Below are 71,934 nucleotides of genomic sequence, written 5' to 3'. Positions count from 1 at the left end.
GCATCAGAAACCGCTTGAACACCGGATACTTTTCCATTGGCTTCGGGTACCGCATGAATACCGAACGGTTTCCAGTAGACATCGGAAACATCTTGAACACGGGCCGGGTTCCGGCAGACATCGGGAATAGCTTTAGCACCTGATGATTTCGAGTTGGCATCGGAAAATACAACACCGAATGGTCTCCTGTTGACATCGGTAACGACTTGTTCACCGGATGGTTTCCAGGGGACATCAGAAACGGCTTGTTTACTTGATGAATTCTAAGGGTCATCGGGAATTGCTTGGACACCGGACGAGTTCCAGTGGACATCATGAAGGTCGTGACCACCAGACGGGTTCCAGTAGACATTTGGAACGGCTTGAACACCGGACGGGTTCCGGTGGACATCAGGAAAGGCTTGATTACCGCTTTGATTCCGGCGGACATCAGGAACGGCTTGGTGACCGGACGAGTTCCAGTGGATATCATTAATAGCTTGACCACCGGACAGGTTGCAGTGGACATCAAGAATGGTTTGACCACCGGATTGGTTCCGGCGGACATCAGGAAAGGCTTGATCGCAGGCTGGATTCCGGCAGAGATCAGGAACGGCTTGACCACTGAATTGGTTTCGGTGGACATCGAGAACGGTTTGACCACCGGATTGGTTCCGGTGGACATCAGGAAAGGCTTGATTACCGCTTTGATTCCGGCGGACATCAGGAACGGCTTGGTGACCGGACGGGTTCCAGTGGATATCATTAATGGCTTGACCACCGGACAGGTTGCAGTGGACATCAAGAACGGTTTGACCACCGGATTGGTTCCGGCGGACATCAGGAAAGGCTTGATCGCAGGCTGGATTCCGGCAGAGATCAGGAACGGCTTGGCCACTGAATTGGTTTCGGTGGACATCGAGAACGGTTTGACCACCGGATTGGTTCCGGTGGACATCAGGAAAGGCTTGATTGCAGGCTGGATTCCGGTAGAGATCAGGAGCGGCTTGGCCACTGAATTGGTTTCGGTGGACATCGAGAACGGTTTGACCACCGGATTGGTCCCGGCGGACATCGACAACGGTTTGACCACCGGATTGGTTCCGGCAGACATCAGGAAGGGCTTGATCACAGGCTGGATTCCGGTGGAGATCAGGAACGGCTTGGCCACCGGCTGGATTCCGGTGGACATCTGGAATGGCTTGACCACCGAATTGGTTTCGGCGGACATCGAGAATGGCTTGACCACCGAATTGGTTTCGGCGGACATCGATAATGGCTTGACCACCGGACGGATTCCGGTAGACATCACGAAGAGCTTAACCACCGGCTGGATTGCGGCGGACATCTGGAATGGCTTGACCACCGAATTGGTTTCGGCAGACATCGAGAATGGCTTGACCACCGGACGGATTCCAGCAGACATCGGGGACGGTTGGACCACCGGATAGGTTCTGGCGGTCCTCAGCAATGGCTTGATTACTGGAAGGATTCCAGCAGACATCGGGTAAGACATCAACACCGGATGGTTTCCGACGGGGATACAATTCAAGACCGGTCTGGTTCCAGTCGAGGTTAGGATTGTTTTCGGAACTTCACCAGCTGCGACGGACTTCGGTTCGATGGCTTGAAAGTCGTCTTGGAATAGCTTCGGATTGACTTCGGTTGTTTCGGGAGGTTTAAACCGTTTCGGTTTTACATCCATGACTTGAGGTGAGTCCTTATTGACATGGCACTCGGTTGGTTCACTTGCCATGTTATTAGGCTTGACTTCTACGAACTTGGCTGAATTCTCGACGTAACGGTCCTCTGTCAATCCACGAGGAAGATAATTTGGCTTGCACGCAGAGTTGAGCTTAACATAGGCAGCTTCGGTTGGAACCTCATCTTCAATCGTACTTGTCAGCTTGGTTTCAGTATCGGCAGGATTACCGTACTCGGCCACACTGGCAGGTGGAGGTGAATCATCGACTAGCCGGACCTCGGTCGGTCCACAATGGGAGTTCAACGGCATAATCATGGGTTTCGCCTTCAAGAGTTCGGTTGGATTATCCACTTCAGTTGACTTCTTGATCGACTTCGTTTCGGTGGATTGATTCACAATCGTTTTCACATCGATGGTTTGGATCGGGTACGACATACGCTGCGGTGGCAACTTTATCGTCAATAACGTACATGGCAGTTCCATCGCGTGTGGAATCGGAACGGGCTGTTCCGTCATTCGAGTCATTGGTTGATTTTGGACGATCCGAGCGTATGGTTTGCTTGTGGCCGGTGATGGTGTTCGGTGTTGGTGGTGCCTGATATCGGTAGTTGGAAAGGCAAGCAGCAATGTTTCCACCAGTATACAGGCCTCGGTGTAGAGATCATCGAAACGCAGGTAGTCCTCATCCTGCTCATCAAATTTCTCTGCAGAGATGGCGGTCATAATTCTGTTGTGCAACCATTGATACTCCTGGTAATACCGCTGGAGGTTCCTGGCGTGCCTGTTACACAGCACCGGATGCATGGTGATATCGGTTTCTTGCACTTCCTTCAGGATTCGCGTTACCTTCGCCTCTACTAAGCCACGAAGTACGATCAACCTTTCCACATCGGTCATCTTTGGAACGCGTAGTAAACTATCACACGCATGCGATTCACTTTTCGGAATATTGTTTTTCGCGAACGCTCACTCATATGATTCACTTTTTTGTATACTTCGCACACGATGCTGTCATCGGCAGCAGCGGAAGTAGTTTTGTTTGTTTGGTACTTGGCTAGCGTAGCACGTCCGTTTCTTTCGGTGGGAAATCGGCTTCGTTCCAGTTGGCAGGAACATCTATGCGTAAACTTTCACGGCGAAAGCTTCTTGGCTCGTGATCCGGTTCGGATGAACCAAATTATGTTCGGACTGGGAGGGAACTTTCCCTTTCGGTAGTGGACTGTATCGGCAGGGTGGTGGAGGAAGCAAGCGTCGATCGGAAATCAACTCGTAAGGGCTCTGAAAAGAGCTGGTGGGTTCGACGCTGCTCCAAACCAGGGATGTGTGCAAAATAAACTTGATCGGGACGGCTACGCTAACAACTGTTTATTCTCTCCTCTTTCTCTCTACAAATTCTGCTTCTACTGCTGCTGATGTTTGCTGGTGCTTGGTCGGAAAAGAACTCTTGTTTTGCACGGTGATGCATGCCTCTTTTAAAGCGGCGAGCGTTGATGTGGTCGTCGCTGATTGGTGGATGTTGTAGCCTATTGATGGTCTCGTTCTTCGCTGCTTGTTGGTCGTGCTCGTATCAGTTGACTTTCGGCGGAGACGGAACAACTACTAAATAAACAATCCTTCCGGATCAAAACGCTGTCAATAGTTTCTTGCTACGACAACTAGAAACGCTATACAGTAATTAAAAAGAAGCGGCCAAATACTAACTGGCACCAATATCACAAGCCATGATCACCACGAAAATCACACACATGATTTTCGACCAATATCAACCGTGATTTTCGATTCCCAAAATCAACCAGCATCTATATCAACTAAGATCAACGTCATCGAAAATCATAGGATTAGAAGATATGTTTAATTCTAGAGCTTGGAGCATTCCGAAATTCAAGTCAACATTCCGGATGAAATTAAAATGGTGGATTTCAACCCAAGATGGCTTCCACAAATCCAATATGGCGACCTCCGGTCAGTGTATATTATAGCGAATTTGTTTATTATTCAGTTCCAACCTGGATCGGGTATCAAGATCGGCTCTGCTTGTTTTCTGACAAACGTCAGTTTGATCGTTTGTTTTTAAAACCTACCTCAGGTTCAGGTTCGCACTGACAAAAAGTTCGGTTTCACACTGCGTTGGAACTGGTTCCAACCCCGATAATAAACAAATTCGCTATTAGACTGATGCAAATTAGCCTCCCAAAGTAACAACTCTTTTGGTTAGAAACAGACTTCGCACAAGCCATTTGAAGTTTACATGTAAATAATTATGAGAAATCTCAACTTTTTGTTCATTGCCCTCTAGTCTTTTTCCATATTGAGCTGCGAAACAGTTCAATAACCATTCTTATAGAAAATTTTCTCAGCTACAACTTTGCCGAAGATCGTTTCTATGTAAAACGAGACAGGAAAAAGTTATTAATTATTTAAGAGATTGGTAAACTTATGACATGATCAAGCAGCTGCTCTGTAGGCAACACTGTATATTGCAGTGTGACATAGTAGCCATGATTTTGGTGTATTATTCAACGCCCAGAAACACCAATGTTGCCTGCTGGGCAGTTGATTGAGCATGATCATAAGACATCAGCGCATTGAACCATTGATAACTTTCGATTCTTGCATTTAATCAAAAAGTGGTTTTCAGCAAAGTTGTAGACCGATATGGTGAATTATTAGATAGACATGAATAAAAATCTTGGTTTTACCATAGTAATTCCCATACAAACTTCAAATGGTTTGTGCCATCTCAGTTTCACACCAAATGGGTTCAAATTTTGAGAGGTTAGTCAGGATCCAATTTGGAATCGTTTAAGTATTGTGGAGCGAAAATTTCAAATTTTGCATCACTCTAGTGTATATGCATCTAAACCCTTGCAATATGAGTATCTACAGAATGGGCTCGATGAGTAAAAGTGGAAAATCGATATAAGCCGCCATTTTGGAATCCAAGATGGTGGACCAAAATCCAATATGGCGGCCCCCGAACAGCGTATATGCATCTAAACCCTTGCATTATGAGTATCTACGGAATGGGCTCGATGATGAGTAGAAGTGGAAAATTGACATCTGCCGGAAGCTGCCGCTTGGGCTCTCATCCTTGTACGTACTAGCGTGGGTCCGGTGGTGACGATGAGGATGTCGTCGGCGTAGACGATCACATATATGTTTTTCGGTAGTTGACAGAAGATTCCGTTCCACGAGGAACAGGGTAACGGCGATAACTGATCCTTGTGGGACATCCGTTTCCTCGGGGAAGAGCCGCGATTTGGTGTTGCCGACTGCGACTCGGCATGAGCGGTTGGACAAGAAGTTCTGGATGAAGTGAACGATGGGTCCGTTGAGACTCCAGTCGGTTAGTTGCTTAAGGGCGAGGGACGTCCACGTTCTGTTGAAGGCCTTCGATATGTCGAGCGATACTATCTCGGTGTGCAGACCGCTGTCGTAGGCGTTCTTGAGAACTTCCCCTAGGGTTGCGAAATAGGTGGACGTTTCGAAACCTTGTCGGAAAGCGCGCTGTCGGTGATCAAGACGATTTCCAGCTTCGAGGTATTGTTTCAGTCTTCGATTGACCATACGCTCCAGGACTTTGGCCAAACAACATGTTAGCGCTATTAGACGGAACTTGCTGACTTCGCGGGTGGCTACCCCGGCTTTCGGGATGGGAACTACCAAACTTTCCTTCCACACTGCTGGGTACCCGTTGTTGAAGAGGTCTAGCATCCGTAGCTGTCCTGGTACTGGTAGCCTCTTGAGTAGAGGATATCCGATTTCGTCGGGTCGGTAGATCCCTATTATATTTAATATATGAGAGTGTGTTTGTGACATTAAAAAAACTGTTATTTTCAAGAGATAAAAGGATAGTTTTAAGATAAATCACTTTTATTACGATTTCAAATAAGTTAGAGGAAAATAAGGAATCCACTTCAAAATATAACGAAACGATTATTTTTTCTCCCCCACAGAGGGTAGGGTTTGTTGTTAAGTAAACATAAGGATCATTTGCGTAAACTATTTATTAAATAAAAAAACAACGATTTTCACTTGTAGGGCTCAACTGCACTTGTTGTTGTTTGTTACTTCCGATTAGAAAATGAGGTTGCAAAAAAAAAAAGAATGTATTCTCAATCAAATGGTGTAAATAATTTCGAAGCTTTTTACACGATTTTGCTTTTTTTCAATACGAATTGTAGGTAATTTCTGGGTGCCCAATGTTTGTTTTGTGTATACATACTTTGAAAATGATTATCCGATAGAAATGTTTCAGCCGTTTGGAAAAGAACAGAGAGAAGACACATCCCACAGCAGTTGAATATGTACTGAAGAAAAGGATACTCTGCATTCGTGACACCGTTTGCCAATTCACTAGCAGTACATGATTTCACACATCCTCCACACAGTCTCAAGATTCTTCCTAATCTTAACAATCGTTCGCTTTGCTTACAGGACTATTATGCTCGGTTCTTCGCGTTCTCTATGCATCCAAATCCGCTACGAACAGCACTTCACGATTTTTCAAACCAGCATCTACCAGAGTGGGTAGTGTCGTCTCGTCATCTTTGGCCTCGCATTGTAGCACACGTTTCGGGAAGTTGGTTGTGACCTCGAATGAATCCGGGGCATCCGGATGGCAGAAGATGAAGTTGTGGACGTCCTGTGGGAAAATTAGGATGATTCTTAGGTGATAGGTAGTAGGTAGAATAATAAAGTATATTTATTACCTTAAGGGTGTTGGACGAGTGAAATCTTCGCTCTAACCGTAGGCCACTGGGAAGTTTGAAGACTATACTGATCGTACCGGGTGCGCCCGGTTCCGGCTCGGAAGGCACTTGTGAAGCCAATTCCAGTTTGAGCCTCTCGATGTTTTCTAATCTTTGCTGCTCGGCTAGTAGTTCTGCTTCGATTACTTGCTGGGCGCGTAGGACTTCATCACGTTCTTCCTGTTTCCGACGTTGCTTTTCCTGATCGGCTCGCAGGGACATCTGGTATGCTTCATCCTGCTGCTGTCGCAGAGTCTGTGTGAGATCTCGTTCCAACCGTTCCGAACGGGCCTGATTGAGCCATACTTCGTTATCGTTCACTACCGTTTCCATGCGCCGTATCAGTTCCTCGGCATTGCAGTAACCTTCCATGCGGCCCATTATGACCATCTTGTTTGCTCTCAGAGCAATAATAACCAGCACCGGATAGATCCGTGCATTGATGGAGTGCGATACACGGTATCCCTCCGGAGCGGACACGTCGCACGCCCAGAAGAGCATCCGTCGATTGATGTACTCAATAACTTGGGGATTGGAAAGTGTATCTCTGCAGAAACTGGTCGTCTCCATTTTTGACTCGGAATGAACATAGACTAGGAGGAATTTGAGCTCGCGCTTAGCATCGTTCAATGCTTGAGCGTATGTGCCCTGATAGAATACCGGATGTTCCGGGAATTTTTCATTGTAGTTTTGAATGAAGGTCAAAACATCGCCTAAGGGATCGGTTACAACTGTGAAACGGAGAAAAAAAAATATAATTTACACGAACAGAAATCAATTAAAAAATCAAGACTTACTTCGCTCTCGATCCTTGAATAAACTGAGGAATGCGGTCACTATCGAAGACAGCGTGCTGTAGCAAAAGTTGAACACATAATTGACCACGAAGCCAATCATTCCACCGACGCCGGATGGCACTGGGACGGTGGGACCTCGCTGAGCGGCAAATACATGCTGCAGGAAGCGATCGTTGACGACCTGTGGTGCCCGGGACTCGGTAGCGTAGGCAGATGGCCGTCCTTCGCGGATGTTCAGATGCTCCTGGAATGCCACCTCCAGATCCCACTGATGTCGAATCAAAATGTCCCGGCACACGTTGATGTCGTCCAGACCGGTGATATCTTGGAATTGCAGCACCTTCTCCGTCTGCTCATTGGACAGGCCATCGTTGTCCATGGTGTGAATATCCGGGGGGAGGTGAGTTCTTACGGTTGCTTCCTTGCTAAGTTATCCGTTTTGAAGGAATTGTCTGTTTGGTGTTACTGGAAAGTAGGTGATCGTATGGAAATGTAAATCAATACCATTCAATGCGTGCTTTTTATTAATTAAAATGTGTGTGGCTGGTTTTGGTGAGATAATCAGTGTTCTATTTGTGCAAATGTCAAATATTTGATGTTCCGCAAGTGACCAAATTTGGTTGTTTGTCCAATTACTTAATTTGTTCGCCATATCTTATTTTAACTTGGGAATTATCTCACTACGCGGAGCTAATGTACATGTGAACTTCCTGTATCTTTAAGCTATATCTTAAATCCTCACCATCTACGAAGTTAGGACATCTACGTTAAGTCCACACGCAGACTAGTGTTGCGTAGTGAGAACATTCTGAACTATCCAGCCCACACATTAGAAGACATTGGCCACCTGGACAACTTTTCTGAAGAAAAAAACTTTCGAAATAATAAAGATCTCAAGATATACGGGAAATGACGGCTTCGGCATGCCAGACTATTTTCGGCAACCCAAATTGAAACACTATTTTCACTGGATTTTCTTACGAAAACACTTCGCTGAATGCATGCAAACGATTCTTTATGCTTTCAGTTTCAATTTGACTATATTTTTACCACTGAGAAAAAGCAATCTAGCAAGGTTTTCTTGAAATGAAACACACGCACTACAAATTGTAGCTGATTTCGAGTTGCCGATAATAGAACAGTAGATTTACATGCAGCTCAAATGGAACGGTTGCCGAAGAAAAACTGGTTGCCGACAATACTCGCTCTCACTAGAGAAGATTGGAGCTTTGTAAAAGCGTGTCAGCTGCATTTGACACGGTGGACCATAATATCCTGCTGGCCAAGCTGGAGATACTTGGCATCTCGTCAACTGCTGTGGATTGGTTCAGATCTTACTTGGTGAATCGCTATGTACATGTCAAGATTGGCGCGTCGGAATCGGATGTTTTCTCAAACAACTCGGGAGTCCCGCAAGGCAGTAACCTAGGACCGCTACTATTTTCGATCTTTTTAAACGATGTCGCCTTGCTGATACCATTTGGATGCCGCGTTTTCTATGCAGACGATACGAAAATCTACAAAATTATTAAAAGCCTCTCGGACTGCTGGGATCTCCAGAATATGTTAGGTATTTTTGCTGACTGGTGCTCAAGAAATTTGATGAGTCTAAGCATAGAAAAATGTAACATTATTTCATATCACCGAAAAATTGAACCAATCATGTTTGACTATGTTCTCTACGGACGCTGTCTTGCTCGTGTAGAGCACATAAAGGATCTCGGCGTTACCTTGGACTGCAGACTCACTTTCAGAATCCACTACAATGACATCATCTCCAGAGCTAATCGACAATTGGGCTTTATTTTCAAAATTGCCGACGAGTTTCGTGACCCGCTATGTCTCAGGTCACTTTACTGCTCGCTTGTGCGATCCTTATTGGAGTCAAGTTCAGTTGTTTGGTGCCCTTTCCATGCTAGCTGGATCACTAGAATTGAATCCGTTCAACGCAAGTTTGTGAGATATGCTCTTCGTTTCCTCAACTGGCGTGACCCAACGAACTTGCCACCGTACGAGGAGCGTTGCCGTCTCCTGGGAATCGAGCCATTAGAGGTGAGACGGACGGTCGCTCAAGCTATGTTCGCCGGAAAGCTGCTTACAGGTGACATTGACTGCCCAACACTGCTGTCACAACTAAATATGTATGCCCCTGAGAGGTCTCTTCGTCAACGCGACTTTCTGTTTTTGGAACCACGGAGCCGGAATTATACACAACACGAGCCAATTCGAGCAATCAGCCGGCAATTCAACAACTTTTTTTATATGTTCGACTTCAATGTATCAGCTGACGTGTTTCGTCATCGGCTACTTGGCCTTTTCCGTACCGTTGACCGTAACTATTTAGTTTAAGTTTTATTCATTTAGACAGTATTTGTCAGTTGAATTTTCAATAAACAATAATAACAATAATAAAAAAAAAAAACAGTTTTTGACAATTCTTTCAACTGAAATTGTTAGAGCAGCTGGCAGCAAAAGATTGTAAACAAACCAATACTGCATATGTGTGCGTTCCTTAGAGAAAAAGGCTATAGAAAGAAGGTCGCTGCTTAGGTTGCCGAGAATACGTAAATTCCCCTATTTTATAACGGAAATTGATTAACACATTAGCGCCGCATAAAGGGTGTCCACGATGAAATTGCCACACTATGAAATTGCTCTAACTTTTTAACCGTTGGGTAGAATTTAATGAAAATTTGGGTGGATTTAGTTCATAGTGCATTATTTACATCCTGCAAGTTTTAAAGTCCTGTGATCAAAACTCGCGGAAATGGAGTCGAAAGAACAGCTCGTGCGTGATAAAATCTTGCGCATTCATCACGAGAACAAGGATCTCTCGCATCGTTCCATCGCTAAAACGTTGGGAATCGCGAATTCCACGGTGTCGCGAGTGATTAAGCGGTTCGAGGAACGGTTGACCACCGATCGGAAGCCCAGAAGTGAAGGAAAAAGTATTCCGTACAACACCAAAAATCACAACCGCGTAGTTGGGGCCTTCAACCGAAATCCGAACGCCTCCGTTAGGGATGTGGCTAAGAAGCTGCACCTAAGCCGAAGTTTTGTCCAGAAGGCCAAAACTAAGGCTGGGCTTCGAACGTTCAAGGTACAAAAGGCCCCTAATCGCGACGAGAAGCAGAACAAGTCCGCCAAAACCCGTGCCAGGAAGTTGTACGTCAACATCCTGACGAAAGTTGAATGCTGCATCATGGACGACGAAACATATGTGAAGGCCGACTTTAAACAGATCCCCGGCAACCTGTTTTTCACCGCCAAGGATAAGTTCAGCGTTCCGGAGCATGTCCGCACTCAGAAGATGTCCAAATTTGCGAAGAAATTCCTGGTTTGGCAAGCCATCTGCACGTGCGGGAAGCGGAGTGCACCTTTCGTGACCCAGGACACGATGAACGGACAGGTGTACATAAAAGAGTGCCTCCAGAAGCGGCTGCTTCCTCTCCTGAAGGCCCACAACGTCCCAACAATCTTCTGGCCGGATTTGGCCTCATGCCACTACTCCAAGGACGTGCTGAAGTGGTATGCGGACAATAAGGTCAATTTCGTGCCGAAAATGTTCAACCCTCCCAACACTCCGGAGCTCCGCCCCATGGGTTTACATGCAAAAAACGGTTGATTCACAGGTTGTGCAGAATCTTATGGCCGGGGTTAAGGCCAAGGTGCGGGCATTTGCGTATGGACTGAAAATTTGATGACAATCGGATGAAAACTCGAATTTTGCGAATCAATTTTGTGTGTGGCAATTTCATAGTGGACAACCTTTAGTGAGAAAATTGTGTTCTATTGATCTCTCAATCCACCTGTAATTTTGCTGAAGATAGTAACCTTTTAATTGGCCAGGATCATGGGATATTCCATGTGGTCGTCTTACCTCTAGGTAGGACTAGGCCTTTTTGGACTATACTGGGGTGCAAATCAAAAAATTGTGACGAAATAGTGTCAGGTTTTAAACGCTTATAACTTGGCCATATATGGATGGATTTCAATTCTTTTCACACCATTTGATTCAGATGTGATGTAAGATTTGTTTGGTATAAAGATAACTGTTATTTATCTTTGATAAGCTATAGAAAATCAATCAAACTTTTTGGCCGCAACAAACCAAAATTACGTGCTAGCTTGTTCTGACTATTGAGAGAACATGGAGAGAGAGGCGAGCCGATTGAGAGGTTATAAAATAAGAATAACTAAAAATTTAATAGGATTTCTCTCTAAATATTCAATCACTGGATGAGTAAACTTTTTCTCGATTTCCTCAAAAATCTCCTTGAACAAAAATTAAAAATATTACGCCTTTTCAGTTTTTTACAAATACACGGTCAATGAGAGTAACTCAAAATTGCAAAAAAAAATGGTAAATGGAAAAAAAAATGACGAGTAAGCTTCTTGAATACCCTAAAATCCTGTTTAGTGAATAGCTAAAATTGCATTTAAATGGAGCTCACTTTGAATTTGCTTAATGGGTACCCCACAGTGCCCAATGGCGCTACGCAATGTAATGTAATTTTGAGTTGAAATCGACTCAAGTACTGAGTTACTTTTATCGGCCGTAATCGAGCAGATTTTTGATAAATTTTTTAGACACTAATGGTGGTAAGCTCCAACCGGTATTATCGTCGGATTAAATCCCGATCAAGAATACCCAGCTGTTTTGATGGCGACATCAGAGTTAGTCAACACGACTCTAAGCAAATATTTTGCAGATCATCCAAACATGGGCGGTAATAACAGTTAAGGCTGGTGCACAATGTATAAGTTTCTGGGTTTTTTGACAGATAATGCATGGGCTAACTGTCAAAAAACCTGAAAACTTATCCATTGTGCGCCGGCCTTTAGAGTTGGAGCTTATCGCCATAAGTGAGTAACCCCCTCTGTTCGTGCAGGCGACTACTACCATAGAGGTAACTCTAAGACTAGAAGGTCCCGAAATAAAGTGCTCAACTTTTTGGCTCAGCTCTGGTACTCTCTTCGGTCCCAAGCTAATTGATTCACCCCTCGAAACATAGGAAAAACGAATAACCCCTCATTTCAACTGTCAAACTTTCATAGCCAATCAAAACAAACATTGCGTAGTTCTAGAATTTCGACTAGAATGGGATACGTTAATTGTTTGCTTGGGACCAATAGGCTAGTCAAGTAGTGAGCCAATTTAAAATCGTTAGTTTCGTATTGATTGTTGCTACTACTGCCTCTACCCTTAACATAAAATAAATACTGTGCCTACCCATAGATGTCACCACTTGTCCCCGTATCATTGTTATAGCTTATTATGTACTGTTCTTGTTATGTTACAGTAAATAAACATCTGTAGTACTTTTACCTCCGCCATGGCAGGACGGTCAGTAAATCGATCGTAAATCATTATTTTGAACTATCACACAACGTACAAATTGGGTCCTATCCGTGCGCGATCACCCTCTTTCACGAGTTGTGGCTGTTCAAACTACGTAGACAGTTTAGGGGGTTGGTAATTATCCACGGCCCATACAAATTTAAAAAAAAAATGCGTATGGACAATTGTCTACGCAGGGGGAGGGGGGAAGAATCCTAAAAAAAAACTGTCTACCTAGTTAATGAACAGCCCCTAATGTATGCAAATTTAAATACAGTTCTGTGTCTTGTATAAACGAGGATAGATTAGACCGATCAAACTCATAAAAATATTCTTTGCCGGCGCTGGTGGTGTAGTGGTAAGCGTGACTGCTTTCTAACACCCCAATGGGCCTGGGTTCAATCCCAGTCGAGGTCGGTGGGATTTTTCTGAGGCATAAAAATCTCTGGTCACGTCTTCCTTCGGAAGAGAAGTAAAGCCGTTGGTCCCGACCCATGTGTGTTGTGAATGGGTGCGATATCCTACGCAGGTGTGGAAACTGCCTTCCGCACATTCGATTGCCGTCAATGGATGGCAATCGATGTCCGTCGGTGATTGGCACTAGATTGCGGAACAGAGACCGACGTTAAATAAAGGAATGAAAAATATACTTTAAATATATGTTTAGTATTACTTCTGCGTGAAGTCAACGAACATAGCTGAAGATGCTAAAAGTGGTAATTTTTATACGATAGATGAGGAGATGAAAGTATATAGTTGATAGTTCCGTTAGAGTACGGCAGTGTGAAAATTGCATATAGAGAGTAGAAAGCGAGCAAGGACAACTTTAGGAAGGTACAAATCGGTTTGATCATCTCTTTTTACCAAACTGGAGAGGGATGGTGAGGTGGTGAGGGGTATTCCCCCCGCCACCACTGGCAAAAAGAGGTTATCACCGACACGCACAAGTAGATGTGTTTGAAACAGTTCTACCAATTTTTATCGCACTCCAGTTGTTATCTGAAGAAAGGCTATATAATCTAATCAATCATAACCAATGCTTTGGTTGGTGGTGGTACTTAACACTTGTTGTGTGTGCACTTTTGAGTTTGATCTATATTTATTATATCATAGTTCGTACCTAAAAAAAAGTGACTAAAATGCTTCACGTTGAAGTTAGTTTCCTAGCTGATTCTTTAATTATATAGGGTATACATTTTTTCTCTTTATTTAGGAGATTTTCAGCCGTAGGCTGGTTCATCTCCGAAAGTCCATGAAGGGCCTAGTAACGTAGTTTAGAATTTTTTGGTGAACCTTGAGGGGGTTCTCCTGGGTATAGGTGTGCTTAGGGTGCTCCCTTGGTATATAGTGGTTTTTACAGAGTTTGTTAACGTTTGTGTTTCGTGGTACTTAAGCGTGATTGGCGGTTCATGAAAGGGATGGCAGGTGTTCGACAGTCATTATAGTGTTGCAGGCGTCGCACCAGCGTTTGAGATCTGGACTATGCTCGTGGAGCACCAAGGCGCCCTTGGTGTTTCGAACGGAAGGTGTTGCGTACCATCTACGGTGGAGTGCAGATGGATGACGAAACGTGGAGGAGGCGAATGAACCACGAATTTCACCAGCTGCTGGGAGAACCATCCATCGTCCACAACGCAAAAATTGGGCGACTACGGTGGCTGGGCACGTCGTAGTAATACCGCACGACGACCAAGTGAAAATGGTTCTAGAAAGCAACTCAACAGGAACAAGAAGAAGAGGCGCGCAGCGGGCAAGGTGGATCGACCAAGTAGAAGGCGACCAGCGGAACCTTCGCAGACTACGAGGCTGGCGAGGTGTGGCCATGGATCGAGTAGAGTGGAGACGACGTCTTCGGACAGCAGAGGACAACAAGGCCTTAACCTGATTGGTAAGGTAAGGTAAGGCGTCGCACCACTTCTGAAAAGATGTATGACTGTCCATATTATGGGTTACTCGGGTAACCTTTTTGGAACCCACTCTTGGTACCAGGCGTCTCGAAGGGTTGTTTCACCCATGTTTTTATGTCTGAACTGGGAACAGATGTGGTAGTCATCCGGCCGGTGCGCCCTGTGGCGGCGAAATGGTCCGCTTCGCAGTTACTGCGTATACCACAATGGCTGGGTACCCAGACAAATGAGGTGTTCGGCGGTGCGGCCTTTTGTATTCCTTGGATCCAGGGATGTTTTGATGTTGCTGAATTCAAGGCATATAAAACGCTGGCAGAATCTGTTAGAACCCAAATGGGTTTATCGGAGGGCGTAGTGATGACTAAGTAGTTGGCCGCGGCCTCCGCCGACTAGACGGAGCATTGATCGGGAAGTCGAAAGAATAAACTGTTGAACGTATCTGCTATTCCGTATCCTACTTTTCCCGCAGCCTTGGAGCCGTCCGTGAAGCGGTGTTGAAAATTGGCATACTTAGTTCTGAGTAGCTCCGCTAGGTGGCTGTTCATAGCGTGAGAGTTGTTCCCTGCCCTTAAGCGCTTGGCAATCGAAAGGTCAACGTGTAGGGTTGGCTCTGTCCATCCTCTGGCTCCGATCCAGTGTAACCTGGACACGGGTGGGAGCTCCTGATGGACCAGGCTTCGTAGGGCTCTACCCCTCTCTGATGAGAAAGATGTTCTGCAGCTCAGCGTTTCGGCGATTTGATATTAGAACAGTACATCAAGTTCAACGCATGCCGATCTAGCGGGTGTAGAGGGCAGAAGACCTGCGACGATGCGGATGGCCTGGTTGTAGGTTGGGGCTAGACGCGTGGTTAGAGAGGGGCAGGTTAGTTCAATGCTATAAAATAGTCTACTGTTTACGGTGGCCTTGGCTACTTTTAGTAGGATCTCTCTGTTGCTGCTGCGGTGTGGTTTTGAGAGTGTTCGCAGGAGGTTTAGTCGCGTACGGCAATTGGCTTTAGTGTCAGTAAAGTGTGCGTCGAATCTCAGCTCCCGGTCCAGGCGCACTCCGAAAACCTGGATGGTCTTTTTGTTGGGTATCGGAATGTTGTTCGCTAAGATGTTAGTTGGTAGCGGCCGATGGCGGGAGCGGCTTAGATGGTAAACCACACTCTTTTCTGGGGACAATACGAAGCCGGTCTTGGAGGTCCATCTTGAAATGGCTGATACAGCAGCTTGCAATTTTCTTATTTTCTTCGCAATGCTTGCGTCCGATAGCCAGCATAACGATGTCGTCTGCATACACAAAGATGAATATTCCTTTTCGGAGGTCTCTAAAAGACACCATTCATTGCAACCGCAATGACGGAGCCTTGTGGGACTCCAGTCTCTTCCGCTCGGGGTGAGGAGCGGTGGTTCTCAATCAGAACCTGAAAAGTTCTGCAACAAAGGAAGTTTTTAACGAAGTGAAGGATATGGCCACTCAGACCCCAGTCAACCAATTTGTTTTATGACCTGAGGGGTCCATGCGCGATTATATGCCTTGGCTAGATCCAAGGCCGCTATGTCGAGGTGGAGTTCAGTGCCGTGGCCGGGTCTGAACGCATGCTGTCGGTGGTCGAGATGGTTGTTGTCCTCAAGGAACCGCATTAGCCGGCGACTTTGCTGGTACAGCACGTCAGTGAAATTGGACGAAAATTTTCCGGTTTTGAAGCAGTTGTCCCTGCTTTCGAATGGGGACTACTAGGCTGTAAGTCCACTCTTTCGGCAGGGTGTTGTCCGACCAAATTTTGTTTATTAGATTTAGCAGTTCGATTTTGGTGTTGGGTGGGAGGTGTTGCAGCATGGGATATCCGATGTCGTCCGGACCAGGAGATTTATTTTTGCTACGGGATAATGCTAGATAAAGTTCTTCGAATCGAAAGGGAGCCTTTATATTGGTTGGCATTGGGTCCTCCGGGATGACAATGTTACGAATACTCTGTGTGGACGCGAGGTTTTTTTGTATGAACGCCGTGTCGTAACGATTAATGGCCGAAAGTGAGGCGAAGTATCCTGCTAATTCGTTGGCGATGGTTTGCGGGTCTCGTGTGAGCCCGCTTGGGAGGCGAAGGGCCATCCTTCTGGCCTTTCTTTCATTTGAGGGCGTTGACTCGGCTCCACAGTTCTGACACCGCTTGGTTGGGGTTGATCCCCTCCAAAAATTCTTCCCAGCTACTTCTCTTAGCGTCCCTGATGGTTTGCCGGCATTCATTTCGCTTGGAGCGGTAAAGCTCGGTAGCTCGTTCCTTGTCTGGGTGATTCATGGGTAGGCATTTGGCTGCACGTAAGGATTTTCTTCTCGCTTTAATGGCAGACTTTGCTTCCGGACACCACCAGTGTAAGGGTTTCCGGCCGGGGTTTGAACTGGTCTTTGGAATGGAGATTTTTGCGGCCTCAGAAGTGATCTCCATGAGTTCTTAAATGCTTGCCAATCGATGGTCGATGTGTGCCTGAGTCACGGTATCGCTGTAGAGTTTCCAGTTAGCTTGATCGTAGAGCCACCTGGGACGCCTTGAGGTCTCTGGAGGTTCTTCCCCTAACAAGATGATGATAAGATAGTGGTCACTCCCTGCTGGATCATCCAGAGTTTTCCAGAGGAGGTTCCCGGTAATGGCTGGGCTGGCTGCAAAGATGTCGATCGCTGTTTCCCACTGGCCACGGACGCAGGTATTCCATCCATCGTTGAGGGTCACTAAGTCGAGGGACTCGATGAGTTCCGCTACGGTAGCACCACGGGGGTTTGCTTTAGAGCTCCCTCAAGATGGGTGGTGGGTGGTCGCCGAGGAGTATAAGAGGGCCATCAATTGGGGCCAAAACTCGTTGAAGTTTGTGTAGTAGGTCCGGGATTTTCCCGTTTGGTAGGTAGAGGTTGATTATTGAGACCGGGAATGGGGATTCCACTTTGACTCCTACGATTGGGAGGTCGGTATTAAGGTCGATAGGAATGAAAGGAATGCCATCAACAATTCCGAGGGCAACCGAGTGATAAATATTGCTATTGTGCGGTCTAGCTGCTTTATGTTGACTCTGTAGGTCTCCTGGAGAACCAGAATGCTGGGCGAGATATTATGAACCAGAACTTTTAATTCCCCAAGATTGCTGTTGCGTTTGTCTGGTGTGGAGCCGTTTGGAGCTGACAGAATTGGAACATATCGAGGTTGGAGAGCTAGGGATGGACTCCAGCAATTCATAAACGGCAGAAGTTGTCAGGATTGATTCCGCTTCCGCAATATAGGGTATATGCTCCAACTATGCTCACACGTTTCCACTATATCGCATCACAAAAATACATATGGGTATTAGGCCTATTCTGCGCGGCGTGTGAGGTGAGGTGACAGTGAAGTGATGATGAAGTGACAATTGTCACCTCGGGTGAGGTGACTCTCCATTTGATTTTCACGGAGAGTCACCTCACCCGAGGTGACAATTGTCACTTCACCATCACTTCACTGTCACCTCACCTCACACGCCGCGCAGAATAGGCCTATATGTCACAATAGAAGCACGCCACAGTGGAAATCCCGAGCCATAGTTCAAACACTTATCCCAAATCAAAATAAAGAACATATTAGATTAGTTACAAAACCATGTACAAAAATGGTGTTTAACATTGTTCCCTGCGTAATACTTCAATGAAAACAACAATGAAAGCTTGTCACGCAAATAGAAGGAGCACTGTTGGGCACTTTCTGAAATATTTTAACAGTATAATTTCCTTGCAAACTCAAAGAATTCTGTGTAAAAATAAATAAAATAAGAGTGATTTGCGGTAAAACCCGCCAGTATCGCACCCAACGTCAGTGCCTATACGTAAGCGTACTACGACGCGGCTCTCAAACAAAGGAGTAACAAGTGTGATACTATCACTACCAGACTAGATTTTTGGTTCTCTCATGCAGTGGTTCATCAGAGAGGGGAAGCTGAGCTTATTGTCAGTGCGAACCTCAACCCGAGCCAGGTTACAAAACCAAACGTTAAAGGCTGGCGCACAATACATAAGTTTCCGGGTTTTTTGACTCCAACACTCCTCTATAAAGCATGAAATTAAGCCCGCCCACCAGCAGCAAGGTGTGAAAACTAGCCAAAGGGAGGGAAAAATCGAAAAGCTTTATTCTGCAATTTAAACTATAGAAAACTGAAAAAAAGTTGTTCCAATCGAGCAAAGCAGTGCATTTTGACGGTTCGATTGGAACAACAGACAGACGTTCATACGTTTACTTAGTGCACTTTACTGTACTGTTTTTGTCAAAACTGAGTTTTTCAATGCAAATGGTAGATAATCACCCATATTTTCACAATACTGGATGAACTCAACAACTTTGTTCTGAAAAGTTTGAGAAGACAGTCAAATTAGTTGTCCCATCACATAAGAAGCAACGGTACGAAGCTAACTTAAAACGCGATTTTCTCGGCTTGCTGATTTTCGCTATGGGACGGACATGCGAATAGCGGCAGTACAGTGCTGTAACAAGTTGTATTGGCTATCAAAAGCAACAACGAACGCACCGAGAAATGAGAATCGATCATCGCGGTTACGTCCTTATGCTCACTGTCGAAATTATTATGAAACTCAATATTTTATAATTATTAATTCATTTTTGAAACAAACCTCTAATCTAGTAAAGTTCAATCTTTTATGTACACTAATTTCCTTAATACTTTAAGAAATTTACGAATTTCATTTAAAGAGACTAAAAATTCCTGATTAGAAAAAAAATCGGGAATATGGAAATTCCGGGCTTCCTGATTTTTATTATTATTTCCATTGCATCAACATCACGATATCTGTCAAGACGTGGTACCTACTTCAAAAAAGTTGGAAACCACTGGACGAATTTTTTACAAAAAATACTTTCTTTTTCGTTTTTCATGTATATTTTCATCCGGATTAATGACCGTCCTTGGTCTTCCAAGACGATAAACTGCGATACATGCAAGACAATCACGAAAATTATCGGTATCGATTTTTTTTTTCTTCAGATGTCACGATTAGAAACATTAGTCCCCGTCTCTTCCAATGTAGAAGCAAGGCACACAATTTATGTAGGCATTGTATGACAGACCAAAACAAAACCATTTCCACCCGATCATAAGAATGCTGTACTTACCAACAGAAGCGTTGGTTCTAATCCTGTCACTCGATGTTGTTGCTGATTGCCGGAACCTGCTTGTCGGTGACCGCAAATGCCCATTCAGCGTGTTGTAAGCGCCACAATCTACACCTATAGCACAGCGTAAACTCGCTATTCCAGCCCTCCTTCGCTTCCACCGGAGATATTCCTCCTACCTTTCTTGTCGCCTTTTTGCGTACAAAATTGCGAACGTAAATTATGTAACCGCGGGCTCAATTTCTTTCGGACAAACACGTTCCCTTCGAGGACGGTCACTTCCAGCGTAGAATTACGCACCGAAATTCTAGATCTGGCACCGATTTTTACCAGTATTTGAACTACAAAAATTCACGCGAATAAAAGAAGTTTGCTCCACTGTATGTTGGATGATGGTGTCGAAAAATTATTATTCTCTTCTCACTCGTAGTCACCTTTCTGTCTTGCTTCCTCCTGTGGAGACCAGGCTGCAGCATAAAATACATGACGGATTCGTTTGACATCGGGAGGCGCATTTGTTGTCTCTCTCCTTTTATCTTTGACGTGTTTTTGTTCCCATCAAAATGACAGTCTCCGAACTGATTGCAGATCTCTCTATAGCAGTTTCCGCGAGGTAATTTGTGGATAATATATTATATATGATCCACAAACTACCTCGCGGAAACTGCTATAGAGGGATGTCACTAAAAAGATTTTCAGATCTAAATAGATTAAAAGTTACGCTAAATCACAACTCTCCTTATCGACACATAGCTTGGTATAAAGAGAGAGAATGCGAACTTACACGGATAGAAATATCCTTATACCTTTTGGCAAATTTCTATTGCTTATTATTCATAAAATGTATAAGTCAACTAATAAGCAGTCGCCTTGCAAAAAGTTAATTAAGATCATGTGTCAAATGAAATGTATAAGCGGTCACACATACCTTTTTAGCATTCTTATAGGACCCATGAGATTTGTCTTATGGAATGTATAAGGCTAATGTTTTGGCAAAAATGTATAAGTGAAATACATGAATAAGATAATTGATTTTCGTTTCGTGTAGTATAACAATCGTTTATGCAGATGTCTCTTCCACAGCACAATATATCGCCATCGTCATTTGCATAATTTGAGATTAACCACAGATAACAGACGTCCAACTTCCACCAGAAACTTGTGTAAAGATAAGTGGGAACGTCGCCGTTACATTGCGCTAGCATCTCCTCATTTTCTCTATAAATTTTCCACTTTCGACCAATTTGGCGCTAGTATCGATAAATTTTCGGTTGAAAATTACCACTTGGCGCTACCAGCACTTAGTGTCTAGTGTAAGTTGTGCAACGCCAGCGCCATCATGTTGTCAAAGAGGGTTTTTTAATTGGGGAAGTTTCCTTTGGTGGCGCTTAAGTCGAATAGAAATTTTTACACAAGTTTTTACAGAAATTTAGTTCGAGCTGAACAATGAAAACTAGAAATAACTAGAAAATTTATTTGGATGATCCTGAAAAGAAACATTTTACTATTTTAGGGAATTGATTAACCGCAACCAGGTTCCAGGGCTTATGTGTATCTTTACATTTTAAAAGATGCACAGTTGTGATATAGCGGACCAAAAGCACAGAGAACAGACGTCCAAGCTCGGTCAGAAACTTGTGTAAAGTTAAGTGGAAACGTCGCCGTTACGTAGCGCTAGCATCTCCTGATTTCCTCTATAAATTTATCACTTTCGAGCAATTTGGCGCTAGTATCGATAAATTATCTGTTGAAAATTGCCACTTGCTGCTACCAGTACTTAGTGTCTAGTGTAAGTTTTGCAACGCCAGCGCCATCATGTTGTCAAAGAGGGTTTTTAAGTGGGGAAGTCGCCGTTAGTGGCGCTTAAGTCAAATAGGAATCTTTACACAAGTTTTTAGAGAAATTTTGTTCGAGCCTCAATGTCTGTTCTCTGTGCCAAAAGTGTGTTGGAATTTAACTAATAGCCAAAATTAAATAATTGTGTAGTTTAGAATTATGATATAAACTATGAATTGTTTTTCTAAATATTAATTATGATTTGAGTAGTAGCTATACTGAAGATACGAGAGATGTCGCCCCTTCAGTGGTAGGAAAATCATTTTTGCAGTATGGAGAATATCAGAAAATCCACGATGACTAAAATGCTTTCACAGAAGGAAACAAATAAATGAGTGTTAACCTTATCACCACACGGAGAACAAATTCGTTAAGTTAAGATAACAATCCTAATAGTTACTTTCATTTCTTTTATATTTTTCCATTATTGTTGTTTGAAAGAAACCTATAGTTATTCCAACATTAATTTGACCATCAACTCAATCATATCTACCTAATAGATTCAACTGTTCATCTTATACGCCTTTTAATGCACCACCAATGTAGAGTGCGCCACGCGAGTTCGAGAAGAAACGTCAACCAAACCGTTTGTTTACATCAGAATAACTATTTTTAACAACGCAAATTAAAGCATTTTCATTCAACATCTTGCCAATTTCTATCGATAATTGTCTTATTGTACGATTTTCCACAGATCTGAACTGATTTGTACCTTAACTATTCACACACAAGAAATCCGGAAGATCATAACCACTAAGGAACTTTTCTAATTTTCCATTTTTCTCAACAAAAATATTCCTGAACACCAGCAGGATCTTTGCAAAAACGTTACAGAATTAAATTTTTCAACTGTAGATTAAGTTTTCGAGCATCTCAGATGAATTAATTTATCAGGAAAAGTAAAAAAGTGTTCCGCTTCCTATTGGCGTCTTGCAGTGAAACTTTTCCAAGCTTTCGCCACCTACATTTCGAAGTGAGAACTACTGGAAGGAGGATAGTTTCCACATTTTCCAAGTAAAACAGACGATTTTTGGGGCAAATCGGTCCATAAAGAAAAACTAATAATTTCTCGTGGAAACTTTTGCTTGAATCGGGTAAGAAAACGTTTTTGAAAACTAATTGTTATTATTTCGGTATGGATCGGAGATGTTTTCATGGAAAATTATGCATAACAAGTTTGCACCCACAGGGAGAGGTTACCTCCTGCGCAGTTGCATTTTTCGGAAAAATGGTGAATATGTGCGATTTTCATTATGATGAAAGTGGAAATTAAGTGAATTTACTTAGGAAAGGTTGTATCATGCTGGTGGTCATGGAGAATTGGTTGTATAAGACGCCAATATTCAATAAATGTTCATTTTGGCCTTTTTAGGCAAACATATTGATACTCACAATTATTTATGGAAAACGCAACGGAACTTGATTTACTCAACACGCACCGTACTATAAAATGGTGCTAGATGATTTTCAAAGTGATAACAAGATGACAAATCATCTTTATTTTGAGTAATTGAGCAATTTACTTCTATTTACATCATATTTACGATGCAGCATTGATGGAGCCGTGAAATGAAATGAATATATCTTATGAAAGTTCATCTGGAAAAGTCAAAGATGCACAGCAGTCTGATCGTAAAAACGTTTTCTTCTTCAATTCGAATGTTATATTGGAAGGATTTTACGCAGACTTGATGAAAATTATGATTTAATGCTAATTTTCACGAATTTTATATGCAGTTTGTCAACATTATCATCATCATGCACTGGCGACATCTGCGTTGAGCTTTTGCGGCAATCTTCCAATGTCTCAAGCAGTGGTGGCACGAGTCCTGGAGTTTAACATTTTTTCCTTAACATTTGATACATTTTGCGATAACCATTGTGACGACACACAAAAACAAACTGGCAAGCGGCAAAAATGTCATGACATTTCTAAACTGTTTTCTGCCAGCGACAGAACATTTTCGCACAAAGAAGCAGACAAGACCGGCGGCGCGCGCGACATAAATTTATGTCGTGTAGAATTTTGCTGATTTCTGGTTAATTACTGCATTTATTTGATGTTTATTGCATGGAATTAAAAGATAAGAATGAAGACTGACCACTCATAAGCATTGATGTTAAAATTATGCGTAAATAAGGGAGTTGGTAATTTACTGTCACACGCATGCCTGCAGCTAAAATTTCATTACAATAAACTGTTTGGAAAAATCAGGCTGCGAGATTTTATTTATTCTCTATCTCCGCTGTTCGCTTGGAATGTAGTTATACACGGTCGCCCGTGTGCTGGCTGTTTTGTTTCGCTCTGGACGATGGTTTTTCAAAAAATGTACTGTTGCCACCTCTGGTCTCAAGGCAAAAATTTCTGCTCACAACACTCTTTTTGACGTTCTCTTATTTACCACCAGAGGTTGAATCGATCGTCTAGTTCCCATTAAAAAGGCCTATACCACAGAGAACAGACGTCCAAGCTCGGTCAGAAACTTGTGTAAAGTTAAGTGGACACGTCGCCGTTACGTAGCGCTAGCATCTCCTGATTTCCTCTATAAATTTATCACTTTCGAGCAATTTGGCGCTAGTATCGATAAATTATCTGTTTAAAATTGCCACTTGGCGCTACCAGCACTTAGTGTCTAGTGTAAGTTTTGCAACGCCAGCGCCATCATGTTGTCAAGTTTAGTCAAGGGTTTTTAAGTGGGGAAGTCGCCGCTAGTTGCGCTTAAGTCAAATAGGAATCTTTACACAAGTTTTTAGAGAAATTTTGTTCGAGCCTCAACGTCTGTTCTCTGTGATATAGCCATGCTAGAGTAATAGAACATCATTTTATTTTCATAAAAACGGAACCATCATAACAACTTATCAGGAAAGCAATTTTGGATATGGGATCTCGGAGAAGAAGAAAATTCGAAGACCATGATCCACTCACGTTCTGGAACAATCACCACGAAGAGCGTCCACAAGAGAGTAGTAGTAGTGGCAGAATTTTGAAAACGGCACTCAAGTACAGAATATCAGAACCCAAGAAAATTTGTAAGACCGTCATATACCTGGAAAACCTGTATTCGACAGAACGTGGAGAGGAGCAAAATTCCCATTGAAGTATGGCTGGATATAGCCGACGACAACGAAGCATTTCCCTAACGGCGCCGGTGGTGTAGTGGTAAGCGTGATTACCTCTCACCCCAGCAGGCCTGGGTTCAATCCCAGTCGGCGCCGCCGGGATGTTCTGAGGCATAACAACTCTGATCACGCCTTCCTTCGGATGGGAAGTAAAGCCTTTGGTCCCCGGTTCATGAGTTGATGGGTCGATAGGTAGGGTCCAGGTGTGGGAGCTGCCTTCCTGGCACGTCGGTAGCATTGGTGCTCAGCACGGAAAACAAGATCGACGGAAAAAACAAACCAAAGGAAAAAAAAAAAAAACGAAGCATTTCCCTTTGAGCGGCAGATGCCGCGATTGTACCTGTCTCATAGCGTTCGTATGATAAAATGAAAGAGTTGCCAGTCTTCTTGATATGAAGTCTTCGATATAGCACAAGAATGGAGCAAGTTCAAAAAAAAACCACTAAAATCTGTATAGTAGCATGATGGAGTCGGAATTTGAGACTAGCAGCGACTCTGACTGGGATAGTGTAACAGAAGACCTAGTTCCTTCAGACTTCTCCGGTTTCAGTGGTGAGGACTCCGTCATGGAGGAACCGAGTCTGGCGAAGAACTCGGTTCGAGGCAACGACAATAACAACTCACAAAGCACCCTCAGTCAACCGATGATTTTACAACACAAGTAAGCCCAGAATTTCATAGGTAAGTTCACACAATCGTTATATTAACATGCTACCCCAATGGATCCCTATTGAAATGTGTTAGCAGTGCCTTTTTAACCACCATTGGACCACATCTGGTGTTCGTGTAGCGGATCTATTGGACAGAGCAGGCGCAGACAACTGAGCCCCCCAATTAGTTGTTAATCGAATAATCAAAAAAATAGAACATCCCCATAAAAAATTTGACAGATGGGGAATTTCACTGTCGACCGGCGAAATCGGTTGTTTACAAAAAAGGCCTATTAATAAACCGACAACGTCGGGATTAGTACACTAGTTATTATTGTCAACATATTCGTTAATGTATTAAATCGAATACCGCCGGGACCGACAGCCATAGATTTTATCTATTGTAAAATCCGGCAATTGTATGTTTTTTAATCGGTGTTTATTTTAGTGTACATATTAATATACAGACGATGTCGATTTAGCTAGTGGTTATAAAATAGTGGCAGTTAGACTAAGTGAGTGCAACCATAGAGGTAACTCTAAGACGAGCTCTAAGACCACTGGGTCCCGAAGAAAATCATTATTATTTTTGGCTCACTCAGTACCAGAACAACGGTCCCAAGCAGTCCCAAGCTATTTCACTCACCCCTGCATGTTCTGCATGAATCCACACACCCCTGATGTTATCTGTCAAACTTTCATAGCGAATCAAAACAAACATAGTGTAGTAATAGAATTTCAACTAGAATAGGGTACGTTAATCGTTTGCTTGGGACCAATAGGCTACTAAAGTGGTGAGCCAATTTAAAATCGTTAGTTTCGTATTGATTGTTGGTGCAACTTTATTATTAAATATCATTACAACCTGGTAAGTTGGTATTAATAGTTTTGTTTTTTTTTTTGAAATCTTACAATGGCAAGAATGTACTGGAGTACTTGGCGTAATAATTATGTTCTCTGAGCACAACGATATTTTTTTTCGATCCCATTTACTTCCATCTCAATTTTTAATCTTGATTGAAGCAAAATGATCAGTTCACTGTTTGACACAAAACTAACAAACTGACAGCTCGTTCCCATATTAAGTACCATCGAGGAACGCTAAGATGGTTATTTTTGCTAATGTAATCATACTTATTTAAAGTAGTTCCAGTGCTTCAAAATTGATGAAATTTTGAATTTCGATTCCATTTGTAATGCAGATTACGAACATGCAATTACCCCAATACCCCTAAAGAATCCAATTTAATTACCCGATTAATTAGTGTATTTCATCTGGTTTCATCAATTTCATAAGCCGATTTAACAGTTGACTTAATCTTTTCCATCATTCAAACAACTGAATGAACCGATTAACCATTCTATTTCATTTGGTTTCATCAATTTCGTATGCTGATTTATTTATCGCCTTAATCTGTTTCCATCGTAGAAACAATTTAATAAACTGATCAATAAGTATATTTCGTCTGGTTTCATAGAATCCCTGCTACAACTCTGTCATCCTACTAACCGTTCAATTTGGTCGCTTCTGGTTGACTGATTTCCTATGTTTTCGACTACCGATTTAGTGTGCTGACGTGTCGGCAGCCTCCCCTTAAGCAGTCCCATAAGAGTCGATGCAACAATTTATAAATACGTCGGTTTCATAGTCGGTCGATCTTACCGACGTGAACCGATTTAGTCGAAGGGAAAATCGGGAGGATTTTTTATGGGGATCTCTGATTTTGGTGTGATTGTTTTGATAAAAAAAAGCGCGCAAAATTTCATCTGTACCGAGGGGGCAGCAAAATCACAAAATTACCTTGCATACTGGGGGTATTAATTGGATGAAAGGGACCGTGAAAGAGGACACTAAAATTGAAAGTTTTTCTTCCGACAGTTTCATCTTAGTATTCATCTGTGGTACTAACAACTATGATACTTTTAAATTGACCGTTAAATGCTTGTTCGATGAAAAACTTGCGAGTGTTATGTCTGTTTGTCTGTGACGAAACTAACGATTTTAAATTGGCTCACTACTTGACTAGCCTATTGGTCCCAAGCAAACGATTAACGTATCCCATTCTAGTCGGAATTCTAGTACTACACTATGTTTGTTTTGATTCTCTATGAAAGTTTGACAGATAAAATGAGGGGTTAGTGGATTTTCCTATATTTTGAGGGGTGAACCGATTAGCTTGGGACCGAAGAGAGTACCAGAGCTGAGCCAAAAAGTTGAGCACGTTGCTTCGGGACCTTCTAGTCTTAGAGTTACCTCTATGATATTGCATTTTAATTAAATACTGCATTTCCAGATTTCGATTCCAATATTAAAGTTTAAAGTGTAAGCACGCATCTTAATGATTCTGTACTAGTAATCATACTTCAAAATATTTTGCTATTAATAATGAAAACTGGATAAAACTGGATGCATTCAACACTGGAAGAATTCAAGCTTTAACTGTTTGGCTGGATGCGCCCTGAAACACTGCTTTGTACATCATAATACACGATAATAATAAAATCGTGATAATTTTTCCTGTTGTAACAGCCCTGCATCTATGCTCTATCATCCACCCAGTTACCGGTATCGGGAGGAACGCGATACTTTTCTGCAATTATTGCAACGTTGCACTTTGTTTCCGTTGTCGACTGCCACAACAGTTGTTGTGCTGTGTCCCAATGATTGAGGTTTATTTGGGTTACCTACCTCCATTACTGTTGGCCCACTATCGCCTTTTTTGTGCTGGGCATTTTGCAGAGTATGCACATTTGGCAGCTTCATGCAGCCTCTTGCAAAGCGATCCTCTCCCCCACATCATCTGCACAGATCAGATCTATCTGGACCTTTGCAGTTTTTTGCCTGGTGACCAAAGTCCAGCCTCTCCAGTTGCTTGGTAGCCCGAGGAGTTGTTGCGGGTACCCCCGGGGAAGCGACCAGTTCTCGACTTTGGCTAAAAGCCATCATCATATGACGCAACAAATCACATGAGAATTTAAAATCAACATTTCTGGAGATTATATGTGTTACCAGCGGTCACATTACTACATCTCGGGAGCCCCTCAGGAAGTGGCCAAAATTTGTAATGATTCAAAACTAATCTTGCGACGCATCATACTGCATGAAATTTCAATAACAATAATATTATTAGTTATTAGTGGCCATAATGCGACGTAGCCTAAAGGCTCATAAAATCACATCAAATTTCCAGTGTATGATCATTTGCGGTCAATTTGAGCGCAAAAAGTCACATTACGCACATCCGGCCGCGACCCATTGTGTAGTGTATGCGGTGATTAGAAAGCTCTCAATTAACTATAGATGTTGAGAGTAGCAAATTTTATACGGAATGTATTCAGTAAACAGACGTGACGTTTCAATCAACTAATGTAATGTAATTGCGAAACTGCTAGGAAAATTATGCCAACTCTATTGGGAAAACTATGGATATGGATACAATTGCTAACACATATGTACTAGCGAAAAAATGTTAGATAATTGTGCCGAATCGTTGTCCCTGATCGATAAATATCATGAATCGTCAGTTTTGGATGTTTTACGAATCACATGCTACTGCTATCGTTTCTACAGCTTAATAGTTGTAATGACAGTTTTGCACATATTGATTGATACCTCCTATGGAAAGGAACGTATTTAGCATATCATTAGTACTATGGCAGCATATCATTATGAAAGTACACGCCCCACATACATCATTGAACATGCTAAAAACCAATCAGTATAAATAGAGGGACTTGTCTGCATCGCATCATTTCATCATACAGTATTCTAAGTTCTACGTCAGTATGTTTGGAAAGCATTCGGCATTATTGATTGTGATACAGTTGCTAAAGTGCATTCATGGTCTGGTAAGCCCAAACCATTCAGTTTGTGTGATGATCTGTGATACTGATTCAAAGTGCGTTTGTCCCCTTAATAATTGTAGCGCGTGAATTTGACCACGTTTGGCAACTGTCAGGATGTGAGCTTGAACTACGACAAGGTTCCTATAGCATTGACAAAGGTGTCATACGACCGGGACGCTGATGGCGTTTGCAACACGTTGCATGCTGAGTACGAAGTCAGAAAGACCACGGAAGATATCGCATGGGAATTGATATTAACTAGTTACAAGTGTCCCCTGGGCAGTACGGCGATATGCCTCGATAATCCGAAGGAGTACATCGAACCTATGCACTGCGAACGGTTCCATTCCGACGACAGTGGTCCATGGTTCATGTTGGCCAGTGCCATGACCAACGGCGACAAATGTGGAAGGCATGAGGTAATTTAGCTATAGATAATATTAAGTAAAAGGATAGTGGGTAATTCATACATGGTGAGATATCCAGATCCGCGTTTTCAGGCCGCTAAGTCAGACAATTCATGAATGAAGTCTAAATACTACATTGTCACACTCTCACAGGGCGTTTTCAACTTGGATGCGGCTGTCATGAAAATAAAGTACCTCCACAGCTACACCGACCTGGGCAAAGGTACTTACCGAGTGCGCATGCTCTTCCATATTCCTGGTACTGATTTGGCGGAGAGAAACGTGAAGGGATGCTGCGAATTGGATTTTGACGTCATCGATGAATGATTTGTCGGAATTTGTCACCCCTCGTGACTGGCATGACACTTGGCGATCGTTCAAATGGACTCCGTAGTAGATCAGTATTGCAGTTACACCCTTAGTTAGTTAATATTAGTTTATGCAATAAAGTGAAAGTATCCTACAGCAGCGACGAAATACGATACTGAAACATTTTAAATTGTGTAATATTTCGTACAGTTACTTACAATGGGGTAGGGGCCGGTTGAGATTTTCTAACAATTTTATACCGTCACTATGCGAAAACACTAAACATATGAAAATACAACATTTTACTAGATGTTTCTGATTCAACTCATAAATGAACTTTGACAGGAGGCGGTTACCTAACGGCTGTTAGGGGCTGTTCATAAACTACGTAGAAAGTTGGGGGGGCAATTATGGCCCTTACAAATTTTAAAAATTTAGTATGAACTATTGCCTACGCAGGGGGTCACGAATCCCAAAAAACTGTCTACGTAGTTAATGAACAGCCCCTTAGAAGCAACATCAATATCATCAAATTCTCCTGTCATTTCGTAAAATGGACTTTTGGTCATTGTACTCCCAAATCATGATTCAACGGATTTATTAACATTTTGAAATATGTATTAGTAAGATTCGAGGGAGGGGAGGGGTCTAGTAATCACTCCTTGGTAGAAACATTAATTTGAAAAGTTTCGGAGCTTGACTCAAAATAAATGATTGCAGATATTGAACCTCATTAGACTCCTGTGCTAAAAATAAGTAATAGGGAAAATGGCTATAATGTTGGCCTATGGATCTAAGATTGGGCCCATCGCTAAGAATTTGCTATCTGAATTTATGTATGGGCCCAAATTAGGGGCATTTAGGCCAACATTACATCCATTTCTCCTATTTAAGCACAATACCAAATATATCATATTAACAATATGATCCATTCATGCCTTTTCCAAATATTGCAATGGTGACCCGCAAAATATTACTTCACGCCCCATCTAGCGTTGAAAAAGGTCAGCAACAATCATTCAATTACAATCGAGGGGTGCGAATATAGCAATTATTACAAAAGTAAGAGTCACATTATTTTCATTAATTACATTGTGTATATTACTTTAAAATTTGTCTGACATGTCACTTCTTTTTCTTCTTCTTCGCATTTCAAGCTTATTGCATATCGCATATTAGCTTATTGGCAAATCAAAGTTGGCACGCGTGGAGAATAGAAGAACTATGAAAGTGATGATGGTTTCAAAATTTTCCACGGGGAAGTATACGAGTGCAATCTTAAAATGCTTTTTGTGAATGGAGCATTTTATTTAAATCTGGTTAGTGCTACGTTAGTAGAAAACTTCAGGACTACTCAATAGACATATAATACAGAAAACATAATTTATTTTCAGATTTTTAGGTGTAAACATAGACTTCTGCTTTTCTACCACTGTAGCAGTAACCAGATTTAAATAAAATGCTCCATTTTCAAAATAAAAGCATTTTAAGATTGCACTCGTATACTTCCCCGTGGAAAATTTTGAAACCATCATCACTTTCATAGTTCTTCTATTCTCCACGAGTGCCAACTTTGATTTGCCAATTGCGTGCTCTCAACTTAGTGTTCTAGATGCACTTCCACAGTTATTAATTGAGAGCTTTCGATGCCTGTACCATTTTTGCATTGGTATAATTGTGTAGCAAGTCCAATCATACTTCTATGCCCAGGGAAGTCGAGAAATTTTCCAACCCGAAAAATTCCTAGACCGGACCAGGAATTGAACCCAGCCACCTCCAGCATGGTCTTGCTTTGTAGCTGCGCCTTTACCGACTGAGCTAAGGGAGCCCCATGCCACTGTTGTGTTGTCATCAAATAAAATAATATGCTGAAATACATTCATTTGAAATATTAAACAAATTTTCATTTGGTTTACCCCTCGTGACGATAAACAAATACATTGGTAGCATTTTTGGCCACAGAGGTGCTTTCATCGCTAAAAAAATGGTTCGCCAGCTAAGCGAAAGAGTGGATCATATTGTTAATATAGTATATTTGACAATACCAAATATGTATATTATATTAACACTATGATCCACTCTTTCGCTTAGCGGGCGAACCGAATTTTTAGCGATGAAACCGCCTCTGTGGTTAAAAAGGTTACCAATGTTTTTGTTCACCTTCACGAGGGGTAAACCAATTGTAATACCAAAATGTTTGTATTTCAACATATTATTTCTTTTGATGACAACAGTAAACGACAGACAAATCTGCTTGTACTGTACAAAATGTAATTGATAAAAATCATTTTACTTTTATTTTTGTAATAACTACTATATTCGCATCCCTCAATTAATTGGATGATTGTTGCTAATCTTTTTCAACGCTAGATGGTGCGTGAAGCAATATTTTTCGGGTCGCCATTGCAGGGCTGGTAGCGATCACTGCTGTAAGAAATAGTGCTTTTAGTGACCATGTTGAATAAATAAGTGACCAAATAGTGACTTATAGTTGTAAACAGAGTGACTAAAAAGTGATCTAAGAGAAGGTGCATCAAATAAATGTTTGATGTTTTAGACTTATTCAAATCTTATCTCATTAACACTTATGTACGATATGAACCTTTAAAGCGAAAGATTCAATAGAAAGTTTATAACCAAACCCACGGTATTAGTCACGGTGTCTACTAACGTAAAAAATCTGGAAAACCGGGAATCCTCCGGAATTTTTTTTGTTTCCTTAAAATACCTGGAAGCCTCGAAGAGTTTAAAAATTACTTAGGATATTTAAAGAAAATAATTAATTTTAAAATACAATCATTTAATTTTTCTCGTTATTTTTATTCACACTTTGAACTTCAAAGATTCACAGTGGATCAATCTTCAGTTACAAATAAATTTAATTAAAATAAAATTTTTGGTTGTGGGACATACATATTTTCAAAAAAAAAAAAAATAATTTCAACTAGTTCTGGACTTAAAAGCTATAATACCATAGAGGTAACTCTAAGACAAGTAGGTCCCAAAGAAACGTGCTCAACTTTTTGGCTCACCTCTGGTACTATCTTCGGTCCCAAGCTTGTCGAATCACCCCTCGAAACATAGGAAAAACCAATAACCCCTCATTTTATCTGTCAAACTTTCATAGCGAATCAAAACAAACATTGCGTAGTACTAGAATTTCGACTAGAATAGGGTACGTTAATCGTTTGCTTGGGACCAATAGGCTACTAAAGTGGTGAGCCAATTTAAAATCGTTAGTTTCGTATTGATTGTTGATAATACTTCAAGATACTTTCAAGTATCTTGAGTCAAATTCCATTCACAGTTTTAAAGACTTGAGGAATTTTATTATAATTTCTAAGGACCTCATTCCAAGGGAGCTTTGGGAAAAAAAAAATCATTCAGAAAAAAAAACATCAAATGCAATCTACTTTGAGGAATTTTGGATTTCATGTGAAGCCTTAGTTTTGAGTAGAATTACAAGAAACCATGAATTGAGTTTAAAAAAAAATAATGAAAAATCTTAGAAATTTCTGAGGAGCATAAAACGCTGGCCAGACTGAGCAGTTATAACATGTTATAACGATTGTCAAATAATTGCAACACAGAAATCACCATCAAGATAGCGCTATAACATGTTATAACTCTGTAGTCTGAACAAGGCATAACTCTTGTGAACGGAAAATTCCAAGGTTATTCTGAGGATAATTTCATAAAGTTTGTGGGAAAAAATCAATCCGGAGCACAAGTCCTTGGGCATTGAAAATACTAAAAGGAGGATTACAATTAAATGTGAGAATAACTCCAGAACATCATCAAAGGAATTTGAAAAAAATAAATTCAGGAGAGTTTGTTAAAAAAATATGAGAAGAAATCTAAGGAATTTCTGAGGAGAGATGTCACTGAATTGGTAGGAGACTTTCAATGTGAATAGAATTCCAAGGGAAGGAGTGAGATTGAAAACGAAATCTGAAATGAATTCAATGAATACTCTGAGAACCTTTTAAAAGGATTTCTAATTGTGGAGAATTTCAAGGAAAATTAAGAGAAAATTTAATTCTGACGATAGCTTCATCGAGATTTTGAGGAAATCTCCGTTGAATATGGAATGGACTATTTTGAGGACTTCAGAACTTGTTGAAAGTTCTCAAATTTTTCCTAAAGTAATGAAACTGCTTTGAAGTTCTTTTGTAGTTTGATAAACTAGGACTTCCTAAAGTTTCCTCAATTTTCTGACGATCATGGATCTCCTTTAAAGGTTTAACAATTCACTTAAGTTCTCTTAACTTCTTTAAAATTTGTGTGACTTTCCTAATGTTGACGGAACTGCTCTGAAGTTCTCTGTTCTTTTTTAAAATTCTCAAAACTTCTGTAAAGTTTTTGCAGTTCTCATGAAGCTTGTTGTGCCGCGCTGAATTTAATTAAATCGTCCTAAAAATGTTTAAGCTTCAGTGAACTTCTGAACTTTTGCGAAGACCTCAAATAACTTATTAACGTCTCTGAAGTTATACGAAAATCTGGGAACTGCTTTAAATTCCCCACTAATTTTCCTAAAATAATTTTCGGAGCATACTAAACTTCTTTCAAATGCTCCACCATTTTACTAATGTTCATAAAATTACCTGAAGTTCGCGGATCTCATATTTAACTCCACACCTCCTGCTGTGAAGTTTCCGAAGCTTTCCTAAATTTCTGGAACTATTGTGCTCTCGCATTTTTTATGGATTTAGATCGAAGTACTTGAAGTACACCCACGCGACACAACAGCAACATCGGGTAGGGGAAATTTTCCCCTTCCTGACGATGCTGTTGGTTTGCGTGGGCGTTCTTCGGGTAGCGAGTAAAGGGCCCACAAACCATTTGTTTACAAATGGCTTTTGCGCCGTTTTCAAATGTTAGCACTGTAATATTCCCTTTTAATTATTTCAACTGCCCTTTGATTCTCTGACCTGTCTTGATGTTCTCGAAGCTTCCATAAAGATCTTAGTTCTATTGAAGATCTCGGTTCTGCACGGAAATAAATAGAATTCCCGTAGACACCTTTAAATTTATCCGAAATTCTCTAAACTTCTGTGAAGTTTCTGAAATATTTCTGAAGTTTTCATAAATTCTCTGAAGGTCTCTGTACTTCCCTGAAATTCGTGGAACATCTTTAGGGTTCTCGGTTTTTCAGATTTTAAACTGCTCCAAAATTCTGAACTATAGTTACGGGAACTGCTCTTAAGATCTGAAATTCCCCAAAGAACTCTAGATCTAGCTTTTTTGAAGGCCTTAGAACTTCTTAAAAATTTGCACAATAACCCTTAAGTTTTCTAAATTTCTCAAGTTCGCTTGACAACTGTGAAGTTATCTGAAATTCTAGGAACTTCATAAAAGTTCCGGATGCTAAAAGAACCGCTTTGAGGTTCTTACAGCTTCCAGTAAGTTTCCCATATTTTCAGCTTATGTTCCTGCAGTTTGTTTATAGAGCTTCACTGAAATTCTCAGCATTTCCTTTCATTCCTCAGAACTTCTCCAAAGTTCCTACAATTGCTGTAAAGTGCAAACATTGAGCAATGTCAAAATTAAAAAAAAATCTCAAAAATTACGTTTTCGTTTTCAGAGTCTTAAACTACGTTAATCATCGCTCGAGTTTCCACTTGCTGCAATTAAGGCCTCCACACGCTTCCGGAATGCACGGCAGGTTCTAATAATGTAGTCTGAATCCATTTCTCTCCAGGTACGGGTCAATGTTTGTCTGAGGCTTGCTGTAGTCGGGTGGCGTTTAGAACAGGCCTTGGCCTTCATGACGCGCCATATTAAGTAATCCAGCGGATTAAGATCGGGGCTGGATGGCGGCGACATATCCTTCGCCCCGAACGGAAGATGTTCCTGCAACCACTTGTGAGTGCGGTTCGAAGTGTGGCACGGAGCCCCATCTTGTTGAAATACATCATTTGGCTTCGGACCGTACTGTTCTTTGATCCACGGAAGAACATACTTACACGTTCTTGTGCTCGTCGGTCACGTCTTTTACCGGAAGAGAACTAATATACCGGTCCGTTCTGGAATTTGATACGGGATCGACGGTAAACATGCTCTCGTCGGTGAACAGGATTACCGGATTTTTTCGCTTAAGGAAGTTCAAGATTTTCTTGCATCGTTCGACTCGTAGCGTAGTTCCCGGATACGTACTCATGTGAATTTTTTTTCCGTGCCCTCGACTTCACCCCGCAATCTTCCTTTACGATATTGCATGAGAATGAGCATGTATGATTGACCGCCCACGGTTGCTACTCTGTTATTGCTAGACCAGCTGTAATTACACAGAGAACCAATAGACGATGCTTGGGACTAGCAATCATCCTTAATGTGTAAAAACTGGTTAGGAATGTGTTGACGTGACACTCGCTTTGATGGAAGCCGAGAACACCTCTGCACTTCCACGAGGAATTACTGGGATATTGAGCAATAGCGAAGACATCATATCAAGAAGACTGGCAACTTTGCCAGAATCCAAGCGACAGATACAACAGCGCTGCGCTTGAGTGAAGGTGGAAGCAACGCATAGAAAAATGAGCAAATACACAAACCGTTCTTCCGAGGATGTAATCTTTGCTATCAAATTCGTTCGAAGCATTTACTTTTGAGCTGCAGATGACGCGTTTGTACTTTTCTCATAGCGTTCATATGAGAAAATGGAAGAGTTGCCAGTCTTATTGATTTGTTATCTTCGGTAATAGGGTTGGGTTTGCAGCAGGGTTCGTTTTGGTAAACGATAAACTGAATTGATGTCCTAACAATCATATAACGCGAAGGAGCTTGGGATTGAACCCACGGTCTTCTGCTCAGTAAGCAAAAACGTTTGCCACTAGGCAGATGAGCTCCTTTTTAATCATCGAGTTGCTGATGTGCCGTAAAGTCACTGATCCCGTGTTCCTTTGCCATTTTCCTTATTGAACGCACTGGATTCACCCGAATTTTCCTTTTGATAGCAGCGATAACCCACGGAACCCGAGCTAACCTCGGACGACCTGTGGCCACCTTCGCGGATAGTTGTCCTTTCTTTTCTCGGTCCACCGGGACACTCCCACGGCGATTGAAATGTCTTTTTACGACATTTGCGCGTGGGACAAATCATGAATACGCTGCCACTTCGTCATGGTGCAACTGTCAAACTAAGTAAATCATTTTCTTTTATACACAGCCTACTACGGTATGAGCTATAGGTTACGTGCATGTAAAGAAAACCAAGACATTGTATGCACAGGTGAAACGGGAACCTTATTTGTACGATGGTGCAAACATGGAATACGAAACTTCAAGATATTGAATATTTTTAGATCTTGGACTTACTTACTTGGAAAACTCAGGTAATTGTATCCAGAAAAAAAGATAGAGAAAGTCGATTAAACATCACAACGCAAAGAATAATCTATCTTGAAATAAATTCACGGTTAAAAAAAGTTGAACGTAGTGACCTATTACAAGAAAAAGTGACTTGGCCTTAAAAAAGAGACTTTATAGTGACTGACTTGAAAAAAGTGACCAAGTCAACAAGAAGTGACTCGCTACCAGCCCTGCCATTGCAATGTATGGAAAAGGCATGAATGGAGCATTCTGTTAATATATTATATTTGAAAATACTGTTTACTGGTACTGTTTTTAAGTCGAATAAGACCTATGTAGGGGAAATGTCTAAGGTGGATCTAAGATTGGGACCATCGCTAAAAATCTGCTATTATTCAATTTTATCCAGATGAACGCGGCATTGGGACGGTACTAATGGATATTTTTGGTCGCTATTAAAAATTTAGTCGATTGCTGAATTTATGTATGGGCCCAAATTAGGGGCATTTAGGTCGACATTATATCCATTTCCCCTATGTGAAAAAATACCGTGCGGTCTAAAATGGAGAAAAATTTCGGGTTTGGATTTTTTATTAATTTGGAGTTTTTGATATTATTTTAACCATAATTTAATTTAGAAGATCCTGGATTTGGAATAAAAGTAAAAAAAAGAAGAAGAAGAGAATGGAATTCTGACAAATGTTTCGATGGAGCTCAATTCTAATGTTAAGGGATTTAAAAGGAATTATAGAACATCTAGATTTTTTTGGGAGAATTAGGAAATATTGAAGAGTATTTCAAGATAAGAGTCCTAGTTCGCGAAGAGTCTTAAGGAAATTCCAAAATTGCAAAGGTACCCAATGGCTTTCGGATATGAGCAGGGCAAGACTACCCATCCGTGGTTCCGACTGCAAAGATCATCTGTAATTACACAAAGATGGCGATTGGGACTAGCGTTCATCCTAAATGTTCACATGATGGTGGTCGCATGTGTTTTGTACAATACCGGTGCCGGCCATGTCGGAATGCAGGTCAATTAGGGAAAGGGGAGGAAATTGTTGGCGTGAAACTAGTTTTATTAGAAGTCGAAAAGTTATCTCGTCGACGCGTCCTGGTAAACTGGGACTTTGATAAATTATGTGGTACCTACCTAGAGAGAAAATATCGATGCGGCCCATCAACTCAGCAATGTAAAGGAACCTGAGATAGAACCCACAATCTTCTGCCCATTGCATTACAACAAACCACTGCGATTGACGATCGGCCAAGCCCGGCACAAAGCTATTCGAATGAAGTGACGTCAGTACCTAATGGCTTTCGGACATGCTAGAAAGAGAACTACATCCAGAGCATTTACACGCTGTGACATTGCAACGTTTTATTACGACGTATTGTTTCTCTAACATTAATATCCCCTCCTGATGTAGTTCAAAAAACTATGTCTTTAGACTGGTGCTGCAAGGATTTGCTTTTGAAAATATATTTAAATAATTGCTAATATTCGTTCCGACACGATATCGATCCGGTGTAGTTACGCTTCCCTAAGGTAGGTTTTCGATCGTTCCAATTGCGAGTTTTCTCGGCGGTTCAGAGTGAATGGAAGGGATCCGCATGAATCGAACGAGAAATGTCAATTCTTAATGTTTGCGATGCGGTTTGATTGAAATGGTTAAAATTTTGAAAAAAAAAGTCGTTGTTTAGTGTTTTGTATGCCATCTAAAGCTGCGTGAGTGGATCTAATCGACTTTACTTCGACATAAACTAATCGACTGTGACAGTTGTTCGAGTAAATATACTTCAACTGAAACCAATAAATAGATTTTAGTACTACTAAAAGAAATCTAGAGAAAGCAGTTAAAAATGAGAACCGTTCTGACTATTTAGATACATTATTTTCCCTTTGTTCAAAACAAGTCGATTTCTTAATTTCACAGATTCTTCGTACGGTTGGGATGGTTAGGTAGATATTGATGACCACTTTGCCTCATTGAGTTTTTTGTTGTTAAATTTTCGTTACACTTAATCATTTGTTTCTTATTTGTACGATTGTTTCGTAACTACTACCTGACTGGTTAACTAAATAGTTTATTGGCAGACTGTTATTGCAAAGTCTCCGGAGCGTCTCATACTGGGGGTGCATATGGACGAATGCTGCTCCAGAAAAAAAAACTTGAACTGTGGTGGAGAGGGTAACGATGCTTTGCTTGTCTGTGGATGACTGTACATTTTCCTACTTAATCTGCAAGTGAAAGTTTTGGTTGTGATAACTTGTACGGATGCCCGGAGACTTCAGTTGTACATAAACCTGATGGTGGAGCGGGTTGATGGTACTTTTTCTTTTGTTTCAAATAAGGCATGGTTATTCTGGCCAAAAGCGACAATTAATTGACAAAAAAAAAACAAACTGAGTTGGAGACTTACCATTGTGTGTTGAAGTTCAATTTGCACCTACAGAAGCATAGAGTGGGGATCCTCTAAGAATTGGCGGAAATACTGCAACCAGCGTGCGCCAACAGCACCATCCACCGTACGGTGGTCACAGCTTAGAGTTACCGAAACGTAATCGCTTTGCTTCCATCTGAAATATGAGTTGGTTTTATTTACAATATGCACGCGTTCGTCTATACTTACCCTTGTTCCGAATCTTTATCAGGTACGATCCGCTTCTGGGTTCCACCAACGGCCAGAATGCAGCTCTGCGGCGGGTTAATAATGGCGCAGAAATGCGTCACACCGAACATGCCGAGATTGGACACGCTGAAGGTGCCGCCCTGGAATTCATGAGGTTGCAACTTGCCATCCCGAGCCTTCGCTGCCAGGCTCTTGACATCCTTGGAAATGTCTGACAATCCCTTCCGGTCGGCACTGAACACGATGGGCGTGATCAGACCACGATCCGTGGAAACTGCTACCGAAACGTCCACTGAATCGAATCTAAAAAACGAGCAACCAAGGATTGCAATCTATCTGGTTTAGCTATTCGATCACTTACTGTCTGATAAAGGTATCCATCCAAGCGGAGTTTGCTTCCGGCACCTTCTTACTGGCCATGGCTGCTGCTTTGATGATGAAGTCATTGATCGACAGCTTGACGCCGTCCTTCTCCAGTTGTTTGTTGAACTTGGTGCGAAGCTTGTTGATGTTGTCCATGTTGACGTCCACCGTGAGATAATAGTGTGGAATGGTGGTCTTCGATTCGAGCAGTCGCTTAGCGATGACGCCACGAATGTTGGACACCGGAATATCAATAAAGGCTGCACCGGACGGAATGCTGGGAGCCCCTGCTGAGGCACGGGCTTCCGGCGCACCGGCTGCCTGCATACCTGCAAGATCCTTAGACGTTAGTGAGCCGAATAAACCGGATCCTCTTCCTGCAAACAAGGAGAGACAATTGCAGACGATGGGTTATTAGCACACTTTCAAACAGGATGGCATGTTATTTTGGATACAAATGACAGCGGATACGTACCGTCCAATCGTAGTCTTTGCTGTTCTGCAAGCTTCTTCGCCATCGGGCTGGCGTACACTCGTGGGCCACGCTGTTCGACGGCAGTCATTGGAGCGGCAGCCGATGATGATGGCGGAGGCGCAGCCGCAACCGGTGGTGGAGTTGATACTGGTGGAGCTGCTGCCGGCGGTGGGGGAGCAGCTGCCGCAGCCTTGGCTGCTGGAGCACCAGTGTCTTTGTAGTCTTTGAAGGCGGCAACGTCTGCCTCGTTCTCGACAATGATACAGACCAGTTTACCGATGGGGACGTCCTTCTGACCGGCTTGGATCAAGATTTTTGCCAGGTAACCCTCCTCTGGAGTTTCGAAGCCCATGGTGGCCTTATCGGTTTCGATTTCGGCGAGGAGATCACCTACGCGGAAGACAAAAGCGAGAGTTTGTGGTAGATAAGGTAATTCGTTCGAGTAACATTGACGCTGCTACGAGCATTCGACGGCGTTATCAGTGATTTGAATCCCTGGTTATATTTGAGACGAGTGTAAGCTGTAACTTGAAATAGCATTGAAATGCTCGAGACGATCGCGTGATTTCTTGTTAATGGACATCGTGTTGTTTATAGTCAACAAAGAACATACTAACCCTCATTCAGCTTGTCGCCTTCCTTCTTCTCCCAGCTGACGATCGTACCCATCTCCATAGTGGGTGAGAGAGCCGGCAGTAGGACCTTGTTGTGGGCTGGGTAGTTGCTGCAGTAGCCACGGACAAATTTCACCTGCCACACCGAGGCCAGTTTGGCACCGTTGGATACACCCGTCCATTTTTGCGAATTCCTAAAATAAGGTAAATTAGAGGCGTTAGAATATGGCACTATAACAAGAAATGCGATTTCATAGGGGCATTATTGCGGGGTCTGGTACATTTGGCATAATTGCTACTACTCGACATATTTTTTAAACCTGGAGTTAATTCACAATCTATGATTATTCCTTCTTTTAATTGAATAATAGCTTCCTACATCAAATCCGACAGATGTCACCCCGCTAGTAGTGACTATGTGACTGGTGAGATTTTCGAAAAATCGTCGATTTCTCTTCAAACCTTGTTTCTAATGGTGAGAAAATTACTCCATTTTGTTCTTTTTAGTACTAGTTACATTATTTAGGAATAATACATCGGACAAATTGCACAATTATTGATATTTTTAATTAAAAGTTAATTTCGTCATACAGGGTGGCAAGTGAATTTCCATTTTGAAACTCCTGGTTTTCCTGGTCAATGATTTAAAAATTTTCTGGTTTTAAAAACCATGTATTTAAAAAACTATTTTTAATAAAAAAAAATAAAGAGAATCCTTGTACCAATGCGGAATGCGGTTTTCACAAACCAAAATAGGTATTAAGGTTCTTTTGAATGCTTGTGAAATCTTTATCTGATTGTTTGCTATAAATAAGCTAGTAGGGAGCTGCGCTACTTCGTCGTATCATGGCGCCTATTTCCGTTCTATGTGCTAAAACTAAATATAACAGCAAAGTGTTTTCACTCATGTTTTTGCAAAAACATCTTTGCTTACAAGATTAATTACGATTGACACTGAAACATTTGCGATAACCCGTAAAATGAGCGATTTTAGGGGTGTATGACGAATAAAAGCTGAGATACGACGGACTAGCGCGGAGCCCTATCTAATGTCTGAAATTTAGAGATCTATAAGCCCCTAAATCTTGAGATTTCTGTTTTTAAAACTGCGATTTGTTTAACTTTATTATTGCGATTTTTAGCCAACGGACTAGTTTATCTCAAGGTAAAATTGCGAAGGTAGTTTATCTCAAGGTAAAATTGCGGTATGAATGAGGAGTCTTTAAACAAACCTTTGCTTCTAACAATTTTACAGATTTCAAGTTTGTTTAAATTTTCCGCAAATTGTCAATGATTAAGGATCTTATTTGACGGAATTTTGATTACAACATGATTTCAAAATCATATTTCCTTTGGTTTGTTTTTTCCGTCGATCTTGTTTTCCGTGCTGAGCACCAATGCTACCGACGTGCCAGGAAGGCAGCTCCCACACCTGGACCCTACCTATCGACCCATCAACTCATGAACCGGGGACCAACGGCTTTACTTCCCATCCGAAGGAAGGCGTGATCAGAGATGTTATGCCTCAGAACATCCCGGCGGCGCCGACTGGGATTGAACCCAGGCCTGCTGGGGTGAGAGGTAATCACGCTTACCACTACACCACCGGCACCGTTTTTCAAAATCATATGATTGAAAGATTTCATAAACAACGCTGGTTTAATAACTCTTATTATTAAAAAGACTGACTGCTGAAGTTCATAGAAACTCCCTAAAGTTCGTAGAACTTCTCTGAAGCGTTAAGGTCTTTCCTGAAGGGTTCATTGAAGTTTGTATTGCCTGAATTTCATGGGACTTTCCCGAAGTTCGAAGGACTTTTTTTAAGATCTTAGGACTTCCCTGAAGTTCGGAGTTTTTTGAAATTCATAGGAATTTCTTAAATATCGTAGAAGTACCACGAAATTCGTAAAAATTCTCAGAAGTTCGTAAGACTTCCTTCAAGTTCGAAGAACTTTCTCGAAGATCTGAGGACTTAACTGAATATATAAGGACCCTAAATTTAGAAGAGCTTCCCTGAAGTTCATAAAGCTTTAAATATCGAAAGGTTTTCCAAAAAATTGTGGGTCTTTCCTTGTTCATTGATGCCGATATCTTGAATATACAGAAAATGATGACTAGAATATGTTCCTTAAACTCCTGGAGTAAAGATAACATTAACCAGTTGTTTTATTTAAATGGTGTTGTACAGTTAAATGTTCTAAATAGTAGCAAAAACACGTTTTCAAAAATGTCCACAGGCAATCAAAAGTTTTAACACACTTTTATGTGGATAGATGAGGGTTACACGCAAAACCCCTCGCTTTGCAAAAAAGTTCAAGGACGTTTACTGCCTGCAAGCTTTATACTGCTCAATTGTGCGCCCTATCTTGGAGTATTCGTCTATCGTCTGGTCTCCTTATTACCAGAATGAAATTCAACGCATCGAAGCTGTTCAGCGAAAATTCGTCCGGTTCGCTCTACGTCATCTTAGGTGGAGAGATCCATTCAACCTGCCCAGTTATGAAAGCCGTTGTCTACTTATAAATCTGGAATTACTAGAAGCAAGACGCAACGTGGCAAAAGCGTGCTTTGTTGGGGATCTTCTGCAAGGCAACATTGACAGTCCTACGCTTCTTAGTCTCTTGGACATCAACACACGTCGTCGCAATCTTCGGTCGCACTCGTTTATCACCGGAGGGATGGCAAGAACTTATTATTGCTTACACGAACCTTTGCGAAGCATGTCCCGTGTATTCAACCGGTGTTATTATGTGTACGATTTCAACGTGTCACGAGCAGGGCTCTACATTTTCGAAGCTCTAAAATGAACTCGTGTTTTGTTTCTCTACTATACATACGTGTTTGACGCTTCATTTCTATAGACCTTTTTGACGTTTAATTGTCTTTCTTTATCTAGCACACAGGGATAAATGGATGGTTTGTTTTCCCACTAATCGGTTTCCCTCTTGCTCGCACTCCTTCAATTTAAATGCTGCATTAGTGTGCGCCGATTAAACGTCAAAAAGCTCTATAACGCCTAGCTAGACTATCAGCAAGAAACAAAAATAAAAAAAGCAGGACGCTTAGAAGGAAAGGCTGGCTGTGGAACTTCTCGTCGTTGCTTTGCTCATCGCTTTCAACGTAACTAACGTCGATTTTCTAGTTAAACGAAACCTCATTATGGCTTTCAATCCCCTTTCACGAACACTCTATCACCGCTCTTTCAATTTGTTTAAAATGCGTTATGTACCGTTTTCGTTCATTTTTTTTAGATAAATATTGGATGGAAGATAAATTAAACATATTACGTGTAATCTTCAAGTGTTTTCACGTGAGAAATGCTTTAAATATGTAATTTCATTTACCGTCATATACGTCATGAAACCTCTGTTGATGTGTTTCATGAAAGAGAAAACTATCAAAGTCGAGCGCTCTTTCGCTCATCCGTTTCACCGAAGCTTGAAAGGAAGATCAATGAAGCGACGGGAGAAAGAGAGACAAGCGATTGAACATTTCTGGATAGAGCTGGAATCAGGGCCTAACAGCTTTTGTAAACAATGACTTCTCTTGATGATTTCTAGAAATTCAAGCCTCGAAAGACTTTCCCTATCCGATGGTTATGTTGTTCTGCGTGGGCATGCCTTGAATTCCTAGAAATCATCGATATAAGTCATTGTTTACAAAAGCTGTTACGCCCTAATTCCAGCTCTATCTAGATTTGTTCGTGCACGCCGACTGAGGTTCTAGAACGCTGCGAAGCTGTTCGACTTGAATAGAAAAAGAAAGCCAGCAGTCTCTTCGTCGCATCGATTTGGTCGATTGAAGCTGATATTGTGACGCCCTGGTCACGAGAAACAAATAAGCGTAGTTTTAAACGAGTTTTATGTTAATTTATGTTATTCGTTAGTTTTGTATTTAGTTGTAGAACAAGTGTCATTGGGGTAAATATTTTACCTGTTGACTGATAAACAATAAACCCCGGCGACCCGACATGCTTAAAATTTGTTTTTCTTGGTACAATATGCATGTTATAAAGTAAGGAACGAAACATTTTGATTTTTTGACCCAATATCACCCACACTTACGGTACCCTATAGAAACCCATTAACATTTTCTAGATTTCTAAGTTTTAAATACTATGCTAACGAATATTGAAAATGTGTTCACACCTGGAATCTTCTCATTTTCTAAAGTCCTACACAAGCATGGGTAAAATCGTTTCATTTTGCATTTACTACTCACTCACACGCATAAAACATCAGAAACGAGTAGTAGCTTGTGCGAGCTACATTGATTTCGGTCTTATTCTCATTGTTTCTATTTTCATCGATGAACGCAAAATTCGCGCATCACCTTTCGAATAGGCCAATCTACATTGATCAACTCTTCATGGACTCTCTTTTTCTTTAATTAGTCGGCTCCAAAAACATGTTCAGCTGTTTTTATCGGCCTTTCTTTTAACAGACTATGTGGAAATATTAGCCTGAATGCAACCAAGTTACTAACGAAAGAGAGAGTCATTGAAGAGAATCGATCTATTTGAAAAAAAAATCTAATGCTTAAATATTCCTTACCAAAATAAAAAATTCAAATTGTATTTTTAGATCCAGTAAATGTCACTTAAATATTACGCAAAAATTACGTGAAAATCCATTCTAATATTAGTAAAAATCATGGCACGTAAACGTAAGATAAACATAATATTTCAGCAAATATCATTTCCAACTTAAGTGGAAATCACACTTCGCTGAATGTATTTACACGATTCCTTATTTTTCAGCTTCAATCGGATTACATTTTTACGACTAAGCAAACCAATTTTGCCAGGTTTTTCTGCAAATGAAATATACGCGCTACCAAATACGGCTGATTCCGAGTTGCCGATAATAGAACAGCTGATTTTGTTTGTCTTGTCCCTCCGTCTCGATGAGTCTCATCATAGCCGGTCGAACTCCAGACGAATCTAGAACCGCACTACTGTTCATACTGGCGACAACGCTCTGATGAGACAACGAAACCCCTCCCCAAGCTCCTCCTGATCCTATACTTCGAAAATGTACCCCTGAACCTCGGGTAAGCCGCGAATATTCGGCCCAACTCCTACTAGACAAATAAATAAGTGAATTGCATTTAGATAATTTTATTAAATTGTGTAGATTCTTTCAAATTATTATCAAATTAATTAGGTAATGTAATTACAATTTCAGCGGTGATGTGAAAAAATCGCAATAAACACGCATGAGGTAACCGGATCGGATACCATAAAATTGATACATGTATGTTCGGTAACGTTTTCATATTTGAATGATATGATTGATTTGATTCCGAGTCGAAGAATGCTTTTTATGCGAGAAAGCGTATTGTTCGCAATTTTCTAAAAACCTGAATTGACATAGAATAAATAAGGATTTTTTTATTGATTTAAATAAATTTGATTTTGATACAATAACAAAATATGATTCGAACTGAAATTTGAACTTAAATTACCAAATCACGTAACTTTTTCGTGCAAAGTTACGCTTCATTAAGAAGAGGGGATAAATCTATAATAGAATCTCGTAGTTCTTATGAGAAAAAAGGGATGGGCGAAAGCTACCTAGTAAGCTACGTAACTCTGACGTGTTTTTTTTTAGTGTAAATCATTACGAGAAAAAAATGTATAATAAACTTATTAAAAAATGGTTTTAAGGGGGTCATACTAAGTTAACTCATTGAAAACCAGTATAAATCGTGAGCCATTAGAGATGGGAAATTTATTTCATCAGCAAAGTTGCTTAGAATTCTATTCATAACTTGTATTACTACTGTTCCTTAAGAATTCTCCTTAGCATTCCCTAATAATAAACTTCCCTTTGTTGTCCAAAAAATTATATTCTCAGTTTTTTTTTATTCTTGACCCCCCCCCCCCCCCCCCTCTCCCCCTGCGTAGACAATTGTCCATACACAATTTTTAAAATTTGTATGGTCCGTGGATTAGCACGAAGGCATCACCTCTTATGAATAATGCCTTAGCAGAGCTACGCTCTAACTTAAGCGACTCTGGATCGCGTGGTAGGTATCTGGTGGTTGCGTCCAAGCACACGATACCAACTCTGACGGGATGTTTTCAAAACAGAAACATATTCTATTTTTACTTCAATTAGAGTAGATAGGTATGCATGACCATGTCTAGCTTTTCTCTTGTGTCGCACTCGAAAGACGCCCGGACTGAGTAAACCCAATTAAAAGCAACTGATTGACAGAGCGAGCAGAAGCTTTCCGAAGATATTAATTAATCTTGGTATGATATACGCGGGATCAATCAACTACATATTATATTCGGCACTTGTTAATTGAACACATGATTGAATACTATATTTATGGGAATTTATTATAATCTTTACTTAATGCAAGTTTCTTATCTACATGTGTGATTAGAACGTCAGTCTGGGGTACAATCGCTTCATCAATGGTCGATCTACAATCAATGCCAGCGAGCAATGACGAAAACAACACAAACAATTACGGCCCCAATCGAATCAATGGTGACGTTACCCCATATTAATACCATCATACCACGTCTGTGCTTCTTCTTCATCGGGCAGCAGCCCGATAGCCACTGGGGAGAGATGATGATTACACAACTCTAACCTCCCATGCATTATGAGATGATGAAAAAAATCCTTTCGGTCAAATTTGCTGAGAAAAAAATCACCTCGAGATCTACTTGCACTTCCAGGTTTCGTACTCTCTTCGAGGTTACATAACAGGCTAGAATAGGTATATTGCATTCCAAAATAAAACGGACTCACTTTTGGACGTTGCACTTCCGAACAGCATCACAGCTCAGAGCTCTGCTGGCAGTTCCCCGTAGAACCTTGCTTGGCCCCTGGAGCAGGAGCTTTTCGTTCCGTACGGCGATGGTTCGCAACATTGCTCGCTTTTTCCACTTCTTTTTGACCAGCGACCTTCAAATCCGACCGGCGACTTGCACGAATCTGGATATGCTGATATGCGTTTGCTGTTGTCGTTGAATCCCACGGCTAGCAGCTGGAGATCTTGAAGGTCTTCGCACTTTTCTTCGGACTTCTTTCCTAGAGAGGCTGGAAGCAAAACACTATCAATCCGCGACGATCGACTACCACCCGTACACGACCTTCTTGCGACGTTTGATAGGTCAATCTATGAAGACACGAGACGGCGACGTTGAAATCCCACCACACAGATGATATTCGCGTATAACTGATGCAAAAACAGGCCCAAACGTCAAGCGATACTGCCGCTGTGTGAGTGTGTTTTCCACCCGCCGCGCTCGATGCAACACGAGAGCTGTCATCTACACGGTAAGAAAAAAGTCACCATAAGTAAGCTCTTTTCACTCATTTCGGCAGAAAGCCCAAAGTAGGTAAAGCGGGTCAACCCATACCCCCTATGGACCTTACTGACTACCATAACCATTGCCATTAAAATTCTCAAACCATTAGTAAAAAGGTTCTAATATGGAGAAAAGAAGAATTTTGAATGGTAATGGTTCTTTACAACCCATTATTTGTAAGGTTCACTTCAAAAAAACCATAATACATGACTCATAAATTTCATGTGTACTTTTGAGTGGAATATGAAAATCATGTGGAATTTGACATGGAAATTTGTCCATAGAAATGTGTCGAATTTTTCACGAAACGAAAATCAATCATTTCATTCATGTGTTTCATTTATACATTTTTGCCAAAACATCAGCCTTATACCCCATAGGTCCTATAAGAATGCCAAAAAAATATGTGTGACCGCTTATTCATTTCATTTGACGCATGATATTCATTAACTTTTTGCAAGGCGTCTTTGACTTATAGAGGAAATGGCTCTAATGTTGGCCTATGGATCTAAGATTGGGCCACCGCTAAAAGTCTTCTATTTAATGTCCCAATGACGCGTTCATCTAAATAAAGTTGATAAATTTTATCAATTTTATCTAGATGAACGCGTCATTGGTACGGTACCAATGGATATTTTTGGTCGCTATTGAAAATTTAGACGGTTGCTGAATTTATGTATAGGCGCAAATTAGGGACATTTAGGCCGGCATTACATACATTGCCCCTACATTTTATGAATAATCAGCAATAGAAATTTGCCAAAAGGTTTAAGGATATTTCTATCCATGTAGGATTGTACTTTTGCTCCTTCATTTATGACAACGAAGAGGTGCCAAACCAGTCAAAAGTAGGTAAAAGTGTACTGGTCGCCGTGTATTTTTTTCTTACCGTGTAAAACCTAGCATGTGGATCACATTGCTGTCAAAACGGAATATTCAGTGCCATCATTTCATTAGGGCGAAACTGCTTTTGTAATCAATGACTTCAATAGCTGATTTCAGTGTCAACATTTCAAAGGGGCGTAATTGCATTTATAAACAATGACTTTAGCCGTCGATTTCTCGTGAATTAAAACTTACTCATGAAGATTAGTTACACCAGCAGGTAGAGGAATGTTTCCTTTACCAGCTAGCATTGTTAATTTGGAGGGATGGACTTTTATTTGCGAGAAAATGATAGCTACAGCCATTGTTTACAAAAGCAATTACGCCCCTTTGAAATGTTGGCACTGATTTCTCAAAAAATTATAGCTCGCTCCTACAAAATAACAATGTCTGGCATAGAAATCATTCTTCTACCTGATGGTGTCATTACTTTGCATGAGTTCGCTTTTGTTTGCGAGGAATCGACAGCTAAAGCCATTGATTTCCAAATATGTTTTGCCCTTTTCAAACGCTGACACTGGTTTGTGGATTTTGTTGACAGAGGAAATATATTTGAAATATTTCATGATTATGTTTTCTCACGATAAATAATTTAAATAATTTTATTTATTATGAATTAAAAATATCCCTGAATTTCAATATGATTACGATAATGTTATGCTTTATGTTGTTAATTTTTCAAATTGAACCCATATTTTTAAGATAATTATAAGATATTATTCTAATCCATGATCATCTGTGATGTGACCACCAGAAATTTTACCTAGCAACAAGTCAAGCAGGTCATGATTTTCAAAAGCAATTATTTTTTCACAATCGTCTGCTTTGCGTTGTCAGCTGATCTGCTAAAAGAAATGGTAACATTTAAATTACTTTAAAAACTGCCTCTCTGTAATAATCGACATTTTTACACTAGGCTCAATCTCGCAGCCGCAGTCGTACGCCTCCGCACAGCTACCGGAGGCGCAACAGCGCTGATTGTCATCAACGACGTCGGAGCAGCCGGAAGCATGGCAGAAGTTCGGCTCGGCGACACTATCGAAGTATCAGCAGCCCGAGAAGTATCGGCTCCACGTCCGGTTGTTCGTCGTGTCCTTCGACACCGAAACCTTTTGGTCGTCCGGTAGATCCACCGGCGAACAAGTGTCTGGGGGTGTTTGGTTTGAGTTCCTACACCAAGGAATCGCACCTGATGGACGTTTTCGCGAAGTACGGCATAATCGAGAAGGCGGTAATTGTGTACGATGCCAAGACGAAGATATCCCGCGGATTTGGGTTCGTGTACTATCAGGAGCTGAAGGCGGCATCGGCGGCCAAGGTTGAATGTAACGGAATGGTGCTGCATGAGAGAACCATCCGAGTTGATTACTCGGTCACGGAGAGGCCCCACACGCCTACGCCCGGGGTGTATTTGGGAGATAGAGATACTGGGAAAAGACGGTGCAGAAGTTCCTACAGCTATCGAGGACGGAGTTATGAGTAAGTAGCTTATTTTGGTTCGATCTGCACTAGCGATTTCATAGTGGGGACGGGTCTGGTAGTGGTTAGCATCCATAACTTTCACGCTGACGGTCACGTCACGTCACGAGTAATATATCTTATTCCCAGACAAGTCACGAATGACGACCTAATGCTATGTTTGCACTACGGAGTTTTCCCTGACTTGATGTATAGTTTTATAACTGTCAGGTTTTCGAATTCGTAGCAATAAAACACTAGCCAGACTTTGCAGTTATAACATGCTATAAGCCTATTTTGATGACATTTTTCTTGTCGAAAATTATTATAACATGTTATTACCATAGACATTATTACCTTGTAGTCTTAACAAGGCTTAATACCACGTTCAGAGTTATAATACGTTAGAAAAAAAAACTCATCAAGATAGGCTTATAACATGTTATAACACTCCAGTCTGGCCAATGTTTAACCCTTTCCTTCCCATGGTAGCACAGATGATCCACAATTTTTCGGTCCGTCTCTTGTTTGTCTATATAACATTAAATAGTCAGTACTTATTTAAGCTCCATGTGCTCGTTGTCTTCTTCCATATGTATTCTTCAGAATTAAACTGAGCCAATATAGAAAAACATTTAAAAAAATAAACTATTAATTTAAACCAAACACTATTTTTAATGATATCGATCATTTTAGAATGTTTGGAACATATTTTGTTCTAGCACTTTTTTCAAAAACATAGTTATTCATTTCAACAACGAAAACCCTGCTACGAAGGAAAGCGTTAAACGGAATCAAGAGGCAACTTCAGGGCTATTATAACAGGCGCAGATGTTACGATTTTCGCGGATTTCCCTAATAAATAAATACCATAAACGAACGATAACCCAAATGATTGAACTATTCCCAAAATGGTTTGGATGATACCCGGAACACGTCGTTAAGCAAAATAACCATAACAATTTTATTAGGGTTGTCACGGATTTGAAATTTCTGCCGCGTAAATCGCTGAAATTACAAATGATGTCGCAAAAATTGCGAAGAGACTAACTGCGGAATTCATTTTGACCTTTGCGTCCCGGATTATTTTGCTGTCATATTTTTTTGTTTATTTGGCGCTAGTTTTCTCAATTTACCACCGATTAAACCAAACACCCTGCAAAACATCGAGAAATTTTCAGAGTCTCATAAGTCACACTTGTTGGTCACGTCGGATTACCGGTTCCGGATTTACACGGAAATTCCTTGGGGTCAGTTCAATGGTCATGTGAGACATTTTCATGATTTTTTTTTATTTCTAATATTAACATAGCATTTTTAGTTGTCAAATCATAAAACATAAACGAATCGTATATATGCGACTTATTGCCATGTATACCGGATATTCTAGGGCCTCTAGGATAGGACATATTTCGATACTACAGACATTAGTCCAGTCTTGGTTGATCTAGTAGAACAAATCAACTGATGTCCAGGGCGATTTGGAGAACCTATATTTTCCGGTATACATGGTAATTAGCCGTGCATGATTCACAGCCTAACTTTTCAAAAGGTCCTATCTAACATTTCACTCTTTTCGAGAAAAACGAGGTTGAAGATTGACAAAATCTTTTTTGATACTATTTTAAACCAAATAAACTTTTGATATTTTTAAGACCTTTAATAGTAAAATGCGATAGTAAAATTGAAATTGAAATTATAATCTACCCGTTTCATGCATTTTTTTTTCTATGAAAACGTGAAAAATGTTACATACGACATTGATCTCTTGTCAGGTGTACATTGGACATGTTATATAGGACGTTTTGTTATAATCACAGTTACATAGGTCGTTTATGTTTTCAACATTGTTTGTTTCTAAGCATTATGAGTGCATAATTTAAGTTATACGAGTTAAACGAACAATATGAGTATTGGACAATGCATCAACTTTTTTTTAACGGTATATCGCAACACTGCCCACAGATTGTTTTGGTCGATCGTTGGTGGTCGCGTGAGCCGCTTTTTATTTGATAACAGTGTTATTTTAGGGGCTGTTCATTAACTACGTAGACAGCTTTTCGGTATTCGAGATTCTATCCGCCAGACTATGAATATAGCGACTATATTGGACAGACCCCAAGGAATTTCCGTGTAAATTCCGGAACCGTTAATCCGATGTAGCCAACAAGTGTGGCTTATGAAGCTCTGATAATTTCTCGATTATTTGCAGGGTGTTTGGTGTGAATCGGTAAATAAATTGAGAAAACTAGAGCCAAATGAACAACAAAATTTAGGATAGCAAAATACGTCAGGGACGCAAAGGTTAATTTACAAAATAATTTGCTTTTCAAATGAAAATGCATTTCTTATTTTTAAAACAATGTTTCAGTAAATCTAGACGGTTTTTTTTTTTCAATAGAATCTCATATTGTAAGGGTGTTTTATTATGTTCACTAATTACATATAATTTATTCTAACAAGATCATAAATAACTGAAGATGATACATCGTTATTTTTTTTAAGGTTACAAATGATATTCCTTTAGCTCAGTTGGTGAAGGCGCAGCAAGTGCTATGCTGGAAGCCAAAAACCATTTCACGAAAATCATTTCCCCGGAAACCATTTCCCGGAATGTACTACTTTCCCGATTTTTTTTTCGTTAAAAAAAAACAAGTAAATTTAGCGATTTTTCCCGGATAACACGTAAGCAGAACCAACTAACTAAAGAGAAATGAATAAAATTCCTTAATTTTAATCTAAATCAATAGACCTAAAATAGGGGAAATGGATGTAATGTCGGCCTAAATGCCCCTAATTTGGGCCCATACATAAATTCAGTAATCGACTAAATTTTCAATAGCGACCAAAAATAACCATTAGTACCGTCCCAATGACGCGTTCATCTAAATAAAATTGATAAATAGCAGATTTTTAGCAATGGGCCCAATCGTAGATCCATAGGCCAACATTAGAGCCATTTCCCCTACTTGAGAAATTCCCTACAAATTCGCAAATCGGTTTATTTTTGTATTTTTTGTTTAGGTTGAAATTTTGCAGAAACGTTCCTTATGACCGACAATGTCATTTTGCATCTTCATGTAAAGGGTGTCCACGATGAAATTGCCACACACAAAATTGATTCGCAAAATTCGAGTTTTCATCCGATTGCCATCAAATTTTCAGGGATTGAGAAATAACTATTAAACTTCATTTTACCATTTTACTCGTATTTTATTTACAGTCCATACGCAAATGCCCGCACCTTGGCCTTAACCCCGGCCATAAGATTCTGCACAACCTGTGAATCAACCGTTTTTTGCATGTAAACCCATACTTTCTTCAGTTCCTCGACTGTCTTCACTACCTTAGGTCGTTTAAGAAGGTGCTGCTTCATAATCGCCCAGTACTTCTCGATGGGGCGGAGCTCCGGAGTGTTGGGAGGGTTGAACATTTTCGGCACGAAATTGACCTTATTGTCCGCATACCACTTCAGCACGTCCTTGGAGTAGTGGCATGAGGCCAAATCCGGCCAGAAGATTGTTGGGACGTTGTGGGCCTTCAGGAGAGGAAGCAGCCGCTTCTGGAGGCACTCTTTTATGTACACCTGTCCGTTCATCGTGTCCTGGGTCACGAAAGGTGCACTCCGCTTCCCGCACGTGCAGATGGCTTGCCAAACCAGGAATTTCTTCGCAAATTTGGACATCTTCTGAGTGCGGACATGCTCCGGAACGCTGAACTTATCCTTGGCCGTGAAAAACAGGTTGCCGGGGATCTGTTTGAAGTCGGCCTTCACATATGTTTCGTCGTCCATGATGCAGCATTCAACTTTCGTCAGCATGTTGAGGTACAACTTCCTGGCACGGGTTTTGTCGGACTTGTTCTGCTTCTTGTCGCGATTAGGGGCCTTTTGTACCTTGAACGTTCGAAGCCCAGCCTTAGTTTTGGCCTTCTGGACAAAACTTCGGCTTAGGTGCAGCTTCTTAGCCACATCCCTAACGGAGGCGTTCGGATTTCGGTTGAAGGCCCCAACTACGCGGTTGTGATTTTTGGTGTTGTACGGAATACTTTTTCCTTCACTTCTAGGCTTCCGATCGGTGGTCAACCGTTCCTCGAACCGCTTAATCACTCGCGACACCGTGGAATTCACGATTCCCAACGTTTTAGCGATGGAACGATGCGAGAGATCCTTGTTCTCGTGATGAATGCGCAAGATTTTATCACGCACGAGCTGTTCTTTCGACTCCATTTCCGCGAGTTTTGATCACAGGACTTTAAAACTTGCAGGATGTAAATAATGCACTATGAACTAAATCCATCCAAATTTTCATTAAATTCTACCCAACGGTTAAAAAGTTAGAGCAATTTCATAGTGTGGCAATTTCATCGTGGACACCCTTTAACCATTTTGAATCCAGCCTTATTTTTGAAAAGAGCATATAGAAAAAAATATCACGCTTATCTTCAGAAAAATTTTACTCGAAAACTTTTTGCCCGATTAGTTTGGTGTCTTGGGCAATATTGCAGACAATAGATGAGACTATTTGAAAAAAAGCACCCTAATAAATTACCCAACTTTTTTTTAAATTTCAAATAAAATCTTAAAAACAATTTTTCTTAAAAAGGATTTTTTGTTTTTTTTTAAATTTATTTCTATGTTTTAGGGGACAAAAAATGCCATCTTTTGCACTATAGGTCAAGATGGAGAAATGATGGACAAAAAAGTTATGATTTAAAAAAAAAACTCAAGTTTTTGGAAAAATATCCAAAATTTGGTCCAATTACTTTTTCAACTTTATATATTGAACTAAAGGAACACTAAATTTACAATAACCTGTGTAAATTTTTGCTAAGTTGCACCGTTTTCGAGATGTAGCGGTTTAAAAGTGGATATTTTTAAAATGTTGCTAGTTTTTGGTCAATTTTTAAATGTATTTCGCGGTTCTTCAATTCCGACAATATCAAGGAAAGATCAGAAAATTTTACATTAAAATTTGGTGTACTTTCATTATATAAAGTCGAAACAGTAATTGGACCAAGTTTTGGAAATTTTCCCAAAAACTTGAATTTTAAAAACATAACTTTTTTGTCCATCATTTCTGCATCTTGACCTATAGTGCAATAAATGGCATTTCTTGTCCCCTAAAACATATCAACAAATACAAAAATACAAAAAATGTCTTTTTGAGAAGAATTGTTTTTAAGATTTTATTTGAAATTGAAAAAAAAAGTTGGCTTATTTTTTTTAGAGTGCATATTTTTTTTTTCAAATAGCCTAATCCATTATCTGAAATATTGCCCAAGACACCAAACCGATCGGGTAAACAGTTTTCGAGTAAAATTTTTCTGAAGCTTGATATTTTTCAATATGCCCTTTTAAAAAATAAGGCTGTATTCAAAATGGCGATATGAAGATGCAAAATGGCATTGTCGGTCATTAGGAACGATTCTGGAAATTTTCAACCAAATCAAAAAATGCAAAAATAAACCGATTTGCGAATTCGCACGGAATTGCTCACTTGGTAGGGTGGGTGCGCCAGTAGTGGAGGTACTAAGCAAATTTATGAATTAAACAATAAATATACGATGTACACACAATTGTTATACGTCAATCTATAGCTTTCAACCTCTATTTTGATAGAAAAATATTACAGTGCAATAAAATTGCATACAATTTTAGAAAACTCATCCTCCATTAATAGGAACACTGTTCCAGTAGTTGTGGTAGTTGCTAACTTTGGTTCCTATAATAGTGAAATGCGTTGGTTCCTTATGGGTTCCACTATTATAGGAACACTACCGCAACTATGGGTGCAAAGGAGAGAAAATCTTAAGGAAAATTAATTATTTCCGTCACTTTTAAGCATATTTTAAGTTTGAAATATGCAAATATGATTTATTTTAGGAGAGCTACCGATGAAAAATAATCTTATCCGGGTCCTCCTCACTATTCCAGCACAACCTCCATACCGCAACTATAGGTACACCAATATTACTGGAACACCAACCCTATATCGTGGCCATCTTGAAAACTTATGACTTGAAAACTGTGAGTGGCTGCAGATTTTATATTTTTTCACGGCGTGGTATGGAACAGAAGTTTTTGGATTGAATAATTCAAAGAGACAAAGCATCATCAAATAGTAGAGATATTGAACTGTCACTTAAGTATCCACAGTCGAATGATTTTAATGGCTTTTTATCAAAATTATTTTCTCATTTTAAAATAACAAATATTCGAATTTTGAAAAAGGTGTTTGAGAAACAATTACAAAAGTCTTATAGGGGAAATGGCTCTAATGTAGGCCTATGGATCTAAGATTGGGCCCATCGCTAAAAATCTGCTATTTATCAATTTTATCTAGATGAACGCGTCTTTGGGTTGATGCATATATTATGTCACGCTCTAGGGGGGGGGGGTCCAAAATTTGGTGACAAGCAATGCATTAGGTATAAGAAAAACGTCACTATAGGGGGAGGGGGGTAAATTTTCCTCGATTTAGCGTGACATAATTAATGCATGGGCCCTTTGGGAAGGTATTAATGGATATTTTTGGTCGCTATTGAAAATTTAGTATGGGCCCAAATTAGGGGTTTTAGGCCGACATTGCATCCATTTCCCCTATTTAAACCGATTCAGTTTTCATAAACCGCTTCACAAAGTAATGCCATCCACCATCAATTGGCATCTTCTTTCATATTATGTGATAAAGCTACAGATTTTGATCATGAAAAATATGAGAACAATATCAAGCCAGTCTGTCCCATCAAGCAAAATAATTGCATATCAGTCCCATCCTTAAATTCAATCGTCCAGAGGTGAAGTAACAGTTCTGATTTTCGAGTTGCCATATTTATCGCTGATAAAACATAACATACAAGCTTCAATGCAACTGATTTTAACTTTTAACTTATGATATTTCAAATATTTATATGGGAATCGCACCTCGTAACTTCGACAGCGATTTTCTCAATGCCACCATAGACGTAACTTTTTATATGAGACTGATAGGGATCATAGGCAGATTATAGGGTAAGTGATCCAGTTATTTCAAATACACGTAACAGCTTTAGAAAATGACTGGTAGGTATATACTGCCGTTATACGCATAACTGTCCCATGTTCTATGCAATCCTTATGTACCGTGGGACTCTTATGCGTATATCAGCAGTATACAGGTTGGAAAGTGAACCAGGAAAACCCGGAAAATTGCCGGGATTTTTTTTTACCAGGAAAAACCTGGAAAAACCGGGAATTTTAAAGCAAAACCAGGAAAACTAATACTTTACAGATGCATGTCGGTTTGAAATAATAACGTTATTATTTAAAGGGTGTCCACGATGAAATTGCCACACACAAAATTGATTCGCAAAATTCGAGTTTTCATCCGATTGCCATCAAATTTTCAGGGATTGAGAAATAACTATTAAACTTCATTTTACCATTTTACTCGTATTTTATTTACAGTCCATACGCGAATGCCCGCACCTTGGCCTTAACCCCGGCCATAAGATTCTGCACAACCTGTGAATCAACCGTTTTTTGCATGTAAACCCATACTTTCTTCAGTTCCTCGACTGTCTTCACTACCTTAGGTCGTTTAAGAAGGTGCTGCTTCATAATCGCCCAGTACTTCTCGATGGGGCGGAGCTCCGGAGTGTTGGGAGGGTTGAACATTTTCGGCACGAAATTGACCTTATTGTCCGCATACCACTTCAGCACGTCCTTGGAGTAGTGGCATGAGGCCAAATCCGGCCAGAAGATTGTTGGGACGTTGTGGGCCTTCAGGAGAGGAAGCAGCCGCTTCTGGAGGCACTCTTTTATGTACACCTGTCCGTTCATCGTGTCCTGGGTCACGAAAGGTGCACTCCGCTTCCCGCACGTGCAGATGGCTTGCCAAACCAGGAATTTCTTCGCAAATTTGGACATCTTCTGAGTGCGGACATGCTCCGGAACGCTGAACTTATCCTTGGCCGTGAAAAACAGGTTGCCGGGGATCTGTTTGAAGTCGGCCTTCACATATGTTTCGTCGTCCATGATGCAGCATTCAACTTTCGTCAGCATGTGGAGGTACAACTTCCTGGCACGGGTTTTGTCGGACTTGTTCTGCTTCTTGTCGCGATTAGGGGCCTTTTGTACCTTGAACGTTCGAAGCCCAGCCTTAGTTTTGGCCTTCTGGACAAAACTTCGGCTTAGGTGCAGCTTCTTAGCCACATCCCTAACGGAGGGGTTCGGATTTCGGTTAAAGGCCCCAACTACGCGGTTGTGATTTTTGGTGTTGTACGGAATACTTTTTCCTTCACTTCTGGGCTTCCGATCGGTGGTCAACCGTTCCTCGAACCGCTTAATCACTCGCGACACCGTGGAATTCGCGATTCCCAACGTTTTAGCGATGGAACGATGCGAGAGATCCTTGTTCTCGTGATGAATGCGCAAGATTTTATCACGCACGAGCTGTTCTTTCGACTCCATTTCCGCGAGTTTTGATCACAGGACTTTAAAACTTGCAGGATGTAAATAATGCACTATGAACTAAATCCACCCAAATTTTCATCAAATTCTACCCAACGGTTAAAAAGTTAGAGCAATTTCATAGTGTGGCAATTTCATCGTGGACACCCTTTATGTGTGATGCGTGTTAAATAATATACCTGTATATTCAATACACTTTGATAATCGAGCAGAAAAGCATCAGAGCTTTCGGCGCTGCTGTCATGACAACGCAACTATGCTTTATGTTCTCAGTACAAACGATGAAACATCTTAACCCTTAAATGCGCATATTGTTTAAAACAACATTTTCAAAAATGTTAAAACTTTGTTAATAGCTAGATCAACTTAGTGTTCTAGATGCACTTCCACAGTTGTTAATTGAGAGTTTTCTAAGCCTGCACCATTTTTGCATTAGTATTATTGTGTGGCAAGCCAAAAAAATCCTAGAGGCACGCAATAATCTTTAACTCCAACGCAGGCAACGACTGTAATTGAATTAATTCCATTAACTACTGCTTTAATTATATTAATTACACAATGTAGAACATTAACTTCTTTTTAACTCCATTAATTACAGTTGAAATTTCGTTATTAAAGTACATTAATAACATTTTTCAATACTTTAAATTACATTCATTACGGATAGATAATTTTAATAACCGTCAGTACTACTTCAAAAGAGATTAATTACTTTAAGTACTTTTGATTACATTTTAACTTCAACGCACCGGTTCTTTGTAATGCGTGTCCGTCGAAAAATTCCTAGACCGGGCCGGGATTCGAACCCAGCATGGTACTTTATACTTTATAGCTTCACCTTGACCGACTGAGATAAAGGAGGCTAAGGGAAATTGATTATTATTATTATTATTATCTTTATTATAAAGACTTTCAGCCTTTAGTTGGTTCGTCTCTACAGGAAAAATTGATGTGAATATTCAATAATAGCTGCATTATTTGCTTGCGGACTACACTCATAAAGTAAATCACATATCCAGTGGAAAATATCCATGTGAATTTCACATAATTTTCATGTGATCCCATAATTGGAAATTGCACCACTAAATCACATGAACCTTATGTGTCCAATTAAATCTATATGATTATTCACATAGCATTTATTATGCTCTGTGATATTCAGATACAAATCATTAATTTTGTTTTTGGAAAAAATATTTATGTGTGTTCCTAATAGAAACTATGTGAAAACTTTTTCAGTGTAGTTTTGATTTTTAACACCCAAACACGATGCCTCCGGTAAAATGTGTAACGGCAAATTGACAATGTTTGAAAAATCATTGCTTTGCAATTTATCGATAGATTTTAAATCTATTGTAAACGAATAAATCTTTAAAGTCAGTTTCAGATGGTGCCAATACATTTTAAATTTGTCAATAAATTGCTGAGCTATGATTGCAAGTTTTCCGTTACACATTTTACCGAAGGCTTCGTGTTCTGAGTGTTAATGGCATAAATGCCAATATCGCCAAGGACTAATGTACCCATTTAGTTAAACTAGGATTAAGACTTGAGTGGAGGTCAAACAATTGGCCTTAAGCCTCTTGATTACAGAAGTGAAAAACCTTGGACTGAAACAAATACTCAGTTAATGGATATTTATGACAACATTTAATTTTAATTTGTTGACATGAACCGGATGAGCATTGATGTAATTTAAGTATTTTTTAGTATCTGGTTTGACATATGATATGCATTTTAGTGAATGCCCTTTGGATGGTGAAAAGTCAACATAGTTCAGCGAACGTTAAATATACTTAATGGAATAAGTATTTTACTTCTGTTTTTTTCAAACCAGTTTAGTATGCATACAAAGCATATAATTTGAAGTATTTTACTAAATACATAAATAATATTCTTAAGACGTTTCTCCCATGTAGAAGAATTATAGGAAATCTGCAAAACTGATAGAATTAAAGCTTTGTTCAAAACCAGGAATTTTTTATAAAAGAAACTAGGAAAACCGGGGAAAATAACCAGGAATTTCAAATCAGAAATTCACTTGCCAACCTGTATGTACCAAAACTGGAGGAAAGTTTAAGTTGTGCCAAAATTAGAACACTTCTCCTACTAGATTAAAGCAGTACGTCGTATGTACAATCATGTTTATAATTATGTATTCTCACAATTATGGGCACTTGCCTACCACATTGTGCGTTATTTCATTCTTCAAATAATATTTAAAGTCCCTTTGATATTTGAAAGATAAGAAAATATTCTCTTCTCTCTTTTTTATTACGATCTGTTCTTCAACAATATGAAAGAACTGGCTGTTTGACTTGTCCTTAGACGAACGGCACATAGTTGACACGTGGCCTACTTTGCCACATGCCACATGTGAAACATGTCTTCTGCTTTGCAGGACGCGTCTCTGAATTGTGGGACCTTCTGCAACGGTAACTCCGACGGTTTCTTGCTGGATTTAATTGATTGCTTAAGCTTCGGGGTTTCATGCTTGAACTGCTTCTTCGGTAACTTCCGGTTGAAGGCGGTGATCTTGCCTGATATTTTGCATGGCTTTCGACTCCTGTTCTACCGGTTTCCAACTGCGCGCAATACTGAATGCTTTGTTGAACGTGAGACTTGCTTCTGTCAGCAGCTTTGTGTGGTGATTTGAACTGTGAACCCCGGCGATGAACTGATCCCGTGAAGCTTCTTGCAGGAACGTTTTATACTCGCAGGATTGTGGCTGTGTCTTGAGTTCCATGATGAATTCATCTCACATTTCCGAAATGTATAGCGTTCAGTCACCACATTGGTGCTAGGGGTTAAATGCGTTCTCAATCAACTCTTCGTATGACTGCGCACACGGATCATCGGAACCTCATTAATCAGGAAGAATTGCTCGAGGCGACTGACATATTCGTCAAACTTTTCTCTTACAACAAACGGTTCCAAATACCCAAACATTGGCATCGGCATATTGATCACTGACGGACCTGGTTTGGCTCTTCATCTGGCATATTTTCTTTGTCCGCGTTTTTCTTCTACACTGACACTATACTTTCGCGTTAGATCCCTGACACGAGATCTCGCTGACCACAACTACGTGTTTCGAATCGACTTTGTTCAAAAGTGAGGTTAGGCATCGACAGATTTTATCATAAGCGGATTACTCGACGCGTTTTCCGTTTACCTCGTCGCCAGAAATTGAAAAGAAGAAAACATGATGGACTTAACTGCCCATAATTGCATATCAGTCCCATATGGATAGTAAATCAAGCAAAGGTGGGACTGATCTACGATTATGGGTAGTAAACTAGATAGTAATTAACGCTTTATACATATAACAATTACACTGTTAACGGCCGATCAGGAGAAGAGGCCGACCAAGGAGACGCATGGCCTTTCATAGGGAGAGAAAACATATAGGGGGAAATTACGTATTCTTGTCAATCTTAGCAGCCTCCGCACTTCTATAGACGAGTGCACGGATGGATTTGAGTCCACTCACTCGACAAAAAGTGACACAACAGCGGGGCCCTGTTTACTAAAAATGAACACATGAATAATACTCGCGTAACATTTGAAACGGGCATATCAACTTTTGTCCACAAAACTTGTTAAGCCCTTTTCGTGCGAACCGAACACAATATTCTGCAAAGTTGTAGCTGATAAAAATTCCCCTAAGAATAGCAATAGAACATGTTAAAAGTACAATATGGAAAAAGGCTAGAAGAAAATGAACAAAAAGTTTGGTTTTCCCATAGTAATTTCCATATAAACTTCGAATAGTTTGTGCCAAGTCAGTTTCTTACCAAATGAGTTTAAATTTTGGGAGGCTAATCAGGATCTGGTGTTTAACCGTTTGAGCACTGTGGAGCGAAAATTTCAAATTTTGCATCAGTCTAGTGTAGGTGGTACGTGTAGGGTAGAGCGCTACTTTGTCGTAATCGCCCATTTCCGTTCTATTGAGCTGGAAAGATAAATAATATCAATGATTTCACCGTGCACCAATTAATAATAGGTTCGTTCCGATGCGTTAGGCCATTTGCTACAACATAAATCCTATTAGAGCGCAATGTATGAATATTTACGCTCATTGTTCTCAAAACAAAAAAGGGGTTCCAAGCGAATCCCCTTTTTCTACGTTTATCCGTAGGACGAAGACAATCTAATGAAGTTTCAATGCGTTACGACAGAATTAAACTCGTAGCACGAATTTAGAATCAAGAAGCAGTATTAGGTTTTAAACAGTATCTCAACAATTTGTTATTCTTTATCAAATCCAATGAAAAGGTGAATAAATTTAGAAATCATCTATGATAGATATATATTTTTTTTATGTTCAAACCCGTTAAAAAAGAGAGGTAAAGTGCTTAGTATGACGAAAATTAGATCAAAAACCCTATTTCATTTAAAAAAAACCTGATAACATGATGTAATCTAATTTAAGCTGATAGACTAAGGGAAGGATTAAAAGCAATGAACGAAAAATTTTCGTGAAAAAATACAGTGAAATTAACGTTTAAATTTCAGTTGCCAAAAACAGTTAACCCGTAAAGTACCAGGACGAACGAATTTTTTTCAACAAACTCGTTCTCAGCAATGCCTCATCCGATTTTCATAAACTTGAATTTTTATTCAAGGGGAATAGTTGAACTAACTTTTGTTGTTGGTACCACCCCCTTAGAACCCTCCTCGTTCTTGGGAGATGTAAATGTGTTTTGTTGTACTTTTTAACCAGTTTGACCAAATGTTTTAAATTTTCACGCGAATCGGTTGTCTGGTGCATCAAATGATATCAGATAGATGAAATATGATTAGTAAAACTGAATTTAGATATTTCCATAACGTATGGCTACGATATTATCGGTTCCGGGAGTCCCGGAAATTGGTTCCGGGATTCCCGGAAATCGGTTTTGTAGGACATAGTAATATCTCAGGCAAAATTATCTTGTGCCTAGTCAAATCATGTCAAATTGGTAGAATCAAGTGAAAGAAGGTGATTTGAGATGATTTTGGCCAGTTTGGCATCGGTTCCGAAACGCGGATGTGTGAATTCCGGAAAACGGTTTGTTGTAATTAAAACATTGATGTTATGATATCATATTATGCCAAAATGACAAGCTATGATCAATGAAATCAGGTTGTAGTGTATCTGATGGCATATGAGCACATTGGCATCGGTTCGGTATTTCATTTATGCAAAGCTTTAAACCTGTTTATCTCAGTAAATAAGCCTCTCCGTAAATACGGCTCAATTGCGATTTTAGGGATGTTTGAGTTTCCAAATCTTCAAACCCGTTTATCTCTGAAAATCTGACCTAAATCACGATTTGAAGGGTGTTTGGGTTCTGCAAATCATTAAACCCTAGTATCTCCGTAAATACGGCCTTGCTTCCTTTCAACAATCTTCTATTTTATAATATCATACCTTTTCTTCCCACAACTTTTCGGTCCGTCTCATGTTTGTTAATCTGCCATTTAATAGTCAGTATTTATTTAAGCTGCTCCGTGTATTCATTATTCTCGTCTATATGTATTCTACAGGATTCAATTGAGTAACTATTGAAGAGCAACTAGCATACTATTGATTTTAATTAAAACTTCTTTGATAAATTCGATAATTTCAGGCTGTACGGGACATCTTTTGTTATAGCTCCTTTTTTTTCAAAAATACATTTTTGAATCTCAAAACAACCAAAAACCTTCTGGAAAGTAAAGGGTTACAGTAACGATGCTAGTTCGAACGGACCCTGATGGAATTTTTAACAAATTCTAGTAGATTAGAAGTCTTATGATGGGTTGTTCATATTCCACGTGGACAGTTTTTGAGAGGTATTTAGACTCCCCCTCTGCCTGCACAATAGCCAAACGTTGTATGTGGACAGTAGACTGATGCAAATTTTGACATTTTCGCTCCACAGTGCTCATACGGTTCAAAATCGGGTTCTGACTAGCCTCCCAAAATTTGAACTCATTCGATAAGAAACTGACTTGGCACAAACCATTTGAAGTTATTTGGAAATTACAATGGGAAAACCAAATGTTTTGTTCATATCCATCTAACAATTTACCATATCGCTCTGCTTTAAAAAATGATAACTGAGCTCGTTGCAAATTTTCTCAGCTACAACTTTGCCCAAAACCACTTTTCAATATAATGTAAGCATCAAAAGTTATCAATAATTCAAGCCACTAACGTCTTATGATTATGCTCAATCAACTGTTCAGCAGGCTACATTGGTGTTTCTGGCGCTTAGAATACAGTACAAAAATCATGGCTACTATGTCACACTGCAAGATACAGTGTTGCTCACAAAACAGCTGCTTGATCATGCCATAAGATTAACAATCTCTTAAACAATTAATAACAATTTTATTTGACGTTTGTCTCAAAAACTATATTCTGCTAAGTTGTAGCTGAGAAAATTTTCCATAAGTATAGCTATTGAATTTTTGAACAGTGCAATATGGAAAAAGGTAAGAAGACAATGAACAAAAAGTTTGGATTTCCCATAGTTATTTCCATATAAACTTCACATGGTTTGTGCCATGTTAGTTTCTCATCAAAGGAGTTCAAATATTGGGAGACTTATCAGGACCCGATTTGGAGCCGTTTGAGCACTGTGGAGCGAAAATGTCAAAATTTGCATCAGTCTAGTGGACAGCTCCTGACGACAATGTCATGTCGATTTCAGACCATTGTCAAGTCAATCATTCAGTGAAGCATTTAAATACAATACAGTAATGTCTCGATTTTATCAGCCCCTCCACGCATCGGACTTTAATTTTTCAATAATTTCACATAACCGTAATTCCAAATCTCATTACAGTATTACTGCTGTTATACGCATAAGAGTCCCACGGTACAAAAGAATTGCATAGAACATGGGACAGTTATGCGTATAATGGCAGTATAACTAAAATATAAACATTGGAATGTGGAATTATAAAAAAAATAGATTTACCTCATTAATATTAACATAGAATTTTGTTTAAGGGCGTATTACTCATCATTATCGCACTGCAAAAAATATGTTATCAAACTTGGACCCTTTTTTGGCAACATGCCAAAATCAAACCGTGCCATAATCGGATCCATACTGTATTGATTCTACAAACAACACGTGCATGAAAGGGTTAATTAACATAGGGGAAATGGCTCTAATGTTGGCCAATGGATCTAAGATTGGGCCCATCGCTAAAAATCTGCTATTTATCAATTTTATCTAGATGAATGCGTCATTCGGACGGTACTAATGGATATTTTGGGTCGCTATTGAAAATTCAGTCGATTGCTGAATTTATGTATGGGCCAAAATTAGGGGCATTTAGGCCGACATTACATCCATTTCCCCTACATTCTTAATTGCGCTACAAGGCAACAACATTTCAGTGAGGCCCCGGGGGTGGAGGAAATTTTCCCCTTTCCGATGAATGTATTGGTTTGCGTGGGTGTACTTCGGTTCGCGTGTAAAGGGCCTTCAACTTTTTTTTTACAAAAGTTTTTGTGCCGTTATCAAATGTTACGCCTGATTTTACGTCGGAAATAAAAGCATCAACAAATTTTCAAAATTTGTTGATTCAAAACAAATTTGCAAATAAAATAGAAAGATTGCCTTAAAATATGTTGCTATTTGTTTTTTTTAATTTACAGTAATGAATACCATCATCGGCGCTCCAGACGCAGCTGCTCTCGTTCGCCTCGACGTCATCGTAGATCCGGACACCGTCATCAACATCGGCGTTACAGCTCACGTGATCGGTCATCGTCGTACTCATCCCTTGATTCAAGACGCTCCTATCGATGATTTTTCCCAGCCGGTACCGATGTAAGTTACCTTTTATGAAGATTTTATGAAGATCCTAGAAAGGCAGAAAGCTACTGTACAGTCAAGAATATTAATGAAAAAATGAATATCAATTGGTTATTACTTGCCACCCACAAGGGAAGATTTGACTACATTCCAGCGATGCGAAGGTAAAGTTTAAATCGTTTAATTATTATTCTTTCATTGCAGGAAATTTCTCGGCCCACATTCCTTGATGACTGGTAACTATTGAGCTGATACTTAATATATAGATTTTAACTTTGTTCCTTATTTGAACGAGAGTTTTTAGTTTGTTTGTTTGTTCGTACAATTTCGGTTTTGTGTGTGTGTAAATGAAATAAATGATGCCGATTACCTACTGCTTAAACGTTTCACTCAGCCGTGCTTAGATGGAATACAAACCAAAAGCAACTTTATTGATATGATCAGTGATCGAACGTTGAACCAATAACGTTTCTTTTATGCTCCGTTGAAGGTGGGGCTTGTTGGAGCACACTCCGCCTATCGATCGGAGAAGGATGTCAAGCACGGAGGAACGATTCCGCAAGCTTCGATTGTTGTTGTTTTCTTTCTTATCTTCTTGTTGTGTATTTTCTCTGGCCACGCTATGTTTCTATTGAGGATAATCAGAGAGATGAGTATTGAAATAGTTATGCAAATCTTAAAATTTCTTTGGGAAGTTTTTTTTTGCAATGCAATGGAAAAAAACCAAAACGAAGGTCAAATGGCGGCTTGAGTAAAAATTTAAACAAATGGGCAATGAGGATTGTTGTTGGCACACCCTAACACTGATCTGCTTATGATCTTCTAGTTGATCACGAAGCAAGAGTCTGACTTGCCTGAATTTTCGCGCTCACTATCTCTCACGGCTCTCTTGGAATTTTGGGTCCTCCTTCTCCCCGATTTCCCAATCCCGTTGGGCTCGCGCCAGTCTCCCCCTTTCAAAACGGTGCTCCATCCGTGCTCGGCGAGGCCAAATCTCAGAGCCCATTAGAGGCCACTACTGTGCATTTCCCACGGTTCAAAAGTATGTGTTTGGTGTGTGTGAGTGTGCGCGTGCATGGATTTTTGTGATTTTCTCTTCTCGCGGCGCGCTCATGGTTTTCTCGCGGTTGACTGACTTTGGCGTGGCGGCGGGTCTCTTGTTTTGCTACCTCTTCTTCTGGTTGTTGGTTTCTTTTTTAGCTTCCCAATCCTTCTTTGGGGGGTCCGTTAGTGCGCTGCGATGGATATGGTCCATGCCGATCGGGAGACCAATTTTAGGGCGACAGCCAAGATTTGCCTGGTAATCTCGTGCACGTTGCGCTGACGGTTGTTACTTTTTTTTGTCTGGTTGGATTCGTATTGTTGGCGATTGCGGAACTTGGAATGGAATGGAGGACGTGTTTCGAATGGATAGCATCTACGAAAAATTCAAATATTGGTCATATACAACCATTTCCACTTGGTTGTCTCAATATTGAAAAATACGAAGTTTATTTTATTATTGATTTCACCAAGTTTGACATTAGAGCCACAAATAGTGATTAACGAGACTTAATTCTATTCTTATAACTAGTCTACTAATATAAAAAAAATCGCACACAATTTTAACATTCGTAGAGTGGTTTTGTTGTAACCGTAGGCAGAACGATGTCCGGGAGTCATCAGGAAGCTTGAATTACGGAGACGGTGGGTTGGAGCATGGGAATTCATGTCCTGAAGCATAGTACTAATCATGTCAAAAATAAAAAGCTTCTGCAGAATGATTCAAATTAGTCAAATTAGTTGGTAGTTTGTATTCGCATAGTTTCCAGCAAAATGACCCACTTTCTGGTGACCAACTAATTCCACGAAAATATTCCCGTTCCTCTTCTACAGCACACTAATCGGTTTGCAAATTAGTAACCAGTGCACGGTGGTGGCAAAGTCAAACAAACCAGGCATCGTGTACCAATCGATTCAACGTTGCCATAAATCATGCCCAGTTCGAACAGTTTGACTGCCAGAGAGGTTAGATGTTTTTCACAGGGTGCTAAACGATCTTCCACGATGGTAATTTGCGCACAAATCGAGATGAACATGTGAAATAGCCCAATTAGTCAAATGTAAATAAATACTTTATACGTCGATTTCTCACGAAAGACAAGACATCCACGCAAACTAACTACACCATCTGATAGAAGAAAGTTCATCTACTAGATGATGCTGATGGTTTTTCTGGATTAGTCTTCATCGGCGAGAAAACGACCATTATAGTCATTGCATACATTTAGCTCATTTGCCTTTTTCACATGTTCGTCTAGAAATAGCCGTTCTTTTGAGAGTTTACTTGTGGCCAGGTAGCTTGCCGATCCATTTGTCTATTGTCCAAACTCTATTAATGCCCAGTGGTGATTGATGAGTAGCTTTGGGTCTGTGTGTAAGATTTTAAGATGTCGTTAAGCTCTGTCGTCATACTGGCGCTTTCTAAGCGTCAATGATTGCAATGAGCAAAGGTGATTGATCCTAAGTTTGGATATGCAGATGTGTTTGAACCTATTTGATAAATGTTTTTTTTTTAATTTCCCGCTAGAAATGTGTATAGCAACAATAACCTTTACTAACATTTCAAATTATCCAAACAGTGAAGCCGATATATTTTATTTCCTTGATTTGTTTTCCGTCGATCTTGTTTTCCGTGCTGAGCACCAATGCTACCGACGCCAGGGAGGCAGCTCCCACACCTGGACCTTACCTATCAACCCATGAACCGGGGACCAACGGCTTTACTTCCCTTCCGAAGGAAGGCGTGATCAGAGATGTTATGCCTCAGAAAGTGAAGCCGATATATTTTTTTTTTTTTTTTTTTTCCTTGATTTGTTTTCCGTCGATCTTGTTTTCCGTGCTGAGCACCAATGCTACCGACGCCAGGAAGGCAGCTCCCATACCTGGACCCTACCTATCGACCCATCAACTCATGAACCGGGGACCAACGGCTTTACTTCCCATCCGAAGGAAGGCGTGATCAGAGATGTTATGCCTCAGAACATCCCGGCGGCGCCGACTGGAATTGAACCCAGGCCTGCTGGGGTGAGAGGTAATCACGCTTACCACTACACCACCGGCGCCGCTAAGCCGATATATTCAATACTATGTGAATGAATTTCACATGCCGTATTTTTATTAAAGAATAGGGGAAATTGCTCTAATGTTGGCCTATGGATCTAAGATTGGGCCAATCGCTAAAACATCTGCCATTTATCAATTTTATCTAGATGAACGCGTCATTGGGACGGTACTAATGGATATTTTGGGTCGATATTGAAAATTTAGTCGATTGCTGAATTTATGTATGGTGGAGGCGAACCAGCCCAAGGCTGAAAGCCTCCCTAATAAAGATAAATAATAATAATAATTTATGTATGGGCTCAAATTAGGGGCATTTATGCCGACATTACATCCACATAACGACAGCTCGGGTTATCAACAAGACATTTCGCGCATAAGTTTTTGTATCTTTTCATGGAAGAATTTTGGTAATAATGTAGATGAATAAAAGCAAAGCAACTGATTTTTGAGTTTTGATAAATTCCGGGTAAACCATCAAGCGGAATACCACAAACGTAATAGTTCTTATAAAAAACATTCTGTTTTCGATAGTTACTCTTTATTCAAATACAACATGGCAGAACAGAAAACCCAAATTGATATGAAATTATCTACTTTGTGAATTAAACTCAGATTTCTCAACAATTGTGCGTGCTTCAAAAAATCTAACTAGACGTATGGATTCAGAAAGGTGTATTCAACAAAATCCAAGCCTAATATTCGAAGGAAGGAGCCAAAATCCATCTTGGCTGAAAATTGAAACCAAATTTTAACAAAAATACGTTCTTTTGTCAATTTAACCCTGGCTTCGTGTGTATATAAAAAAATAAACATCACGTATGAATTCAGTAAGGTCTATGCTATAAAATCCAAGCATAACTTTCAAAGGAAGTTATCAAAATCCAACTTAGCAGAAAAGGAAACCCAAATTACTAAAAAAATATAAGAGATGAACTAGCCTATGGCTAAAAATCTCTATAATAAAGAAAAAAAAAAAAAAAAAAAAAAAAAAAAAAAAAAAAAACTAAAAAAATACCTTTTGAATTACAAACCCGGTTCAAGCTTCACGTATGGATTCAGCCAGGTTCATTCTATAAAATACAATCCTATTTTTCAAAGATAGGAGCCGAAATTCAGTTCGCCAGAACAGATCAATACAAATCACTACTCTTCGTTTCTAATGAAAATTCGCACTTTCTTCTTTATTCCTCCCATCAAACGATGCACACCTCCGGAGTCAACTTCCTTGGCACATTTGTTCCACATTTTGGTCATCTGAATCGCGTCCCGAGCCGTTTTTTCACTTTTATTAAGCTTCCGCTTCATTACTGCCCAAAATCTCTCGATGGGCCGGATGTTTTTATCGATGAAATCTACGTTATTATCGCGGTACCACTGGATGACTTCCCGGCTGTAGTGGCAACTCGCCAAATCTGGCCAAAACTTCACGGGACCTTTATGGGCTTTAATGAAAGGTAGTACGTGGTTTTTGAGGCATTCTCCCTAGTACAGCTTCGAGTCCATCGTCTTATTCGTCACGAGCACTTTGGTCTGTGCTCCGCAGCTGCATGTCCCTTGCCAAATCATCAGTTTTTTAGCAAATCTTCGCAGGAACATCTCCTCGTGCCGTCGCCATGTAGAATTTTTGGCCAGGAAGCTGTCCGAAATCCATTTTGACGTAGGTGTCATCGTCGATTTCATTATCTGATAATCCTAGATTTGCTCTGACGGTTCTCAACATCCTCTGGTT

At 40.3% G+C, this 71,934-nt stretch overlaps 4 protein-coding genes across 7 annotated transcripts; 2 read left to right on the top strand and 2 right to left on the bottom strand.

Annotated features, from left to right (window-relative positions):
- Nucleotides 1-5,893: 5,893 nt before the first annotated feature.
- On the bottom strand, nucleotides 5,894-20,016 carry Faf2 (Fas-associated factor 2). Its single transcript, XM_065220165.1, has 4 exons — nucleotides 19,609-20,016; nucleotides 7,233-7,697; nucleotides 6,397-7,166; nucleotides 5,894-6,329 (listed from the first exon to the last, which is right to left on the bottom strand). Exons 2-4 carry the CDS (start codon nucleotides 7,609-7,611, stop codon nucleotides 6,150-6,152), a joined length of 1,329 nt encoding a protein of 442 aa, XP_065076237.1. The 5' UTR covers nucleotides 7,612-7,697; nucleotides 19,609-20,016; the 3' UTR covers nucleotides 5,894-6,149.
- An 8,983-nt stretch (nucleotides 20,017-28,999) lies between these two features.
- On the top strand, nucleotides 29,000-29,941 carry LOC135699821 (uncharacterized). The gene is made up of 3 exons (XM_065220164.1): nucleotides 29,000-29,063; nucleotides 29,141-29,479; nucleotides 29,621-29,941. The coding sequence occupies exons 1-3, from the start codon at nucleotides 29,001-29,003 to the stop codon at nucleotides 29,792-29,794; spliced, it is 576 nt and encodes a 191-aa protein (XP_065076236.1). The 5' UTR covers nucleotide 29,000; the 3' UTR covers nucleotides 29,795-29,941.
- An 8,498-nt stretch (nucleotides 29,942-38,439) lies between these two features.
- muc (dihydrolipoamide S-acetyltransferase muc) lies at nucleotides 38,440-48,372 on the bottom strand. 3 transcript variants are annotated; one of them, XM_065220174.1, is made up of 7 exons: nucleotides 47,941-48,372; nucleotides 41,174-41,364; nucleotides 40,557-40,946; nucleotides 40,080-40,458; nucleotides 39,719-40,021; nucleotides 39,509-39,665; nucleotides 38,440-39,451 (listed from the first exon to the last, which is right to left on the bottom strand). In XM_065220174.1, the coding sequence occupies exons 1-6, from the start codon at nucleotides 48,060-48,062 to the stop codon at nucleotides 39,536-39,538; spliced, it is 1,515 nt and encodes a 504-aa protein (XP_065076246.1). In that variant the 5' UTR covers nucleotides 48,063-48,372; the 3' UTR covers nucleotides 38,440-39,451; nucleotides 39,509-39,535. The 3 variants fall into 3 exon arrangements, with proteins under 3 accessions (XP_065076246.1, XP_065076247.1, XP_065076248.1); XM_065220175.1 differs by having other exon boundaries at nucleotides 38,440-39,423; XM_065220176.1 differs by having other exon boundaries at nucleotides 40,080-40,410.
- Nucleotides 48,373-50,206: 1,834 nt separating this feature from the next.
- LOC135699820 (transformer-2 protein homolog beta-like) lies at nucleotides 50,207-67,406 on the top strand. Of its 2 annotated transcripts, XM_065220162.1 has the most exons (3): nucleotides 50,207-50,245; nucleotides 50,305-50,867; nucleotides 66,941-67,406. In XM_065220162.1, exons 1-3 carry the CDS (start codon nucleotides 50,243-50,245, stop codon nucleotides 67,092-67,094), a joined length of 720 nt encoding a protein of 239 aa, XP_065076234.1. In that variant the 5' UTR covers nucleotides 50,207-50,242; the 3' UTR covers nucleotides 67,095-67,406. The 2 variants fall into 2 exon arrangements, with proteins under 2 accessions (XP_065076234.1, XP_065076235.1); XM_065220163.1 differs by lacking the exon at nucleotides 66,941-67,406 and having other exon boundaries at nucleotides 50,305-50,871.
- The last annotated feature ends 4,528 nt before the right edge of the window (nucleotides 67,407-71,934 follow it).

Source organism: Ochlerotatus camptorhynchus, unplaced genomic scaffold, assembly GCF_037179485.1.
Source record: "Ochlerotatus camptorhynchus isolate MF236.1 unplaced genomic scaffold, CSIRO-AGI_Acam_v1.1 ptg000117l, whole genome shotgun sequence".
Lineage (NCBI taxonomy): Eukaryota > Metazoa > Arthropoda > Insecta > Diptera > Culicidae > Ochlerotatus > Ochlerotatus camptorhynchus.
The sequence above is the reverse complement of the archived record's forward strand: the minus strand, read 5'-3'. Positions and strand labels throughout refer to the sequence as shown.

Excerpts from the sequence above, each read along its gene's own strand:
- muc (XM_065220174.1), bottom strand. The coding sequence starts at position 48,062 with ATGTTGCGAACCATCGCCGTACGGAACGAAAAGCTCCTGCTCCAGGGG. Across the intron at positions 41,365-47,940 it reads CGGAAGTGCAACGTCCAAAA|GAATTCGCAAAAATGGACGG; the intron begins GTGAGTCCGTTT and ends ACCTTATTTTAG. Across the intron at positions 40,947-41,173 it reads AGGCGACAAGCTGAATGAGG|GTGATCTCCTCGCCGAAATC; the intron begins GTTAGTATGTTC and ends TCTTCCGCGTAG.
- Faf2 (XM_065220165.1), bottom strand. The coding sequence starts at position 7,611 with ATGGACAACGATGGCCTGTCCAATGAGCAGACGGAGAAGGTGCTGCAA. Across the intron at positions 7,167-7,232 it reads ATTCAAGGATCGAGAGCGAA|TTGTAACCGATCCCTTAGGC; the intron begins GTAAGTCTTGAT and ends TCCGTTTCACAG. Across the intron at positions 6,330-6,396 it reads ACTCGTCCAACACCCTTAAG|GACGTCCACAACTTCATCTT; the intron begins GTAATAAATATA and ends ATTTTCCCACAG.
- LOC135699820 (XM_065220162.1), top strand. Across the intron at positions 50,868-66,940 it reads TATCGAGGACGGAGTTATGA|TAATGAATACCATCATCGGC; the intron begins GTAAGTAGCTTA and ends TTTAATTTACAG.
- LOC135699821 (XM_065220164.1), top strand. The coding sequence starts at position 29,001 with ATGTTTGGAAAGCATTCGGCATTATTGATTGTGATACAGTTGCTAAAG. Across the intron at positions 29,064-29,140 it reads TAAAGTGCATTCATGGTCTG|CGCGTGAATTTGACCACGTT; the intron begins GTAAGCCCAAAC and ends TAATAATTGTAG. Across the intron at positions 29,480-29,620 it reads ACAAATGTGGAAGGCATGAG|GGCGTTTTCAACTTGGATGC; the intron begins GTAATTTAGCTA and ends ACACTCTCACAG.